Raw genomic sequence first — 68,015 nt, forward strand, 5'->3', positions numbered from 1 at the left:
CGAGCCAGGCCTAATCGCCCAACATCAGTGCCCGACCTCACTAATGCTCTTGTGGCTGAATGGAAGCAAGTCCCCGCAGCAATGTTCCGACGTCTAGTGGAAAGCCTTCCCAGAAGAGTGGAGGCTGTTATAACAACAAAGAGGGGATCATCAACTCCATATTAATGCCCATGATTTTGGAATGAGATGTTAGATAAGAGAAATGTCAGGTAGATATTATAAAAGAAGTTGTCCAAATCAGATGTGAATGTCTTATCTAGGTCTGGTAATGTCTTGTATCATTATAAATAGAATTATAAAAGAAGTGCTCTAAATCGAAATGTCTTATCTAGGTCTGTGTGAATGTCTTGCATGTCTCTAAATATATTTGTATCATTATAAAAGAAGAAGTGCTCTAAATCGAATGTGAATCTCTGTGTGAATGTCTTGCAGGAGTATACGGTCTAAAAGAAGAAGTGCTCTAAATCGAATGTGAATGTCTTATCTAGGTCTGTGTGAATGTCTTGCAGGAGTATACGTTCCAAGATCTAAATATATTTGTATCATTATAAAAGAAGAAGTGCTCTAAATCGAATGTGAATGTCTTATCTAGGTCTGTGTGAATGTCTTGCAGTATACGAACTAAATATATTTGTATCATTATAAAAGAAGAAGTGCTCTAAATCGATCTTATCTATATAATTTTGTTTTCCAAGAACTAAATATATTTTTTTGTGAATGTATTTTGTTTAGAATCATCACTAGATTGTGCTCTATGTTCGTTTTTTCAAGCTGTTCAATATTGTACTGTAAAACTCCACCCTTCTCTTATGTCGAACCTCATAATGTTGTCCACAGTCAAAACAACTGCAGACTTATCCCTTATTTAATACTACTTTAAAGGCAGGGCATTCACAATAAAGTCCAACTTCAAAGGCTCAACATACCTTGAAGGTTTTCGGCCGAAAGAACACAGGACACTGTCAATTTGAAAAAATGGAGCTAGGGCTCTGTTGAAAAGTAATGCACTATATATTGAATAGGGTGCCATTTGGGACACAGTTATGGAAACTGAAGATTGCTGCTCGTTATTCCAACTCTAAATCTGATCGTGGAGTGAACAGCTTGTTGTGTTTATGTATTATACAGGACATCAGCCTTCTCTGTTGTTAGGAGTGACTGAACATCCAAAAGTAATACTTGTCATTTGTTGAATGAGGACAGGATGTTCATCTTTAATTTACAGGTTGATGTCAAATGCAGAATGTGTAACCAAATGTATAACCATCGTCCTCAGGCTCAATTACTACCAGAGAGAGATGGCTGATTACCAAATCTATAATCAGCACAGCCAAAGAACACAAATCATAACACCCTACTCTGGGTACACCAAATATATTGAGTGCCCCATACTAATTTGTCCTTATCCAAAATACAGTGAGATCATTTGGGCAACTTGGATGTGGATACTCATCACATAGAGCCGTCATGATGGTCTTCAGCTGTCATTGAGCACTAGTGTTGATATAGCTCTGGTCCAGGATATTATTGTGGATTGCTACCGCAGAGCCTGGGCAAACTAATGCCCTGTACCAGATAGCTAGGGTTGATTTAGCTAACCAAGATAATGTTGGAAGTTCAACACTTACAGTGATCAGGATAGAGGAACAGCCTGACTTGACAGTTTCACTTATAATTTTCATTTTTCACAAACTGTCTATTACCTGAACACACTACTGCATGGCATTTGTATTTGTATTTATTATGGATCCCCATTAGTTCCTGCCAAGGCAGCAGCTACTTGTCCTGGGGTAGAAGAAAATGAAGGCAGTTTATACAATTTTAAAAGCATTACAATACATTCACATATTTCACAACACACTCTGTGCCCTCGGGCCCCTACTTCACGACAACCACATACCGTATCTACAGTACAAAATCTATATGTACATGTGTGTATAGTGCATACGTTATCGTGTGTGTGTGTGTGTGTGTGCGCTCTATGTAGTCATGGCTCTATGTAGTCATGACTCTATGTAGTCATTGCTCTATGTAGTCATGGCTCTATGTAGTCATGGCTCTATGTAGTCATGACTCTATGTAGTCATGGCTCTATGTAGTCATGACTCTATGTAGTCATGACTCTATGTAGTCATGACTCTATGTAGTCATGGCTCTATGTAGTCATGGCTCTATGTAGTCATGGCTCTATGAGAACTACTTGGATGTACAATGTATTCACAACTAATCACCAATTCAGAATTTGCTCAAGATTTTTTTAAACAAAAAGCATTAAAAGAATATTAACGTCTTGATTTTGTTCAAAGTAAAATTTAGCAAATCAGGTAAATTGATAAAGCACACCCTTTCTTTAGCCTCGATGTCAGCTTTTTTTGACATCACATTGTTGTTTTTAGCTGTATAGATGATGTATTTAGGATATTTTCAGCATATAGGACCTTCCGAGTTGCGCAGTGGTCTAAGGCACTGCATCACAGTGCTAGAGGTGTTACTACAGACCTGGTTCGATCCTGGGCTGTATCACAACTGGCCGTGATCGGGAGACCCATAGGGCTGTGCACATTTGGCCCAGCGTTGTCCGGGTTAGGGGAGGTTTTGGCCTGGGTAGACCGTTATTGTGAATCATTATTTGTTCTTAACTGACTTGCCTAGTTAAATCAAGGTTAAATACAATTGTGAATGCTTTCAGACAATGCAATTCATTACCATTTTAAAAACTCAGTGCACTAAAATTACAAAAAGTGAACTATAGTTAACTGATGAACTCTGACAGCCCCAATAAAAATGTATATTTCCTTTTACTAGGCGTTCAACCATTGTTATTTGTAAATGCTCTTTATCTATAAATTCATAATAACATTCATTTTAATTCATCCACCTTCACATATGCAAAACTGTTTTCTTTTTGGTATTTTTCCAACCAACTCCTCCTCTCATTTAAGCCCTAATGCTCTGTATATTTATCCACTGTAATTTTCAAAGCGTTTGATACCGCATCAATGATAATAGACAGAGCTTTCAAATAACCCTATTACACAATTAAGTGGCCCGAATTAGTCAAGTGCTATGACCCACATGTAAGCCCTCGAATAAACAATCCAAATAACTGACTAGGTCATGTAAACAGGTTATCTAAATTACCCTGCTGGAACTCCCCCTCTCGTTCTCTTTACTACAGTAGCTCCAGCAAATCCTAAGGGACCCCAGTCTGAGATTACAAGATTACTGCCGCAGACCTGTGCAATAATACACTTCAACTGTCTAATCTCACTTGAAATCATGCTGAGTTGGACATAAGTCTAACTCTCACGGCTCTCCGTGTTCTTCTGCTTTTGCCTCTACAGTATTCAGTTTCTTCAGAGTGGCAAGGGCTGAGGCCAGAGGACATACAATACCATTGAGGGCTGAGACCAGAGGACATTCAATACCATCGAGGGCTGAGGCCAGAGGACATACAATACCATCGAGGGCTGAGGCCAGAGGACATACAATACCATTGAGGGCTGAGGCCAGAGGACTTACAATACCATCGAGGGCTGAGGCCAGAGGACATACAATACCATCGAGGGCTGAGGCCAGAGGACATACAATACCATCGAGGGATGAGGCCAGAGTATATACAATACCATCGAGGGCTGAGGCCAGAGGACATACAATACCATCGAGGGCTGAGGCCAGAGGACATACAATACCATCGAGGGCTGAGGCCAGAGGACATACAATACCATCGAGGGCTGAGGCCAGAGGACATACAATACCATTGAGGGCTGAGGCCAGAGGAAAGGCAATAACATTGAGGGCTGAGGCCAGAGGAAAGGCAATACCATTGAGGGCTGAGGCCAGAGGACATACAATACCATTGAGGGCTGAGGCCAGAGGAAAGGCAATACCATCGAGGGCAGAGGCCAGAGGACATACAATACCATTGAGGGCTGAGGCCAGAGGAAAGGCAATAACATTGAGGGCTGAGGCCAGAGGACATACAATACCATCGAGGGCTGAGGCCAGAGGACCTGCAATACCATCGAGGGCTGAGGCCAGAGGACATACAATACCATCGAGGGCTGAGGCCAGAGGACATACAATACCATCGAGGGCTGAGGCCAGAGGATATGCAATACCATTGAGGGCTGAGGCCAGAGGAAAGACAATACCATTGAGGGCTGAGGCCAGAGGACCTGCAATACCATTGAGGGCTGAGGCCAGAGGACATACAATACCATTGAGGGCTGAGGCCAGAGGAAAGGCAATACCATCGAGGGCAGAGGCCAGAGGACATACAATACCATTGAGGGCTGAGGCCAGAGGAAAGGCAATACCATCGAGGGCTGAGGCCAGAGGACATACAATACCATCGAGGGCTGAGGCCAGAGGACCTGCAATACCATCGAGGGCTGAGGCCAGAGGACATACAATACCATCGAGGGCTGAGGCCAGAGGACATACAATACCATCGAGGGCTGAGGCCAGAGGATATGCAATACCATTGAGGGCTGAGGCCAGAGGAAAGACAATACCATTGAGGGCTGAGGCCAGAGGACCTGCAATACCATTGAGGGCTGAGGCCAGAGGACCTGCAATACCATCGAGGGCTGAGGCCAGAGGACATGCAATACCATTGAGGGCTGAGGCCAGAGGACCTGCAATACCATTGAGGGCTGAGGCCATAGGAATGGCAATAACATTGAGGGCTGAGGCCAGAGGAAATGCAATACCATTGAGGGCTGAGGCCAGAGGAAAGGCAATACCATTGAGGACTGAGGCCATAGGAAAGGCAATACCATTGAGGACTGAGGCCATAGGAAAGGCAATACCATTGAGGGCTGAGGCCAGAGGAAAGGCAATACCATTGAGGGCTGAGGCCAGAGGAAAGGCAATACCATTGAGGACTGAGGCCAGAGGAAAGGCAATACCATTGATGGCTGAGGCCAGAGGAAAGGCAATACCATTGAGGGCTGAGGCCAGAGGATATGCAATACCATTGAGGACTGAGGCCAGAGGAAAGGCAATACCATTGAGGGCTGAGGCCAGAGGAAAGGCAATACCATCGAGGGCTGAGGCCAGAGGAAAGGCAATACCATTGAGGACTGAGGCCAGAGGAAAGGCAATACCATTGAGGGCTGAGGCCAGAGGAAAGGCAATACCATCGAGGGCTGAGGCCAGAGGAAAGGCAATACCATCGAGGGCTGAGGAAAAGGGAGAATGTTTTGTTTGGAATTAGTCCTGGGTTGTGTCCTAAATCCCTCATTTAACCATTTCCCCATTATAGTGCACTACTTTTGACTAGAGTAGTGCACTATATGGGGAATAGGGTGCCATTTGGGACTCAACCTTGGTCTATGAGGTTGTTATCTCCTCTCCAGTTCCTAGCCAGATGATCTGGTGTGTGCTCTGTGGTGTGCATCATCACCTCTGCAACCATCTCTAAGCCATGGGGGTTTGGCTGCCAAGCTGCCAAATTTGTAGATGTTCTCAGATGTTAAATGAGGGATTTCCTGAAAGATCTTGATAACTCAAACTCATGTTTGAAGTTTGTACTTTCGGATGAAATTAGACTAAATTGGTGAACGCAGACAAAATGTTTTCTCTCTGGGTTACCGTGGTCCTAACATCCTACAAGATGTTAAGAACAGAGAGAGACGTCATAATCAATTTTCATCAGGTTCTGGGTCAGTCTCAACACATTACAGATAGTGTTCAATCAAGACCATACTAGATCTTATACTGGAGGTCATAAAGAAGATTTACTGAAGGCATTTATCAGCTCATTCACAAATAACTGCTCTGTTAGCCCAAAATACATGTTCCCTCACAAGAAAAAATAAAGTTATTATATTCTATTGTATTCTATTGTATTCAAGTCTATTCTAGTCTATTCTCTCTTTGCCATGACATGCACGCACAGCTATCATTTTCGTAAGTAATTTCTGATATTAGTTAGTAATCTCCTGGCCACACAGTTAGTTGTCTGCCCTGTGTTGTAGTGTACAGGACCGGCGCCTACCCAGACAGACTGCCATGGTAATTCTGCCCCTAAAGGGCCTCTGACATTTTCTAAAACAGCAACATCAAAGTCGGTCTGTTTTCTGATAGCAGGACTATTTAATGCCTGAGTCTTGCTCTTTTCTGGGTGGAGGGGGCGAGGAGATACTATCAAGTAGCCACAGTTATTTAATTGCAGCAATTGGAACCATTTTGAAAGAGCTATTTGCTTTCATCTGTGATGACAGTGTCAATTATGAGCTCCAGCTTGAGTAAAATGGCTGATGAGCTGGAAAGTGAAAATGTCAGAGCTTGTTTAGCTCTGTGTGGCGTCTTGGATTTGTTGATTTTGGTCGTGTAAACCAGGATGTTTCCCCAGTGAGTGACTTGAAACAATGAAGTCAAAGATCAACTTCTAGACTTGTTGGTATGTTCAGTAAGTATTAGTATGATGCCTTCAAACTTGATCCTAATGTTCCGGTCGCCTACACCGTATTACCTTACATACCAAACACAAAGTTATGTTTGTTAGGGGCCCAGTGGCAGCAAGGGATGGTCTCCCAAATAAAGAACCAATCTTTGTATGAACTAAGAGTAACATTTAATATGTAAATGTATCTTTATTACCCTTAAAGGAAAAATCCACCCAAAACCACTCATTCCTATAATTTACAGTGTTACATAACACTAATCTGTGAGAGAAATATTTTTTTGTGAACAATTGTTTCATTTTGTCGTTATAATAAGGTTGGTAGCCACGTGAAAATTGTTGTGGAAATCTTTTGCAGCTCAAGTCGACTACAAAACCCACATTGCAATGCTCTCTCAATGGGCTGGTAGCTACACACAATAATACCAACATCAACAAACTTCATGATGAATTTAGGAGTATACAATATCACCATGTTCAACCAGCAGATCGATGTGCCTCAAAGAGTGGAGTCTGATGTCAATCCCACTTTACAATGCACCCTGGACTGAAGAGGCAGACAAATAGGAGAAATTTGTTAGACCCTCTGTTAAATTACACATTTCTCAAGGCCGGAATATAGCTCAAATATGATCAATGGCATCCAGGCCAAAGACAACCTTCCATGTTATGACATCGGCAGTATTGAAATCTGACATGTATGACAAATGTTTTCACGATCTACAAGTCGTATTCCTATTATCTTCCTATGTGGGGCTGTATGCTACGTCATATCGGCCGAATGTCTGCCTGCTTGAACGGTAATAGCGCTGATATACATGAAAGCATGAAATGGCCCAGGGAAACGATAGAACATTGCTCAGAGATGCACAAAACCAATATCATATTTAAAATGGGTGAATCTTTACTTTAAGCCAACCAGACTTATCGCTGATTTATCTCTTCGTATGTGATGAATCTTTCCAGCACTTCCTCAATTCCAGAAGGAGGGAGTTGGTTTTGACAAAGGTTATCACTCTCCTCGGCAGGGGTTTAGACAAGGGTTTTCACTCTCCTCGGCAGGGTTTAGACAAGGGTTTTTACTCTCCTCGGCAGGGGTTTAGACAAGGGTTATCACTCTCCTCGGCAGGGGTTTAGACAAGGGTTTTCACTCTCCTCGGCAGGGGTTTAGACAAGGGTTTTCACTCTCCTCGGCAGGGTTTAGACAAGGGTTTTTACTCTCCTCGGCAGGGTTTAGACAAGGGTTTTCACTCTCCTCGGCAGGGGTTTAGACAAGGGTTATCACTCTCCTCGGCAGGGTTTAGACAAGGGTTTTCACTCTCCTCGGCAGGGGTTTAGACAAGGGTTATCACTCTCCTCGGCAGGGGTTTAGACAAGGGTTTTCACTCTCCTCGGCAGGGGTTTAGACAAGGGTTATCACTCTCTTCGGCAGGGGTTTAGACAAGGGTTATCACTCTCCTCGGCAGGGGTTTAGATAAGGGTTATCACTCTCCTCAGCAGGGGTTTAGCTAAGGGTTATCACTCTCCTCAGTAGGGGTTTAGACACGGGTTATCACTCTCCTCGGCAGGGGTTTAGACAAGGGTTATCACTCTCCTCGGCATGTAATTTATAATAGCCCCTATCTTTCAGGGGCAGATTATCTGCCTGCTCCACTGTGCTTACAAACAAGACAGAGATGCTGGTAGCTCACCTCCTTTTCTCACCTCCTCCTGAACAAAAGGGAGGGAAAGGGTCCATTTACATGCCCACCTCATCCCCTAGTGCGGGCTGTATCTAGCGAACATGCCCCGTACTTGGCTGTTCTGTACTGTACCTTCAACCCCTACTGGCAAGATACGAAGAATTGGGTTGGGTCCAAACAATGACTACATCCTAAATGGCACCCTATTCCATTTTTAGTGCACTACTTTCGACCAGAGCCCTATAGGCCCTGGTCAAAAAGTAGGGCACTATTTAGGTATTAGGGTGCCATTTGGGACACATGAACATTTTGAGTTGGGGTTGAGTGTCACAATTGAATGATGAATCATCTAGCATCTGGTTTAAACGTGTGGAACCAGGACACAACAATTCTTGGGACTGGAGGTTGAGCACACCTGTTATCAACAATGTGCAGAGCAGCACTGGTCCCTCAGCTTTTCTGAGAGGCTATAAGTAGGTGTTGAATATACTGTATGTGGTACAACTTTCTGTACAACAGTATGTCTGTACAACAGCATGTCAGTATCTTACATCGACTTCTTATCACATGCTTATTGGCCATTGCGGTCACGTGATGAGTAAATAGGTGTCAGATTGTGAGCAGGGATAGTGGTTGAGGATCGTGGGAGTCCATAGCCTTACTTCTGTTGATTCGTGACAATTTCAATGGGCCAATCAACTGTGTATGCTATCATGTCACAAACATTACATTTGAAGTCAGTCAGCAACGCGGTTGAAAAATCAAGTCAAGTCAGTGTATTGTCCTACCACTACTTCCTGTGCAATTGAGAGCCATATACTAACAAACTAGTGTCACCTGAATTCAATGCTGTTTGATATTTCAGTCACATTGTGTTTATTTAATGTATTTCAGTGTGTGTGTGTGTGTGTGTGTGTGTGTGTGTGTGTGCGTGCGTGCGTGCGTGCGTGCGTGCGTGCGTGCGTGCGTGCGTGCGTGCGTGTGTGTGTGTGTGTGTGTGTGTGTGTGTGTGTGTGTGTGTGTGTGTGTGTGAAACAGACACACTGAGGAGGAAGAGAGACAGGAATGGTTCCATTGTGACAAATAACCGATAATGACACTCTGCAAATGTTGACAGTCTTGACACAACAATGCCCAGCACCATTGTTGTAAGCATTTTGGGAGGTTTGCTGTTTGAAGAGGGACACACTGCCACGGCCCCTAAGTGTTTTCTGTGAGGATTAACCATAGACGGAAGATAAACAGCTACAGTTTCAGTCTGCCAATGAAGGACAATAGAAATACTGTAGCAAATGTCAATTGATGGAGTAGTCCTTCTGCAGGGTTAGATGTGTTAACTGAACATACACCCCTAAAAGCAATGAGAGCGACTGGCATCACCAGTATTCCAGTGTGATGTAATGAACTAGGCTCCACCCATGTGTCTTACTACTGTCTGCTAGTTGAGTGGCCTAGTGGGTGAGAGCTGCACTGCAGTCTGCAGCAGAGCTCTTTGATCTTCAGTTACAACAATGTGTTGCTGCTCTCCCTGGCCCGTGACCACACCCTCTCGGCCGACGTCAACCACAGAGCGGCCAGTCACCGATGTCTGTGTGTGAAGAGGATCTTAGCCAAAACAAGAGGGTGAGAAATCCCCTCAGCCCGAGGCCAGCCCTTTGTATCCGTCACTGTCTGTCTGTGTCTCACCCCCTCACCTCTGGCTCTGTTCTCAACACACACAGGGACCAGAACTGCTGAAGTAAGAAACTCCATACAAATTTGGCAGCCATCTTGTTTTTACAGCTCTTGGTCTAGGCTACATCTGCTTCAGTGTTGCAACACTGCTGAAGGACCAGTGGATTGGAACACAGGCAGTCACCTTTAGTCTTAGTGGTATAAAACTATCTCTCCTCTCTCATGGAGAGAAGGTCATGTGATTAGGGATGTCAGTGGAGTAGAAATGCTCAGTGGGACTATTTTGGTTTCTGTTGTTGGATATTTTCCATAAAGGATGGAGGATGGGGGAAGAGTAGTTATCTGGAGCTATTTTCACATGCCCAGCTCCATCCAACAATCCTTTGTCCCTGAACTATAGTAACTCATCTCTGTGTTCTACACAGTTTAGATTTATGGGTCTGTGCTGCCACTCTCACAGTTTGCATCCCGAATGACACTCTATTTCTTATTTAGTGCACTAATTCCCGTAGAGCACTATAGGGTCATTTGGGATACAGACACACTTTGGAATAGAATAGGATTAGACATACTACAACAGTTTACAGGAGTAATTTAAAAATATGTCAACACAGAAGTGTTTATTTTAAAATAGCATAAGAACTTTACTAATACACTCAGACCCTTAGATTGACATATATGAATATATAAAGTGACATTTGGCATAAAAAAGTGTCCCTCCCTGATCACTCTGAAAGGCCCAGTTTATCCTGAACCCACACAGGGATCTTTCACATGTAGGAAACATACACATGAGAGGAGATGACTGAATAATGGTCACTAGCTCGTTAGTGATGCACTATGCGGTCTATTAAGCCGTCGTCATACCGACAGAAATATCACTGGCCTGTGTTTCTCATAGTGTCCCAAATTCACTATATAGTGCCAGGGGCCTGGTCCAAACTAGTGCACTATGCAGAGAGTAGGGTGCTGTTTGGAACACAAGGTGTTCTTGGACCTTCGCCAATGGGGTCCCCCCATACCCCCCTCCCTAAGTTCACAACTTTAACAAGTTGGACTTGAGTGACCCAGGGAAACAGCTTAATTGCCCTCTGTGGACCCTGTTTCAACACGGCTGGGGTGGGTGGTCTCTGTCTGCCCACGACTCTCCAATACATATCATTACAATGAGCGTAAAGTGTATCATAAACGCAAAGAAATATCGTCAGCAAATCTGTCTGTCCTTGAATATATAGTATCTTCGGAAAGTATTCAGACCCCTTGAATTTTTTTCACATTGTGTTAGGTTACAGCCTTATTCTAAAATTAATTAAATACATTTTCCCCCCTTATTAATCTACATACACTGTAATGACAAAGCAAAAAACAGGTTTTTAGAAATGTTTGCAAATTTATTACAAATAAAAAACGGAAATATCAAATTGATATGACTATTCAGAACCTTTACTCAGTACTTTGTTGAAGAACCTTTGGCAGCGATTACAGCCTCAAGTCTTCTTGGATATGATGCTACAAGCTTGGCACACATGTATTTGGGGAGTTTCTCCCATTCTTCCCTGCAAATCCTCTCAAGCTCTGTCCGGTTAGATGGGGAGTGTTGCTGCACAGCTATTTTCAGTGCTCTTCAGAGATGTTAGATCGGGTTCAAGTCTGGGCTCTGGCTGGGCACCTCAAGGACATTCAGAGATTTGTCTTAGGGTCGTTGTCCTGTTGGAAGGTGAACCTTCGCCCCATTCTGAGTTTTTTAATGCTCTGGAGCAGGTATTCATCATGGACCTCTCTGTACTTTGCTCCATTCATCTTTGCCTTGATCCTGACTAGTCTCCCAGTCCCTGCCGCTGAAAAACATCCCCACAGCATGCTTCACCGTAGGGATGGTGCCAGGTTTCCTCAAGACGTGACGCTTGACATTCAGGCCAAAGAGTTCTATCTTCATTTCATCAGACCAGAGAATCTTGTTTCTCAGTCTTTTGGTGTCTTTTGGCATACTTCAAGCGGGCTGTCATGTGCCTTTTACTGAGGAGTGGGTTCCGTCTGCCCATTCTAACATAAAGGCCTGCTTGGTGGACTGCTGCAGAGATGGTTGCCTTTCTGGAAGGTTCTCACATCTCTACAGAGGAACTCTAGAGCTCTGTCAGAATGACCATCGGGATGCACCTGAGCTCAATTTCGAGTCTCATGGCAATGGGTCTGAATACACATGTAAATAAGTTATTTCTGTTTTTATTTATAATACATTTGCAAATATTTCTCAAAAACGTTTTTTGCTTCATCATTATGGGGTATTGTGCATAGATTGATGAGGAAAGAAAACAATGCATTACATTTTAGAAAAAGGCTGAACCTAACAAAATGTGGAAAAAGTCAAGGGGTCTGAATACTTTCCGAAGGCACTGTATACTCCTCTATAGAGTTTATTCATGTTTCCCGGTTGTAAATGTGTAACCTTTTATTTTATTCTCACCATCTACAGGTGATTTACCATCAACAAGTGATTGTGTTCCTAGCTCCAACGGTGCAGTAATATCTAACTATTCACAACAATACACATCAATCTAAAGTAAAATAATAGAATCAAGAAATATATAAATATTAGGATGAGTAATGTTGGAGTGGCATTGATTAAAATACAGTAGAATAGAATACAGTATATACATATGAAATGAGTAAAGCAGTATGTAAACATAAATAAAGTGACTAGTGTTCCATTATTAAAGTGACCAGTGATTCTATGTCTATGTATATAGGGCAGCAGCCTCTAAGGTGCAGGGTTGAGTAACCGGGTTGTAGCCGGCTAGTGATGGCTATTTAACAGTCTGATGCAGAACCGGAAAACATGGTATCTGAACCGTGACCAACTCTTCATCGTAAGTACAGGGAGTTGGTTCTTGTTCCCACCTTCGCTCTGCTCACCACCCTGTGTACCACCCCGTGTACCACTCCGTGTACCACCCCGTGTGCCCCCCCCCAAAAAAAACATGTTTTGAGGCTGCCATTCGGGATTCCGTCGTTTCCTTGATTCCTGGTCTCGTCGCCGTTCCTCTCTCGCTGCCTCCGCCTGCTTCCACCGCAGGGTCTTGTCCCCTGCCATTACCACCTCCCAGGTCCAGGATGTCCTCCACTCCTGGGCACGCTGCTTGGTCACTTTGGTGCTTGGTGGTGGGATCTTCTGTCACGGTCCTTTAGAGAAGGATTGGACCAAGGTGCAGCATGGTAAGCATACATCATTTTATTAGATGAACACAAAACAAAAATAACAAACTACATCCGACCGTGAAGCTATATGCAGTGCAGAACGCAACTACACACAAACAAGATCCCACAATCTAAGGTGGGAAAAAGGGCTGCCTAAGTATGATCCCCAATCAGAGACAATGATAAACAGCTGCCTCTGATTAGGAACCATACTAGGCCAACAAAGAAATAGAAACATAGATTTCCCCACCCAAGTCACACCCTGACCTAACCAAATTGAAAAAAGGCTCTCTAAGGTCAGGGCGTGACAGGCGGTAAGCAAAAAGTGGGTCTAGGGTGTCAGGTAAGGTAGAGGTGATCTGATCCCTAACTAGCCTCTCAAATACACAACATTAGTAATACACAACATTATTAATACACAACGTTAGTAATACACAACATTAGTAATACACTACATTAATAATACCCACATTAGTAATACACTACATTTCTGTATTTATTCACACATGCTACGCCACAGCCTTTTCTTTTGAATGTTTTTGTTGCTTTTAGCCAGTGTCTTTTTTTAGTTCCCATGCTACACATTGTGCTCATTGTAATATACTTTGAGAGGTCCACAATGTGGTTAAAAAATATATATGCTACCTACACACATGTCCAGTGTGTAATCAGTGCCCTGCTGTTTTATGAGATAAATGGCGCCATATCTCTGGGCTTCACTCACCCATTTAAAACCAGTGACATGCAACATCGGACCAGTGTCATTCTTCTCATATGATGTCAATCAGTCATCTCTTTTAATGTCTGACTGTATGTTTTACTGCTCCTCCCTCCCGCTGTGTCTCAGGGTGTCAGGTGCAGGTGTATTTGAGTTGTTAAGCTGTTGGTAAATGCTCTGTTAATGCTTGTGAGAAGACGTACTGTAAGTCTCACCTGCCTGTCTATCACTGTACTGTATGTTTGTACAAAAAAAGTGCTATCAGGAACCTAAACGTGTTCTTCGGCTGTCCCCATATGAGAAACCTTTGAAGAAATCTTGTTAATTCCAGGTAGAAACCTTTTGGTTCCAAGTAGAACCGTGTTGGGTTCTATGTAGAACCCTTTACACAGATGGTTCTACATGGAACCCAAAATGGTTCTACCTGGAACCAATTAGGGTTTTACCTGAAACCAAAAGGGGTTCTCGTATGGGGACAGCCGAAGAACCTTTTTGGAACCCTTTTTTCCAAGAGTGTTCCACTAGATCTCCCACTATATCTGACATGATATAGTGTATACAGACAAATGGACACTAACTTTAAACACACAAATCTTAGGTGTTAATGTAATTTATGTAAACTTTCTGTATCAATTTGGGCTTTCATAATCAAGTTTATTGGAAAGTATATTCAGTCCCCCCACGAGTTTTGATGGTTGACATGGTCATAGAGTAACTTCAAGGAGTTGTTTCAAGGAAGTCTCAGAATTCATTTAGCCCAATTAGGAGGGTTATCAAACCCAGTCTGAAAGGCTGTAAAGATACTTTATCATCACTACATTCTTTCCTCACACACCGTGTCCAGTTTAAGTGTTGATTAAAGACACTCTTAGAGAGTCCAGGGTTGTGTCCCAAATGGCACCCTATTCCCTATATTGTGCACTACTTTAGACCAGACGGCTCTGGTCAAATGTAGTGCACTATAAACACAACGGGGTGCACTTTTGGGATACAGTTACAGGACTGATAGCATCAGAGAGCAAAGAGGGATACATTGTAATAAAGTGGGATGGATACATCTCAGGTCATGTTTAACTTTAACATGTCTAAATTCCCCTAATGACTGCCACTGTATTTTTTACTGTAGGTGAGGAATTTTTATTACCTTTCCTTCCGTTTGATCAGGTGACACCGTTTTTTGGGCTGAGGCAAAGAGAAACATATTCTTGGTGTATTCTTTGCTTTGTGTGTAATAGTACAACAAGGACAGCAATAAGTAGAGGTTATTACCAAGTTATTAGACACTGAAGAAAACCGTGTGTGCTTCTCCTACTCAGGATGAAATAGGGCTCAAAGATGAGTTCACTGCCGTGTCTGTTGCAGCAGGACGAAATGACTGAAAACAAAGCTGTTTGTACAGAAATTATCATTCATGAGTCATGAGCTCGATCCTACAAAGTATGGATGACTACATGTCCATTATCGTAAACTGCTTCTTCAACTTTGCACACACACACACACGCACACACACACATGCACACACTCACACACACGCACACACTCGCACACACACACACTGTGGGGGAATCCATGCCAACACTGACATCCAAAAACCTTGGACAGACAGAGTTGTGAATGGTACTGAGGAACTTCTGAAAACAAACAGACAGTTTTAAACAGGCGTTTAGGGACCGGGACATCCACACAGAGACTCATTAAGAAGGGCAGTGACATCTGTTTCCTCTCCCCTGGTGACCCCTGAGAGGGCAGCACAGGGCCATGGACATGACCAGTGCTACATCCCAAATGGAAACCTATTCCCTTTATAGTGCACTACTTTTGACCAGGGCTCATAGGGATCTGGTCAATAGTTTGGAACAATATAGAGAATAGGGTGCCATTTGGGATGCAGCCAAGAGGTCACGTGGAGGGGAACATATCTCCCCGGTAACATTGACCAATGGCAGACTAGACCACCAACGGTAGCATGGGGTTTTAAGTCAGCGGAAGCCAAGACATCTGATATATGGGAAAGTAAACAGATAAACACCTTGTTAGAACATTAGGGAAGCCGATTGTTGTCATATGTCATTTTGAACGGGACTGCGGTTATGTGGCAGTTATGGGGCAGCAGGGTAGCCTAGTGGTTAGAGCGTTGGACTAGTAACCGGAAGGTTGCAAGTTCAAATCCCCAAGCTGACAAGGTACAAATCTGTCGTTCTGCCCCTGAACAGGCAGTTAACCCACTGTTCCTAGGCTGTCATTGAAAATAAGAATTTATTCTTAACTGACTTGCCTAGTTAAATAAAGGTAAAAAAGTGTATATACATCCCTCACAAATGATCATGTGAGCTCAGGATGGTCTCCATAGTAACATCATGGTTTGATGATGTTTGAAGTAAACACTGTACTCTACTCTGATTACTACTACTATCTGATGCTGTTATTGTTTAATAGCAGATAATTGGTGTGGTTCAAAGGAGACCACCCTTTGATAAGCTCTGTAGGCAGTGCTTAAGTGGTGAGGTTTGTTTATTTTTGTGAAAACAATTTGAGTGGAAATGAGAAGGACACATTTGTACACAGAGAAGACCCTTGTGATACATGTGGGACTTGCAAGCTAAAATATATGAACAGCTTATGAGACTTAAAGTGACATTGTTGTGCAGTACATTTGAACAGAAATATATAGCATTGTCTGGCCTGTCATATCCTTTCGCTATCAGGTTTTCTGTTTTATAGAACACATTTCAAACATATCCGTTGTCCGCTGTCAGTGGCAAAGTTGTCACAACAAGTGCATGGTGGAATGGAATCCCCAGTGGACGATAGGTGTTTATTATGGCCATCAGCAATGTTGACGGCCAGTTAGGAGGGTAGAGGGAGGATGCTTAGTCCACAAGGAAGCTCCCCCTGCAGTGGATGGAGCTGAGCTGCAAGCTGTGGAGGTTCAGGGTATGACCCACTGCTCTGGCCTCCATGACACTGCTCACTTTTACACACCGGGCTTCTGCGCAGACCTGTTACAGTCTACATTAGTGGACCTAGACATGTTACAGTCTATAGTTGTGGTCCTAGACCTGTTACAGTTTATAGTTGTGGTCCCAGACCTGCTACAGTCTATAGTAGTGGTACAAGACCTGCAACAGTCTATAATAGTGGTACTGGACCTGCTACAGTCTATAGTAGTGGTACAAGACCTGTAACAGTCTATAGTAGTGGTACTAGACCTGCTACAGTCTAAAGAGAGGTACTAGACCTGCTACAGTCTAAAGAGAGGTACTAGACCTGCTACAGTCTAAAGAGAGGTACTAGACCTGCTACAGTCTAAAGAGAGGTACTAGACCTGCTACAGTCTAAAGTAGTGGTACTATACTTGCTACAGTCTAAAGAGAGGTACTAGACCTGCTACAGTCTAAAGAGAGGTACTAGACTTGCTACAGTCTAAAGAGAGGTACTAGACCTGCTACAGTCTAAAGTAGTGGTATTATACTTGCTACAGTCTAAAGAGAGGTACTAGACCTGCTACAGTCTAAAGAGAGGTACTAGACTTGCTACAGTCTAAAGAGAGGTACTAGACCTGCTACAGTCTAAAGTAGTGGTACTATACTTGCTACAGTCTAAAGAGAGGTACTAGACCTGCTACAGTCTGAAGTGGTGGTACTAGACCTAATAGAGTCTATAGTAGCGGTACAAGACCTGATACTGTCTGTAGAAATGGTACTAGATCTGCTACAGTCTATGGTAGTGGTACTAGACCTGCTACAGTCTCTAGTAGTGGTACGAGACCTGCTCCAGTCTTTAGTAGTAGTACAAGACCTGCTACAGTCTATAGTAGTGGTACAAGACCTGCTACAGTCTATAGTAGTGGTCCTAGACCTGCCACCGTCTATAGTAGTGGTACAAGACCTGCTACAGTCTATAGTAGTGGTACAAGACCTGCTACAGTCTATAGTAGTGGTCCTAGACCTGCTACAGTCTATAGTAGTGGTCCTAGACCTGCCACCGTCTATAGTAGTGGTACAAGACCTGAGACCTGTTACAGTCTATGGTAGTGGTACTAGACCTGTTACAGTCTATGGTAGTGGTACTAGACTTTCTACAGTCTATTGTAGTGGTACAAGACCTGCTACAGTCAAAAGTAGTGGTACTAGACCTGTTACAGTCTATAGTAGTGGTACTAGACCTGTTACAGTCTATAGTAGTGGTACTAGACCTGTTACAGTCTATAGTAGTGGTACTAGACCTGCTACAGTCTATAGTAGTGGTACTAGACCTGCTACAGTCTTTAGTAGTTGTACTAGACCTGCTACATTCTATAGTAGTCCACATTTTAGAAAAATATCAAATATATTTTGATTTGCTTAACCCTTTTTGGTTACTACATGATTCCATATGTGTTATTTCATAGTGCTGATGTCTTCACTATTAAAGATTCTTAAAAGTAGCCACCCTTTGCCTTGATGACAGCTTTGTACACTCTTGGCATTCTCACAACCAGCTTCACCTGGAATGCTTTTCCAACGGTCTTGAAGGAGTTCCCATATATGCTTAACACATGTTGGCTGCTTATCCTTCACTCTGCGGTCCAACTCATCTCCAACCATCTCAATTTTGTTGAGGTCAGGGAATTGTGAAGGCCAGATAATCTGATGCAGCACTCCATCACTCTCCTTCTTGGTCAAATATCTTTACACAGCCTGTAGGTGTGTTGGGTCGTTGTCCTGTTGTCCTGTTGAAAACAAATGATAGTCCCACTAAGCACAAACCAGATGGGATGGCGTATCGCTGCAGAATGCTATGGTAGCCATGCTGGTTAAGTGTGCCTTGAGTTCTAAATAAATCACTGACAGTGTCACCAGCAAAGCACCACCACACCGTCACACCTCCTCTTCCATGCTTTACTGTGGGAACCACACATGCAGAGATTATCCGTTCACTTACTCCGCGTCTCACAAAGACACGGCGATTGGAACCAGAAATCTCAAATTTGGACTCAATGACCAAAGCGGTCTAATGTCCATTGCTCGTGTTTTTTTGGCCAAAGCAAGTCTCTTCTTCTTATTGGTGTTCTTTAGTAGTAGTGTCTTTGCAGCAATTTGACCATGAAAGTCTGATTCACACTGTCTCCTCTGAACGGCTGATGTTGAGATGAGTCTGTTACTTGAACTCTGTGAAGCATTTGTTTGGGCTGCAATTTCTGAGGCTGGTAACTCCAATGAACATATCCTCTGCAGCAGAGGTAACTCTGGGTCTTTCTTTCCTGTGGCGGGCCTCATGAGAGCCAGTTTCATCAGAGTGCTTGAGGGTTTTTGCAACTACACTTGAAGAAACTTTCAGCAAAGCTGTCATCAAGGCAAAGGGTGGCTACTTTGAAGATTCTCAAATACAAAATATATTTTGATTTGTTTAACACTTCTTTGGTTACTACATGATTCCTTATATTGTTATTTCATCATTTTGATGTCTTCACTAGTATTCTACAATGTAGAAAATAGTTTAAAAAAATAAAGAAAACCCCTTGAATGAGTAGGTGTGTCCAAACTTTTGACTGGTACTGTATGTGTATTACAGTTTTTTACAATCACTTTGGCACTCATTTCAGAACCTTAATGTCATTTTTTGAAACTCTAGATGCAAAACTCACAACCAATGATCAAAATGCACATTTTTGAAAACTCTTTCTAATTGCTTGGATACAATAGACATAAAGCTACGATCATTTGTTCATTGAACTAAAATCACCCGTTCAAAATGACACAAGTTAATATCAAAGTATTACCTTTTCAAAATGCAATTCACACATTACATCTGAGATGACTGTCTGTTCATTTCATTACAATGATGTAACTATCAATTAATACAACTGCTCAATATGATAAGTAACCGTTGCATTACTCTTAATGCATAGTTTTATGGACACTGACAAACAATATTCCATGTTTAGATCATGAAAGTTTCAGTATAACGAGATCCATTGACACCAATTACCATGGAACATGAACCAATTGGACTACATTATCTATGGATGTAATATTTCATCATCATTCTTTATCAGACACTGTTTCTACGGTCCCATGTACCACTTTTCCAGACCATGTTTTCAGATTTTACATTACTGTACACTCACCGGCCACTTTATTAGGTACACCTATCTAGTACTGGGTAGGACTCCCTTTTGCCTCACAACAGCCTGAATTATTCATGGTGTTGTACGTTAAGAGATGCCCTTCTGCACACCACTGTTTTAAACAGCTGTTATTTGAGCATTTGTGGCCTTTCTGTTAGCTTGAATGAGTATGGACATTCTCCTCTGACCTCTCTCATTAACAAGGTGTTTTTGCCCACAGAACTGCCGCTCACTGAATGTATTTTGTTTATCGCACCATTCTCTGTAAACTCTAGAGACTGTAGTGCATAAAAATCCCAGGAGGGCAGCTGTTTCTGAGATGCTAGAACCACCATGTGTGACACCAACAATCACGTTGCTTAGATTACGCATCTTGCCCGTTCTAATGTTTGGCAGCCACATGAGTCGCTGTTCGAAGGAGCAGGCTATTTGCATTAACACACAGGTGTACCTAATAAAGTGACCGGTGAGTGTAATTGCTTTTCCAATACTGCCAACTCTTTACTGATGATTGATTTCACATTGTGGTAAGAGTATATAGTGAAATGAGTGGTATTCACCTACAACAACATAGTGATAACATGGAGCCGGCAGGTGATCCTGGGAGGAGGAGGAGGAAGGAGGAAGACAAGGAAGACGTGGTACTCAAAGGAATGGCAGGGGACAAGCACCCCTTCTGAGAGGTGGTCGTGGGCCTCGTTTGAGAGGTGTGGGGGAACGAGGTAGAGGACAAGCACCCCTTCTGAGAGGTGGTCGTGGGCCTCGTTTGAGAGGTGTGGGGGAACGAGGTAGAGGACAAGGCCAGAGACCAAGCAGCCCTTCTGAGAGGTGGTCGTGGGCCTCGTTTGAGAGGTGTGGGGGAACAAGGTAGAGGACAAGCACCCCTTCTGAGAGGTGGTCGTGGGCCTCGTTTGAGAGGTGTGGGGGAACGAGGTAGAGGACAAGCACCCCTTCTGAGAGGTGGTTGTGGGCCTCGTTTGAGAGGTGTGGGGGAACGAGGTAGAGGACAAGCACCCCTTCTGAGAGGTGGTCGTGGGCCTCGTTTGAGAGGTGTGGGGGAACGAGGTAGAGGACAAGCACCCCTTCTGAGAGGTGTGGGGGAACGAGGTAGAGGACAAGGCCACGGACCAAGACAGTGGCAGCAACAGCAAAGAGTGTCCAATGAAATCAGAGCAGTATTTGTAGACCATGTCAAGACCATGACTGAGGCAGCTACAATGATTCAACCAAACCTCTGAAGATCAACCGTGCCCTCAATCATCAGAACTTTCCGCAATGAGAACCGGTAAGTCTTCAGCATATACTAAACATTAGGCTACTCTCAACTGTCAAATGACTGTATACTGCATGCCAATGTGTACCACAGAGTAGGTGATGTGACTAAATGTGTTCTTACTGTAATTTTCCCTGCAGAATTGAGACTAGGCCAAATAGGAGAGGCAGAGGCAAAATTCTGTCAGACCAACAAGAGCGGGCTGTGGTCAATTTGGTTCAGGACAGAAATGATATTCGCCTTACAGAAATTTGGCAGCACTTCTTGAACAATGACGACATGTTCAACAATGTGGAAGCCATAAGCTTGCCGACTATTGCACCCATGCTGAAAAGGCACCAGGTGTCTTTAAAACAGCTATAACGTGTGCCTTTTGAAATAAATGCAGACAGAGGGAAGTAACTGAGAACTGAGTATGTTCAGGTATGTTCAGTTTCAAGATGCCTGTTGTGAAAATTTCCCCAAAAATTCTACATCATTGTAATCAGTAATTCTCATTCCAAAATATCTTTTAGAGGGTGATGGAGCTGGTTGTTGACGAAAACCATCACAAAGTCCTCTTTTTGGATGAGGCCGGCTTCAACTTGGCCAAGACATGGAGGAGAGGTCAGAATTTCTTTGGCCAGTGGGCAACCATCCAAGTACCTGGACAACATGGGAAAAACATCAGCATGTGTGCGGCTATATCGGAAGATGATGTGGTGGGACACAGACCTCGTATTGGATCCTATAATTCAGCTCTCCTTGTAACCTATCCTTGATTAGCTAAATCTGGTCTGTAGAGCTGATGTCGTGACCTATGCCATTATGTGGGATAATGTCAGGTTCCACCATGCTCAAATGTTGAAAGCATGGTTTCAGGCCCGTCCACAATTTACCACCCTGTACTTCCTCCCATACTCTACTTTCCTTAACTCAATTGAGGAATTTTTCTCCACATGGAGGTGGAAGGTATATGATAGGCGCCCTCACGAACAAGCCACCCTTCTCCAGGCCATGGATGACGCATGCAATGACATCACGGCAGACCAGTGTTGGGCCTGGATTCGCCCGAAGATTCTTCCCAAGATGTTTGGCTAATGAAAACATCCATTGTGGATGAGAACCTGTGGCCAAATCCACAAGACAGGGTTGAAGGAAATATAGAAGTACAGTAATCAATCCTTTGTTTTGCTTTTTACAGTAAGCCAGGTGAGGAACACTGCAGTGATGTTTTACAGTAAGCCAGGTGAGGAACACTGCAGTGATGTTTTACAGTAAGCCAGGTGAGGAACACTACAGTGATGTTTTACAGTAAGCCAGGTGAGGAACACTACAGTGATGTTTTACAGTAAGCCAGGTGAGGAACACTGCAGTGATGTTTTACAGTAAGCCAGGTGAGGAACACTGCAGTGATGTTTTACAGTAAGCCAGGTGAGGAACACTGCAGTGATGTTTTACAGTAAGCCAGGTGAGGAACACTGCAGTGATGTTTTACAGTGATGTTGATGTTTTACAGTAAGCCAGGTGAGGAACACTGCAGTGATGTTTTACAGTAAGCCAGGTGAGGAACACTACAGTGATGTTTTACAGTAAGCCAGGTGAGGAACACTGCAGTGATGTTTTACAGTAAGCCAGGTGAGGAACACTGCAGTGATGTTTTACAGTAAGCCAGGTGAGGAACACTGCAGTGATGTTTTACAGTAAGCCAGGTGAGGAACACTGCAGTGATGTTTTACAGTAAGTCAGGTGAGGAACACTGCAGTTTACGTTTAACTGTAGTTTTTTTCTTTTTTGTAGCTAATTATTTCTGCTTTGATTCAAAGAAATCTATGTTGTGATTTTATTGTATTTCATCAATACATTTCAGATTTTGTTCAATGATTCCACTGTGTCTGTAGTATTCTCTCTACTAGTCCTTTTACTGTGATGTATTTATGTGTCTTACCATAATGAAACATGTATCACATATTTTGTACTACAATATTTAATGATTGAACGAACAACTACACAGTGAAACTATCAGTATCGTGTGTGTGAGTGATCTAAATTAATGTTCCTATGGTATTTCATGATAAATTAGTTATTTGAACAGATAATTCTGCAAGTGCCAGGTTTCTTTAAAGATATGAATGCACAATGAAATGTTTTGAACATATGACAGCCTGTGTTACAAGTGATGACCGTTTTGAGTTTTGTGTCTAGAGTTTTGAAAAATGACCACAAGGTTCTAAAATTAGTGCCAAAGAGATTGTAAAAAATGTAGTTCTGGGAAGATCTCCCTCTTATCATGTCATACACTTTCTCTATAGGCAGCAAGGCCACTTTAGTAGCTGTATTTCCTATCTTGCACTTTGACTGACTGATCATCGCCCGTCTGTTTTAGGGGTTATTTTTAGGGGTTAACAACCTGTTAGAACTTCATAGAGACAGACGTAACAAAAGACTCAGAGGCACTATAGACACTGTTGTTGTTTGGGATACATTAGCACTCCATCCCCTTGTCACATATTTTCAAAATACTGTATGGCTCGTCTGTGCTCCGGGACTGACCTTGTGACCCCACTTCCTCTGAGGAGAGTTTAAAAGTGAGTAAGACGGAATCACAGTGGTGATGACATTCTGGCTTTGGTGTGTGTGTGTGTGTGTGTGTGTGCGTGCGTGCGTGCGTGCGTGCGTGCGTGCGTGCGTGCGTGCGTGCGTGCGTGCGTGCGTGCGTGCGTGCGTGCGTGTGTGTGTGTGTGTGTGTGTGTGTGTGTGTGTGTGTGTGTGTGTGTGTGTGTGTGTGTGTGTGTGTGTGTGTGTGTGTGTGTGTGTGTGTGTGTGTGTGTGAAAGTAAGATCTTTAGCATAACATCTGCTAACTTCCTGCTCAATGTGCTTATTGTGAGGTGAATTTTTATTCTCTCATCTTTTTAACCGACTAAACCGTCTTATATTGCGCAACTTCATAACAGCAAATTAATGGAGGGCTTGGAAAGAGAAGTGGAAAACTACTCTTTTATGTTTTCATCCAGCCACCCTCGCCTGCTTCCTAACCTCCTTTTGTAGCATGCTACCTTTTCACATTCACAATGCTATCTCATCTGGTGCTTCCCACTGTACCACCCAAGTGGGATGGCTCAGAAATGAAAACATCCTAATCCTCTCCCTACATCTTAAATGGACCCTCATTCAGATAAGTCCTTCTTTTCCCCAGTCTTCACACAATGTCCATTCAGTTCTGGTGATCTGGGAGAAAACAGTGCATCCCTAGCCATCCGAACACTGTGGCTACACATCTCTGTCGATAGATAGATAGATAGATAGATAGATAGATAGATAGATAGATAGATAGATAGATAGATAGATAGATAGATAGATAGAGAGAGAGAGAGAGAGAGAGAGAGAGAGAGAGAGAGAGAGAGAGAGAGAGAGAGAGAGAGAGAGATAGAGAGAGATAGAGATAGAGATAGAGAGAGATGAGAGATTGCTCAGGGATGAGATGCTTGTGGTTGAATATATAAAACCTGCAGGTGAGATACAGGCACCCTATTCTCAATGGGCCCTAGTTATAAGTTGTGCCATATAGGGAATAGGGTGCTATTTGGGACGCTACCGCATCTCCATTAACTCTTCACAACACCTTTCTAATTATACAGTACCAGTTGTTTCTTGAGTGTCACAAAGCATGGCATCAGGTTTGAAAAAACAACAAAGATCTGTATCCTCACCAGATTGTCTGTTACAAAGCTGTAATGAAGCTCTCCTACTGAAGAGGAATGTTAACAGAGTAGATACAACCTGTCATTAATGGTCATGTTTGGCTATGGGATTGGTCGGTCTTCAACCCTGACCTCTGTCCAATAGGACCACCAGATCATTGTCCCAGGCTGTTCATCTTTAGGATCGACTGGAGAAGCTGGGCTTTGTGGCATCAAGAGAAACTCACTAAATATTTGTTTTGGGGATTAGGGGTGCAAAGCTTTTAAAATAGTTCTGCTAAGGATGAGGAGAGGGATGGTTGGCTCTTCCGGCCACATGAAGCTCTCAGATTTCCTGACACAGGTAATGTAAAGCCCCTGTTTGCATCCCAAATGGCACCCTATTTCCTATAAAGTGCACTACTTTTGTCCAGCGCCGTATGGGTATATGGAATAGGGTGCCATTTGGGGCGCAGCCCCTCTCTCCTGAGACCTGTAGGTGCCACGCTGCTTACATGCTGTAAAGTCACATGCCCTGGGATCCCCTCTATGACACAGAAAGAGGCAGACAAATGTTGTTTTTCAGTATAGTATGTATATTGTTGCAGGCACATTTAAATGATCTACTCACCTTTTTAAATGCCCCTCTCTTGGAATGAAAATGGCTCTATTACAAAAAATGTTTTAATGATTTGTGCTTGAATAACCGAGTCACACAACAATACTGTAGTTCATACATTTCTATTTGGCATGGGTTTCACCCAAGTCATAGACTGTTCTCTCTGCTATTGCACAGCAAGTGGTACCGTAGCGCCAAGTCTAGATCCAAAAGGCTTCTTAACTGCTTTTACCCCCAAGCCATAAGACTGCTGAACAATTAATAAAGGGCCACCCGGACTATTTACATTGACCCCCCCCCACTCTCTGTTCATTATCTATGCATAGTCACCATACCCCAACCTACAAGTACAAATTATCTCGACTAACCTGTACCCGCTCACATTGACTTGGTACCGGTACCCCCTGTATATGGCCTCGTTATTGTTATATCATTGTGTTCATTTTTTTGTAAATATTTTCTTAAATCTATTTTCTTAAAACTGCAGTGTTGGTTAAGGGCTTATAAGTAAGCATTTTACAGTAAGGAATACACCTGTTGTATTTGGCGCATGTGACAAATCAAATTTCATTTGATTTGATTGCATTTCACTTTGGCTGACGTTGTGGACATGTTTGGGGCCTATCCCTCCATCTCCCCCGCTGTCCGATAACTCAGCCACCTCCAGTGAAGCACTCCTTACAGGCCAAACAAAGCATATCATTCTTATCGGGCATATAGCTACTGGTCACGCTGTCATACGCCATGAAAAGATCTGCCTCCAAAACGGCACCCTATTCCCTATGTAGTGCATTACTTTTGACCTGGTTCCATGTGGACACTATGCACTATGTAGGGAATAGGATGCCATTTGGGAACCAGACAAGATCTGCCTATGATGTTCACTAATCACTGCGGTTATCATTCTCCCTCTCTTTCTCTCTCTCGCTCTCTCTTCTGTGATTGGCCAAGTCCTTATACTCGCAGTCAGAATAGCTCAGTTTCTAGAACTAGCACTTCAAGCATCATTCAGGAGGCTCCTGGATGCGAGGTTAGAACATTTATGTAGATGTCTGTGAAGACATATTGTGCTAGCTACGATACTACTGTACCTGTAAACGCCCCTGTTCTACTCTGCTTGGTGATTAGGATTACAGACATAATGCTGACTCCGGCTCCAGTTCTCTTCCAGTATTGGGCTAATTGTTCCCAGTCTTTGGCTCCAGTCAGTGATAATGTCCTCTTGGGAGTGTGTTAAATTATCTACACACTGTTGAGTTGGGATGCATCCCAAATGGCACCCTAAATACAGGAGGCCAGGGTTATTCAATGCTTAGCCTACGAGTTCCAGAGCCTGCTGGTTTTCTGTTCTACCTGATAAGTAATTGCACCCCCTGGTCTAAATCAGGGCGCACAATTAAAACAACACAGTGGAACTGTCTTTGAGATCCAGAGTTGAGTTTGAGGGCAATAGGCTATTCTCTATGTATTGCACTGGTCAAAAGTAAGGCACTATAAAGGCAAAGGGTGCCATTTGGGACGCAGGCTTAGAAACATAACGCGTGTGTCAGCGTTGTACCAGGGTTAGACCGGCAATGGCGATCTGATTTAGCCATTGGGGGCAAGCCACTCACACGGCACTATCTCCAACTTCCATCGGCATGGCAACAAAGAGGTGCTGATAGGAGAAAATAAGGATGACGTTGGCAGGCGAATCCTGGGTGGTGGCTCCTGGGTGGTGGCTCCTGGGTGGTGGCTCCTGGCTCAGACTCATTTGGGGAGTTTTGAGGTCAATTATAGGGGCACTGGCAGGGCGTGTGGCAATGTGAAAGACATCCAGATAGTTCTGATGGAATTTGTGATTGTCCTGAAAAACGTGAACTCTTTCCCCTCTCTCTCGTGCGATGGCTATCAGTCAGTAGCCTTGTGTACATTAAAGATGTTATCAGACAGTAGAGGCATTCCAGAAGGTTTTCAAGGCCAGTAACCAAGGCGAGATCAATGGACACCATCTCTGATCTAACGTTGCCCTTTGCTAAGCTGTTGTGTTTGCACACAAAAAGGGATACTTCAGTTGAGCTACCGAACCCTACTACGTATTTGTGATTTTAACAGTCTGAAAAACAAGTTGGGCTTGGTTTGCAATATGCTTTTGCGAACATACTTTTAAGGGGAACATCAGGATAAACTTGGACCATTTCTCATAATTTAGTGATTTTCTTATTTTATGTCTTGTTGAGAGATCGGATTCAACCACAGTGTTGGTACAAAAGTTGGTACAAAAAACATCTGTATTCATTATTTATTTTTCTTGTAACCTCATGATGTATGAGATTTCGATTAGCTTCTTATGAAAATATTAATACTGTGATAAAATTAAACTTGGGGTGGGTTTAGAGGGTGTGTGTCCAGGCCTAAACGTTTTGAATCTGTATTTGACCTAAACAAGTGTTTTATTACAATTTTTTTAAGTGTCTTAGTATTTTCCTAAAAATATTTAAAAGTTCAAAAATTAGATCATGAACTGTAAGATACGTATTTAACCTATTTAATTGATGTAGTTTCATTATTTCACAGTTTGTTGTGCATTCACTGTTGTTTCAATAAATTGCTTGCTTCCTTAATATAGTCACACATAGAGTCATTTTCTGAAGTTTGGCTTGTTATGTTCATGAAATAAGGAAAAGCCCTGGCAGCGCAGTGCCAACCCTGGTGCATCTTTTACTGGACGTTGTTGGCATCTGAACAAGAGATCAGAGAACTCTCTGGGAGTGCTGAGAGGAAATTATGTCATACATGGAACCCAGAAGTGGGGCCAGTCATTGGAGGGAGGGAGGGAGGGATGTGTAGTGTGTATAGTGTAGTGTAGCGTGGTGCTGGACTGGGTTTTCGACTAGACTAAATCTCAGATGTGAAAACGCTGAGAGAATTATTAGAACTCTCTCTCAGAGCCTCACAGAGACATAGTCACTGTTGTCTCAGAACAGAGACTCCAACTCCTTCTTGCATACATTATTGTATCACAGGACTACAAACAAATTTAAATGAGATTGGAGATCTTGTTGGTACCTTTTGGGGACTTCTATTATTTGTAAATCCCTGAAGGTAGGTGAATATTTCTGAGATTATATAATGGTATTGTAGCCAGGCAATGTGGTATATTTCTAAAACTAAGATGGCGTCATCTGTGGGGAACAAAAGGGTGAGAGTTGTCTTTAGTCTGACAGGTTAATCTGTCATAATTGATAGCTGATGCTCCGTGGTTGCAACACAAAATGGTGTTGCTGTTTCAGAGTAATTAGTTGGAGAGGTGTTTGGTGGTGGATACGTCACTCTGGGATAGATGCATCTCTTGAGTTGTATTCTAGTTCTGACTGAGAAGCAACCATGCATTCAGACGGAACGACATAACATTTAGTCACGCACCTATCATTCACTACAAGCAAGTTCATCATCCCCCTAGACAAACAAGCACAAAAGTCTATATACAGTACAGCCAAATTGAGCAATTCTGCTGGTGGTGGTAGTGAGGTAGGAGTGACACACAAGCACACACTCACAAACGTACACACACAGTCGCACACAGTCGCACACAGTCGCACACAGTCGCACACAGTCGCACGCACGCACGCACACACACACACACACACACACACACACACACACACACACGGTTGAATCGTCCAGATTTCCCATAAACTTTTCTTAATTATTGGCTCATGCTAATGTTAGGATAATCAAGATGGGGATAATTTATGAGAAGACAGGAGGAGTGGGACAACATTGTATCTCAAGCAGCAGCCTAAATGCTGACCCCTGGTTTTGGGACGTCTGTCTGGTAGACTCACCTGCGTTTATTTGCTCTCTCCTCAAATTTCCACAGGGAAGGATGAAAAGAGGGTCAGAGCTGACTTTGAACGTCAGACATCTTTTGAAAAGGACTCAGGAAGAGGTGGACAGCAGCACTTCCTCAGCTCTCCTGACACAAACCTTTTGTTGAGGGCCCGAGAATGAACCCAGTAACCCGAGACGAGGCATGGTCACTTGAGAAGATGGTGGCTGACCGGCAGTATGCTGCTAGCATTCCCCATGAAGAAGATCTTTTAGCATTGGATTGTGTTTGCTTTAAAGGTCTTGACCATCAGATAGATATTGCTTTAGGTTTGCCGCTTTTTGTGTAAAAGACACCATCGTATATATAAATATTTTGTGTGCAAATTAAGAATATACACCTTTTTTTGGTCAGTATTCTGAAATGAATTAAATTTGAATTCATTTGCATTTATTTAAATTATATTACTTTTGACCTTTTACTAATATCTCAAATCTGGGCTGTGTGTGCAGACTGAGAGCAGCGTGTACATCTCTAGCGGGGGGGCAGAAGGTGGCTTGTGGTTTCATGCTCTGCCACCAGTCTTAGTCCTGGCGCCTTGATTCTTTGCTGCTGAGAGGGAGACATTTAGACAGTGTGTCTTGGAATGGAGGTGTGCCCTGTACTATAATACCGTTTGACACAGCAGAGATTAATGTGGCCCTGCCTCAGGGCGTGGAGAAAAACTTTTTTTTTTAAATTCAAATGCTTCCTTACGACCCTACATATAGGTACATCGTAATTGATATGACGGCAAGAGAAACATATGCTGTTAGATGTACTTACAGGATACATTATTTTAGTCTGTGTGTACAATACAAACGTGTGTGTGTGTGTGTGTGTGTGTGTGTGTGTGTGTGTGTGTGTGTGTGTGTGTGTGTGTGTGTGTGTGTGTGTGTGTGTGTGTGTGTGTGTGTGTGTGTGTGTGTGTGTGTGTGTGTGTGTGTGTGTGTGTGTGTGTGTGTGTGTGTGTGTGTGTGTGTGTGTGTGTGTGTGTGTGTGTGTGTATTGATGTTGTCCTCAGAATAACCGCCAGTGATGATATGTTCAGTTGTGTGGGCAGTCAGTCAGTCAGTCAGCCAATCAAAGTCATAGGCTGTCAAAATGAAAGCTGCTGACTCACCTTACGGCACACAGAGTAGGCAATGGGGATGTTCCAGGGAGGGAGGGAGGGGGGGACAGAGAGAGGGAGGGAGGGACAGGGAGGGAGAGAGGGGCATTATCAACATCCTCAATGACTCAAGCCCCTCTCAGCCACTATTGTAAACAACGGAGCAGTGCTTCGTCTCAGACCCAGTGTTTCTGTCAGACGTGTGCTCAGTAAGGCTCAGACTTGTCCCAGTAATGACATACCTCCATTCAGCAGTAACTGTTTGCTGGAGGATCACCTTACATTGCTCATTACCTGTCTACAGGAGGCTACTGGACTCGCCTCAGCAAAAAAACATCAATATAGACTTTGAATGGTGAGAAAATGTTGAATATATAGGTACAAAATCCAAACCTTTTCTCCTGCATTAGAGGCTGGGAGCTCACAGAGTGCTACATCCACACACACACTTGATGTAATAATGCTATTATAAATGAGGCTAATCGTTGAGTAAATATGTGTTGAATTTTTGCAGAATTACTACTTGTCAGACAAACATTATGAGCAGGAAATGATCATGTTAGATAATTCTATTTAATTTCATCTCATCTGTACGACATTTACTTGCCTCAACACTGTAGACGACAGTTTTACTTTTCTAATTTGGCATAGCAGCCGATTGAACACTAAGAAGGAGATTGAGAATAGTCCCTCAGGTTAAGATACTGCATACATTCTGAGAAGATAGGCCTACTACACAGTCAGATCGTTTGCCTAATGAATGAAAGCACGTGTACATTTACAGGACATATAGCTTGACTCACACCATAACACCTCACAGAAATATCCATAAGGACACACATACCCAGGTCCATACATTGAATTAGTATACGGGTCTGCAAACACCATATATTTTCTCCTCCACCTGTCTCAACAGTCCTATAGGACAGGCATCGTTTTCTACTTTGGGGTGGTGAGGTGGTGTTGATTGCAGAGGAGACATACTGGACTGTGATGGATGAAGCTACATGCTGCAGCTCCCCTTCCTTTGTGTTGATGTCCATCACCAGGTGTCCATGGTAACCCTCCCACACACGTCTCTCTTTAACATGCCCCTGCTGCTAACGACTTCCTGTCTGTCTTTCTGACTATTGTCCAAACAGTCAACCTGCTCACCCTGAGTACAGCATCCCACAAAACCTTTTGTTAAAGTGAGTTTCTTATCCAGTACATGACATAATCTGACAACTACCTCAATCCAATATCGAAACTTTGAAGCGCATTTCACCAACATGTTAATTTGGATGATAAAAAATACATTTGACAAAATATGGATGTAAGGATAAACAAACTCAAACAACAAAGCTGAAATACCGGCACCTGGATTGTGTTATGTATATTTCTGTTCAGAATGTCCCACATGTTCTCATCCTGGAGAGGTCTGTGGCTTGGCTTTGGACTGGGTTATAGCCACCGCACAGACAAACTGCAGACTAGGGATTGTTAAAAGTAAGCGCTTAGCAAAACTATGTTTTCCACTTCCACTAACTCTATTTTCATAAGGTTTTCTAGGTTAGTATTTTAAGTCCTATATGCATATATAAAAATTCCTAAATTGCTCTCTGTTTATGCCTCAAAAGCTCAACTAGGCCTCTGTGTTCATCCTGGACATTTGGTCAACTCTATGACCTTAAACAAGTATTATTTTTTAAAGACATAGGTCTATCTAGTTAAATAAAGGCTAAATAAAATTACAAATCTTACTTAACCAGGCGAGAAGTTAATATATATTTAGTCTTGTACAAGAACGCCCTAATAATATTATAATTATAATAACAATAATAATTATAATTCACATGAATGTATTGGATGACATATTATCGTATTAAAACATAAATGTTATATAAATAAATACATGAATGTTCATGTACATATTACTCACAATAATACCTCCTTGTAGTGATAATGAATTTCAGTAGCCTTGTAGTGTTTCGAGAAGGGTTTGAGTTGGATTCATTTCAATATGCTACGTTATATCAAGTAGAACTACCATGCACACTCCTAACGTGATATAGAATAGAATAAAGTAGATAGGTTAGGCCTAAGTGATAATAATATAGGATAATCTTTTCGATTTCGATGAAGCATTTAGTTTACACTTTCTAGTTTTTTGGCCTATAGCTCCCACCGATTGAATTGGTGAATACACTTTTGCTATAAATTCAGTTGAACAGATGCACACTGTAAACTGGAATAAACAAATATTAAAAAACAAATGTGCATATGGAAAAACGTTGCTGGGATGGGGCTAGTCTGCATGGTTTCATCGGTTGGTGATAGTTTGCTCACAGTCAACAACTTCTCAAATCCAGGCTCCAATATTTTCTGAAGATTGAAGACAACACAGTATGCTGTCCCAAATTGAGCAACATTTACAAACATCAAATTTAAGCGTCATAAATGCTACTCTCGGCGTAGCATTATTAGCTTTAGATGTACCTATATCCTTCTATGATTATTGATGCAAACGGTGCGTAACCGCAGTTGCGCACGCATGACTTGCATTCCTACCTGATGTTTCGATTGATCAGATGCTTCAGACGTTTGTGTAGTGCCAGTTGTGATCCTACTGTGTGTTGATTCTTGGATTATCGGGTGTTTCGTGTTTGTCTTGGAATAGGCTATCCAATAGAGGTGCCACTCTATGTTTGTTGTCATGGTCTGGTGCCACAAATAAGAAGTGCGTTTATGTCTTTATTTTTGACTAATTGTTTGGTAACTATATTGCGGTTAGCGTCCGTACCCAGATAGAGTGAGAGATAAATCAAATCTGTCCGGGTGGTAGCATCTGGTCAAAGGTATACAGAGTGAGACCTCAGGAGAAAAGGTGTTATACTAAACCATTCAAGTTATTATACCAATCACAATTTCATCATTTTAATTTGACCAGTAGCCAACAATAGGGGCAAAGCTGCATGAATTAGGGAAATCCAAATATGTCGAAATAGGCATTTCCCGTTTAGCACGCCTTTATTAAGCACAGTTATAAAAAATATACATAATACAGTTTTTGCCGATGTCATTTACAAAATTACAAATACATGATATTGTTCACATTTTGAACTTTCCTTTTCAGTCCATAATAACAAATGTTTGTTTGAACACACGCAGCATGCACGCCTATTAGCCATATCCGTCGTGGAAACAATGGGACCTCGGGGAAGTTACATAATTAGTTTTACGCAATTTCGATTTGGGATGAGTTTTGGATGAGTGAAATACAAAATATATAATAACGAAGTCCTAACCAACACCACTGCGTTAATGCAGGTGAACAAGACTATAACAACATTCATGTCTACATTCTATGATTTTACAATTGTATTGAACTGCAATGCAATTACACTGAATGACGTTTGAAATGTATGTTCCTCACTTACTGGTGGAATTATTGAACATTCGCCCATAATTTTATGCATTTTCTGTACATTGCCTATTTGAAGAGAGCTTGACGGTCCGTTGGTTTCGTTGGGTCATTAAGCTGAGGTCGGCAGGGAGAGTCCGTGTACGTTCAACGCCTCGTGCTGGTGCTTGATCAAGGGACTGTGAGGTTTTCTGTCTCCTGTGAAAAACAAAACAACAGATACAGTATGTTTCTGGAACAAATAAGTCGTAATTCAGAACAGTGAGCACACAAAATCATGTCAATTATAGGTCAGGTCTCAATGCCCTAGCAAGATTAGATACCTAGACTTGTTTCTCATCTGATAGAGATCAAGGTTATTGGACTGTCATACCTAGGTGTATAAAACGGGGATGGAATTATATGAATGTGTCCATTGCACTGGACAAATTTGAGGCCTACCATATGTAGCAATGTTTAATTCTTCACACAAATATTATCTTCACAAAAGTATAAGCAGGCATGTAACTGATATCAAAAGTATTGCCCTACGATAAACAGCAGGGTATGGATAATGTAGGTTACTCAAATATTTAATTTAGAATTATACTGATTGGTTTAACATTAATAGGCTTATCTTTTAATAGGCTTTTTGTTCAAATGAAGTCGAATGTGGTTGGAAATGACACCGCTAATTGCATGGCTGTTGTCATTTATATTAAATTACCTCAATTACATTTTTATCCGTAAAAAAGGTTATGATATTGTGGAAATCATGTAGGCCTATCAATGCAAAACCAAACCTTCCCTACAGGACTACTCGTCGTTGAAAAGCAAACGCACGCACAACCCTTGAAACATAGGAATATATAACTTTGCCTAAAAAGTATTCGCAAATTAAATAGACATAATTTGAACATCATAGCTAGCTAATTATAACATTATTTAATGAATATGTAAACGTTTGGAAAATGTGGTCTATATCGTTAGGCTACTAGCTATCATATAATTCAACTATTATTAATAGGTTCTTCAAGGCCACCTACACCAAAGGCCTACAGTCATCACCTGAGGGTATGAAATGCTATTGCTGAAGGACTACTCTGTACATTTACACTGGCTTGATACCATAATGACTTGCACAGTAAATAAAGTAACCTTCTCTCAAAGAACTCAATGGTTTCCTTATCAGTCGCCCAACACAGCCTGCTCTGTTGTTTGTGCCCGAAGCTTCCGTTGTATGTAGCATTAAGGCCTATGGCCTATATAAAATACAACATGATCTAAATGCCAACCGTTGTCATCCTCGACCACCTAATTAAACCCATCCTGTTAGGTCGTCGGGTTTAGACCCACGGGGCCTAATCTTTTTTTTTAAATAGCATTTAAAAATAGCTGTTTTTTGATTGACAGCTGCATATATGTGCGTCATTGTGCTTAATTAAAATATCCGCTGGAAGACTTGAAAGCTAAAAAAACGACTTGCTTAGTTACCTTCTCGTGATGAGTGTTTGAAAGACATTGCCGTGTGGAGGTCTCCACCTTGCATGGTTGCTCCGCTGTTGGGGTGGGCCAGGCTTGCGTTCTGAGACTGCCAGTGGTGTCCTGTTGTCATGTAGTTAGCTGCTGGCCCACCATACACCCCGTATTGGTTTGGGGGAGAGTAGGCACAAGCAGGTACATAACTAGATAGGTTTGAAGAAGACTGAAAAAAAAACGGAAGAAAAAAAAACGTTTAAGCACAGCGAAGCAAAACGCCCCAAAACGTTTATATGTATGCATATATTTACAGTGGACATCTTGTGGAAACGGATTCTGATCAAACTATGAACATATTCGTTGTTTGTGTATTTGTTGCATAATTGTACCTGATGATACTTAATGTCTGCCTCTAGGGATGATTTCTCTATTCCGTTGACGCCATGGGCAGAGGAAAAAGTCGCTCTGTTAACGCTCGCCCACTCCTCCATTTTTGATTGGTACCCCTCTGCTCCAGCAATGGCTGTGGAAAATGTTTCAGTGTAGAATATAACATTATTAGGCTAACAAACCAATGTACGTTTTTATTCGATATGAAGCCAACTTAGTTGAGCATTTTAAACCATGTATTTTGGGATCTAGCTCTTGTGTTAAGAACATTCCTTTTGCTAAAATACAGGATGGTAGTGAACATTTTATGATAAACAGATGTTTTTTATTAAATTCTTGGGGAAATTATCTGATAAACACACACTTCAACCAATCTTTATTTTATTAAAATCAGATCGAATGTTTGTGGCCACAACGTTTTTAATGCCATGTTTTTTGTAAATTCTTGAGATTTTAGAACAACATTATATTACATTATTGCTGATGTAAATCCTATAGGTTTGTAGTCTGGCCTGTTGGACCGGTTGGTCTCATGTGATTATAATGCTATACTTTGAAGAGAAACAATAAGATATCTGACATAAAATAAGACGTTTAGCCTAATTAACGTTCACAATAGACTACGAGTTCGTTGTAGAAATATGAATAGGCCAAACCACAAAGTAGGACTCACACTGATAGGCCCTATACGTAGGCTATTTCCCCATCGACAAAGTTCAAGATGATTTTGCATTTATAGTTTATAGGAGATGCGCCATTTGGCTCCTTTATCAATATTATTTAAACTTTCGTCCATTCCAAAATTATACATTAGGCCTATTCAGCCCATATGAACATCTCACTATTTACAGTTAGGCCTATATCGTTATTATATTTTTCTATCACTGATGTTAACTATACGTTTGTTGTTTTAAATTGTTTCTCATTAATGTGAAATCATCTGAAATATCTGTGTGATTAACAAGCCACACTGACGGATGCAAAAAATGTACCAATGTTATTCATTTGAGCGCTCAATGGACAATGCTGCTGCCTATGAGAAAACAACTCAGCTTCAAGAGTAACATACATGCACAATATTTGATTTTGTCACCTACCTGAGGGGTCCATGAAGGCTCGAATGCCCAAAATGTTGCTGACTGTGTGCACCGAAGGCCATCCATGACGGGAGAGGCTGACATGGCCCGCTGTGATCGGTACACCGTGACCGCTGCCAATTTTAGTCCCAGTGGGTGACATTGCACTGGGGTATGAGTACGGGTACATGTGGTTGTAGGATAGCTGAGGATGGGTTGGCTTGCTGTTCTCATACTGGCCCGGCTGAGAAAGATTTCCTATTTTGTTGCGTAAAATGCGGCTTATGGAGCTAACCGAAGGAACGTTATATTTATCACAAACTGCATCTGCAAGAAGCCTGTCCCTGATCTCCCAAGCAAAAATTCCAGGGTCTCCTTGTTTGTAATCCCTTATGCTTTTCACCACGTTGGGTGTTGTGACCCGGGGTTTACTTCCTCCTATGGCACCGGGCAATATCGAACCCGTCTCGTTATATCTCGCTAGTATCTTGCTCACGCAGCCATGAGATACTCGAAGCTGTCTACTGATGTCACAGGGTCGTATTCCAAGTTGAGCTAATTCCACGATTCTGATCCGGATCGAATTTGGAAGAGGTCGCCCGTTGACAAATACCCCGCCAAGCTGGTTTACTTCTCCATATGTTTGATCTGCAAAAAACAAATAAGGAATTGCATTGATGTGCATAGACTCGACATAGCAACATGACGGAGTTTTAAACAATAGCCTGTTTAGCCTAGCCTAGCATAATGCACACTCAAGTTCCCGAAAAGTCATTCCCTCTCCGTGATTTCATCTATATCACTCAGGCTGTTATGGCTCTCAACTACAATGTTCTCTAACCTATTATGCTCTCAAACATCGTCAAGCAGTTCACTCCAAATGTGTCTGAAAAATAAAATAGCCTATGAAAATGGAGACATGGACACTGCCACTGGAATGATAGAAGGACGCACGATTTGAGGACACGATAGTAGGCTACAATATAAAGCTAAAACCTAATGCATTCACATCTCTATTCATGCAAACATGATCTCCTGACGAGTCAAAGATCCATGCAAAATGAATAATGACTTTACCCATTGCTTTTGGTTTGAGATGTTTTCCTCTACCAGTTGCCAATGGTCGAAAAGTGCTGTCTTCACCCTGCTGCACATGAGATGAGGAAAATGGTTTTTCTGTGCGTTTTTCCTTCAGTTCTGCTCTTGCATTTCTGGTAAGATGATCTAAAACGGCGAGTTTGGGCAAAGGGACTGAAGTGATCGTTGTCCCATAAGGGGAAATGTGTCCATCCCGAAGGCTCAAGTGTGCGCAGATTAATTTGACGCATCCATTACGTCAATCTTGTTGGCTGTGCTCAAGGCTCTTTCCCCATTTCATTGGTCTCCTCCTCCGTGTGTATTCTAGCCTAGCTACTCCACCGAATCTTTTCCGGTTTTTAGAGTATAGGCTACACTCTTGGAACTCGGAGAAAACATATGCTTAGAAATTAAAATCCAAAACAAAAAGCTGTTCTCCACGACAAGGATAAATATACTCTGTTTAAAGATAGGCCTATTTGATTATTACAATGGATATAATTAACATGTAATTATGGGCCATTATTTTTCATGCATTTACTGATTGACCATATGCTATGACATGTTTTTGGTGATACAAGCTTGCATTATAACTTTCATTTGCAAGGGTATTAGCATTTTTATCCATCCGAAAAGTTACCACAATTATGAAACGTGGACTGGAAGTCATGACCCAATAAAGATTTGTGCTAAACACACATGAAAAATCTGCACTTTAGTTTGAAAAAAGCAATATTTACCTACCCCTTAATTGCAATTAATTGAATCTGCGCACAATGGTAATATGGAAAAAAACACTAAATTCATACACTTTCTATGCATTTTCTGGTTTACTACAGACCTATTCGAACATCGATATTTGAGAGATCTTTGGTGTGCTTGATTGAGTGAGTGATGATTAGGCCACTATGGTTACTCATGGCTAAGGCTATGTGATACATTGGGCACATGGCAGATGGATTAGCCTATTATGATGTGGCGCATACAGTATGTGAGGCCTACATCTTTCTGTCGTAGGCTACTTAAGACTATTGCTGTTATGCGTCGTGAAGTTGGAACCTTTTCTTTTCCAATACATCGTATGGCTTATTGAAACGCAAACTGATTTCAATTGATTGATTATGATTGGTCTTTCAAACACATGTATAGCCTACTCTTCACACCCACAAAATAAGCAAAATGTTTAGAAGTTTTTGAATGCCCAGAGGGTCTGTGACAAACGTCTGTTTTTATTTATTTTTTACGGTAAATCTATTTTTAAGGATACATTGCTGTTCATCCGGTCATGCTAATTACAGTGGTAATGATACATATTTGGCATGTACTGTATTTTGGTCTTTGCCACTCTTTTCCTCTGAAGAACTATGTAAATCGTTTATTGGTCCACACGATTTCTTGTTTGCCTATAAACAAATGCAACAGTTTTTTTTCGTTATATGCCTATTTTCAGCAAGAAGACGTGGGTGTTGTTTTCTTTATATTTATGTATTTACATTTATATTGTTTCACATATATTCATTACAATTGATATAACTATTGATATTCTCTGATATATGTGCATTGGAATATAGGATACAGGTAGGCCTATTTATCATTTATCATTTAAAAGATAAAAGTGTTTTGTTTTGTGAGATAGTCCTATATGGGCATACTGCGAGGTTATTTTCTATTTAAACGACAAGGCCTGCCCCTGAAAGTAGGCATATACCCATTAAACCGGTATGGTTTCAATTGTCTTTATTTATTTATTTATTTATTTTATTGAGAAAATCTCTGTGCCTCCTTTTTTAAATTGAATGTTTATGGGGATGGTGATCTCATAGTTAAGTCAGACGACTTGATCAAGACAAGGGGCGTGCATGGCAAGACATCACCGCAAATATGTACTGCGCAGTAGCCACACCTGCAAACATAGCCAGGTGCTTATCAACTGATCTTTTGCTAAGAATTTGATAAAGGTTACCTGTAGTGTGCATTTCACATAGTTCAAAGAAAGACACTCCTGGTTTTGTCATTTGATTGTAGTTCTCAATAGATCGATATGTTCATTTATGATCTTGGTTTGATGTGATGTGGGTTTGGAGCTGAGGTGTCATGCATTCAGAAAATGTAGGTTCTGCAACATATTCATTTTTCAAGCCTTTCATTTTCTCAAGAAAATATTGGTATCGACAGTTCTACATAAATATAATTCCATTCAATTAGCATGCAGTCTACAAAATTAAAGACAGTCCAATGTTTCTTTTTTGGATAATCTGTAGTTAGAGATGAGATCCATCTCATGTTTTCCCTGTTGCATTAGCCTGTCTGTGGGGTCACTGACTGGGTCCTCCTACTGCCAGGACTTGGCTGTGCAGTTCTCTGCTTCCCCCAGATGAGGCTGTGCTCATCATAGAATTGGACAAATTGGACACATTGCCCTGGGATGAGCTACTTCTGTACTCCTTACCACAGTTGCCAAATATCAGAACTCAACATCGAACAGATCATGCAAAATGCTTTTTAGTGATTTTGGACCATTTTCAATGATGTTGACTACTTTAAACATCTTCTCCAGAACCGCTGGACCGATTTGCATCAAATTTGGTATATAGCATCTATGTACCCATGTCTTCAAATATTTTCCAGGCCTCTAGCTCAAACATTATGGCTGCTATGAGCCAATGAGCTTGCATGAATGGTTTTGACTGTCCAGCACCGCCAGCATGCGACTAAACTGAACCACAGTTTACAGGTTAGCTGGACTCAAATCCCAGAGGATGTGTGCCAAATTGAATCACTCTGAGTCAAACAGATCAAGAGATATAAACACGTGCCCTTTACAGCACCACCGTGTGCTCCATCTGAATGTGCTTGTATATGTTGAGTCTTAACAGTGTTTGGAACATGTGTACCAAGTTTTGTGACAATACGAATATCCTAATTTATATGCATTTGTGTGCAAGACCACACCCATAGTAATGTTGTTTGATATGCTAGTTTGGAAAATGTTGCGTCAATAGATGCTAAATATAACTGTAAACTGGTCCTCCCTGTATACCCGTCGCAAGACCCACTGGTTGATGCTTATTTATAAATCCCTCTTAGGCCTCACTCCCCCCCTATCTGAGATACCTACTGCGGCCCTCATCCTCCACATACAACACCGGTTCTGCCAGTCACATTCTGATAAAGGTCCGCAAAGCACACACATCCCTGGGTCGCTCCTCTTTTCAGTTCGATGCAGCTAGCGACTGGAATGAGCTGCAACAAACACTAAATCTGGACAGTTTTATCTCAATGTCTTTATTCAAAGACTCAATCATGGACTCTCTTACTGACAGTTGTGTCTGCTTTGTGTGATGTATTGTTGTCTCTACCTTCTTGACCTTTGTGCTGTTGACTGTGCCCAATAATGCTTGTACCATGTTTTGTGTTGCTACCATGTTGTTGTTATGTTGTGTTGCTATCATGCTGTGTTGTCATGTTGTGTTGCTGTCATGCTGTGTTGTGTTGTCATGTGTTGCTGCCTAGGTCTCTCTTTATATAGTGTTGTGCTGTCTCTCTTGTTGTGATGTGTGTTTTGTCCTATATTTATATTGTATTTGTTATTTATATTTGAATTCCAGTCCCCATCCCCGCAGGAGGCCTTTTGCCTTTTGGTAGGCCATCATTGTAAATAAGAATTTGTCCTTAACTGACTTGTACAGTTAAATAAAGGTTAAATAAATAAAATAAAATAAAAAAATGGCAAGTTTCATCTGAATCTGGTGGTTCTGGAGGAGATGTCATTTAAGCAGGGTTGGATTACCAAACAAGTATGCAGGGCACCAAATGTGGTAGTCCGGCCCCGCATTTAAGTGATATTTCACCAAATTTAAAATGGTGGAAATCCATCATGGCGGACTTTGCGAGAAGAGAGAGACCTTTGCACCACATATCAGGATTCTAGGTCACACTGGGTGAGGGGTGTGAGCTTTCAAAGTTATCATTTTCAATTGCGTGTTATAGCGCCACCATGTGGCATTGGTATACTGTAATAATAATAATGACAAAGAAATACATAGCTTCACCAGCTTTGCTGCTTCGACCCCTAATTGTTAATATTAATAATAATATGCTTTTAATTTGTTACATTTACTGCCAAATTGTCCAAATTTGACTTTCAATATAATTTATGTTTTTAAAAAATTCATCATTCAGCTACTGGTGGTCCCCAAGAGCTTTTGACAGTGATTTGGTGGTCCCCGGAACGAAAAGGTTGGAAACTCCTAGACGCTAGGGGCCAGTTTCCCTGACACATATTAAGCCCAGTCCTGGACTAACAATGAGGAGCATTTTTTATTGAGATTCTTAATTGAGAATGTTTTTTTAGTCCAAGACTAGGCATAATCTTTGTCAGGGAAGCTGGTCCTATATGAACATGTTAACTTAACTTTAATGCAGGATATGTGTCAATTATAGCTGCCCAGATATTTCAGCCTTTTTAATCTCACAATTTGTTATGTTCTCTATTCTAGATGCCAGTTATACCCATATTTACAATAAAACGACCTAAGCGTTAAGATTATTCATATTTGAGACAATTGTCACGCCTTGGTCATAGTGTTTTGTGTTTCGTTATATATTTGGTCAGGCCAGGGTGTGACATGGGTTTATTTTGTGGTATTTCGTATTGGGGTTTTGTGTTATTGGGATTGCGGCTGAGTAGGGGTGTTGCATAGGCTTGGCTGCCTGAGGCGGTTCTCAATCAGAGTCAGGTGATTCTCGTTGTTTCTGATTGGGAACCGTATTTAGGTAGCCGGGGTTCACTGTGTATTTCATGGGTGATTGTTCATGTCTCTGTGTAGTTTCACCAGATAGGCTGTAATTAGGTTTCACGTTCCGTTTTGTTGTTTTGTATTTTGTATAAGTTATTTCATGTATCGCATTCTCTTCATTAAAGAACATGAGTAACCACCACGCTGCATTTCGGTCCGACTCTCTTTCAACAAACGAAGAACGCCGTTACAGAATCACCCACCACACACGGACCAAGTGGCGTGGTAACAGGCAGCAGGAGCTGCGAAGGGAGGACGTTATGGACAGCAGAAGCTTGGAGTATACGACATGGGAAGAAATAGACAGGTGGGCGGTCGACCCAGAGAGAGTGCCGGAGCCCGCCTGGGATTCGCTGGAGCAGTGCGAAGAGGGCTATAGGAGAATGGAGTCGAAGAGAAAGACACGGCGGTGCAGAAAGAAACCCGAAAGTCACCCCCAAAAATGTATTGGGGGAGGGCTCAGGGAGAGAGTGGCAGAGTCAGGAGTCAGACCTGAGCCAACTCTCCTTGTTAATCGTGAGGAGCAGCGATCAAAGGACTTCTGGACTTGGGAGGAGATATTAGACGGAAGAGGACCCTGGGCTCAGCCTGGAGAATATCGCCGTCCCAAGGAAGAACTGGAGGCGGTAAAAGCGGAGAGGCGCTGGTATGAGGAGGCAGCACGGCGATGCGGATGGAAGCCCGAAAAGCAGCCCCAAAAAATTATTGGGGGGGGGGGCTTACAGGGAGTATGGCTACGCCAGGTAGGAGACCTGCGCAAACTCCCTGTGCTTACCGGGGGGCTAGAGAGACCGGGCAGGCACCGTGTTATGCTATGGAGCGCAAGGTGTTTCCAGTGCGGGTGCATAGCCCGGTGCGGTTCATACCAGCCCTTCATATTAGCCGGGCTAGAGTTGGCATCGAGCCATGTAAGGTTGGGCAGGCTCGGTGCTCAAGAGCTCCAGTGCGCCTGCACAGTCCGGTCTATCCAGAGCCACCTCCACACACCAGTCCTCCGGTAGCAGCTCCCCGCACCAGGCTTCCTGTGCGTGTCCTCGATCCTGTAGCACCAGTTTCAGCACCACGCACCAGGCCTTCAGTGCGCCTCGCCTGTTCAGCACAGCCAGAGCCTTCCTTCCCTCCTGCGCTGTCGGAGTCTCCCGCCTGTTCAGCGCTATCAGAGCCTTCCTCCTCTACAGCGCTGCCGGAGCCTCCTGCCTGTTCGAAGCAGCCAGAGCTGTCAGTCTGCATGAAGCAGCCAGAGCTGTCAGTCTGCAAGGAGCTGTCAGTCTGCAAGGAGCTGTCAGTCTGCAAGGAGCTGCCGGTCTGCAGGGTGCTGTCAGCCTGCATGGAGCAGTCAGAGCTGTCAGTCTGTATGAAGCAGCCAGAGCTGTCAGTCTGTATGAAGCAGACAGAGCTGTCAGTCTGCATAAAGCAGCCAGAGCTGTCAGTCTGTATGAAGCAGTCAGAGCTGTCAGCCTGCATGGAGCAGTCAGAGCTGTCAGTCTGTATGAAGCAGCCAGAGCTGTCAGTCTGCATTAAGCAGCCAGAGCTGTCAGTCTGCATGATGCAGCCAGAGCTGTCAGTCTGCAAGGAGCTATCAGTCTGCAAGGAGCTGTCAGCCTGCATGGAGCAGCCAGAGCTGTCAGTCTGCAAGGAGCTGTCAGTCTGCAAGGAGCTGTCAGTCTGCCAGTCAACCAGTCTCTTCCAGATCTGCCAGTCTGCATAGAGCAGCTAGATCCGCCAGTCAGCCATGATCTTCTAGATCTGCCAGTCAACCAGATTCTTCCAGATCTGCCAGTCAACCAGAATCTTCCAGATCTGCTAGTCAACCAGAATCTTCCAGATCCGCCAGCCAGCCAGGATCTACCGGAGCCTACTACCTGCCTGAGCTTCATCTCAGTACTGGGCTTCCTCTCAGTACTGGGCTTCCTCTCAGTACTGGGCTTCCTCTCAGTGCTGGGCTTTCTCTCAGTACTGGGCTGCCCCTCAGTTCCGGGCTGCCCCTCAGTTCCGGGCTGCCCCTCAATCCCGAGTTGCCCCTCAGTCCCGAGCTGCCCCTCAGTCCCGAGCTGCCCCTCAGTCCCGAGCTGCCCCTCTGTCCCGAGCTTCCCCTCAGTCCCGAGCTGCCTCAGTCCCGAGCTGCCCCTCAGTCCCGAGCAGCCCCTCAGTCCCGAGCTGCCCCTCAGTCACGAGCTGCTCCTCAGTCCCGAGCAGCCCCTCAGTCCCGAGCAGCCCCTCAGTCCCGAGCTTCCCCTCAGTCCCGAGCTGCCTCAGTCCCGAGCTGCCCCTCAGTCCCGAGCAGCCCCTCAGTCACGAGCTGCCCCTCAGTCCCGAGCTTCCCCTCAGTCCCGAGCTGCCTCAGTCCCGAGCTGCCCCTCAGTCCCGAGCAGCCCCTCAGTCCCGAGCTGCCCCTCAGTCACGAGCTGCTCCTCAGTTCTGTGGGGTTCTGGGTGAGGACTATTAGGCCATGGTCGGCGGCGAGGGTGGATTATCCCAGGACGCGAAGGGGAGGAACTATGACATTTATGGAGTGGGGTCCACGTCCCGAGCCGGAACCGCCACCATGGACAGACACCCACCCGGACCCTCCCTATGGTTTTGAGGTGCGTCCGGGAGTCCGCACCTTAGGGGGGGGGGGGTTCTGTCACGCCTTGGTCATAGTGTTTTGTGTTTCGTTATATATTTGGTTAGGCCAGGGTGTGACATGGGTTTATTTTGTGGTATTTCGTATTGGGGTTTTGTGTTATTGGGATTGCGGCTGAGTAGGGGTGTTGCATAGGCTTGGCTGCCTGAGGCGGTTCTCAATCAGAGTCAGGTGATTCTCGTTGTCTCTGATTGGGAACCGTATTTAGGTAGCCGGGGTTCACTGTGTATTTCGTGGGTGATTGTTCCTGTCTCTGTGTAGTTTCACCAGATAGGCTGTAATTAGGTTTCACGTTCTGTTTTGTCGTTTTGTATTTTGTAGAAGTTATTTAATGTATCACATTCTCTTCATTAAAGAACATGAGTAACCACCAAGCTGCATTTCGGTCCGACTCTCTTTCAACAAACGAAGAACGCCGTTACAACAATTCAAGTCATAATCTTCAAAGTTGTCACTAAAGAATAGTTCTTACACTGATACGAATAACATACTGTACATTGTAAAGTGCATAATTACACTGTAATGCAAGAAAAAGGAGGACATTTAACTCTTGTCATTACAGAATTATTTTGTATACTGATGGGTTATCACTTAGCTACACACTCCTTATAAACCAGTGTAGGTGGCAATTTAGACGACCTATTTCCTGTGACTGTAATTATTCTATCAGTATGATGTTCTTAGCTACTCTCTGTGACCTATCGTGTACAGTTCAAAAGCACATGTTTTTGGGGTGGAACTGTGTAACCACAGAAGAGGTCATTTGAGAGTAAAACATTTTAAAATTGTGGACTGACTTTTGCTACATGGCTTTTGGTAACGTTCCCTCACAGAAAAAACTAAAGTTATTCTATTTGGTTCTATTCTATTCTATGCTATTCTATTAGGTTCTATTCTATTCTATGCTATTCTATTAGGTTCTATTCTATTATAATATATTAAATTCTAATATATTCTCAAGAGGGACAGCATTGCAGTCTCCCAAGTTCTGTAAAGCTGCATAGTGGTCGTTGTGCATTTTGTCCGCACCTACTGTCAGAAACAGCTGGTTAGCTGCTATATAGTATAGCCTTAACCTACAGACTACATGGCAGAGACAGCTGGTTAGTGGTGATATAGTATAGCCTTAACCTAGAGACCACAGGGTAGAAACAGCTGGTTAGTGGTGATATAGTATAGCCTTAACCTAGAGACTACAGGGCAGAAACAGCTGGTTAGTGGTGATATAGTATAGCCTTAACCTACAGACTACAGGGCAGAGACAGCTGGTTAGTGGTGATATAGTATAGCCTTAACCTACAGACTACAGGGCAGAGACAGCTGGTTTGTGATGATATAGTATAGCCTTAACCTACAGACCACAGGGCAGAGACAGCTGGTTAGCTACTATATAGTATAGCCTTAACCTACAGACTACAGGGCAGAGACAGCTGGTTAGAGGTGATATAGTATAGCCTTAACCTACAGACTACAGGGCAGACCCAGCTGGTTAGTGGTGATATAGTATAGCCTTAACCTACAGACTACAGGGCAGAAACAGCTGGTTAGCTGCTATATACTATAGCCTTAACCAACAGACTACAGGCAGAAACAGCTGGTTAGCTGCTATATACTATAGCCTTAACCAACAGACTACAGGCAGAAACAGCTGGTTAGCTGCTATATACTATAGCCTTAACCAACAGACTACAGGCAGAAACACCTGGTTAGCTGCTATATACCATAGTCTTAACCAACAGACTACAGGCAGAAACAGCTGGTTAGCTGCTATATACTATAGCCTTAACCAACAGACTATAGGCAGAAACAGCTGGTTAGCAGCGTAAAACAAAAATATCAACAACAACTTTCTATCGCTGGATTTGAACTTGCAACCTTTGGAATCAGAGGCAGATGCTTACCGAAATCTACTTGAAGGTAATAGCGCATAATAGTGCCCCTAGTGGTGGGTTCCCACGTCATCTTCCAACGTCCTCAGACAGGGATGGATATGGAAAAATGACTTGTATCACGGATGACCTGGCTGTACAGAAAAACATGAACTGTATGGGAAAAGCAGAGATAAATCATTTCCGTTTAAAATACCTATTTGTTCAGATCAAATTCACAATCGCCTTCCCAAAACGTATTTGTTCCTTTTCCCCCCTGTACGTGTGCTCTCTTCATTCATGGTGGTGAGAACCTGAGGGGCGCCTCAGAGTCTGAGGGGAGCCTCAGATCAGGTAGATAAGGAAGAGTAAATTGATAACATTGTTGCCTAGGATGCAGGATGTTTAGGACATGTTCTCTACGAGAGGTTAAACAGGCTGCTCTCTCTGTCTGGTATGAACCTATCCTGAGGCCAAAGCTGTCAGACTTGCTGTCAGAACAACGTCATCCAATAATCTATATTTGTTGTTCTACATTATTGCAGGGATATTTCACATACTGAACGTGTGAATTGAACATGTTTTTCACAATCTGAAGGAAATGTACTAGTCTTTCTCTTCAGACCTTTGACTGCTCTGCAGTCATCTTGACAGCAAACCGTTTTCTTATGGAGAGTGTCAATTGCCATTCTCAAAACCCATGGGATGAGGAAGAAAAAGGGATCTGAGGAGAGAAGATGTGAGGAACATGTATGCAATTGAGAATCCCCCTTACTGTTGTAGGACTGCCTGCTGTCAGTGTATTATTGATACAAAGGCGCCACCATCTGGAAAAACATGTAAATTACAGTTCTTATCCAAATGCATGACCTAGTCTTTTTCGGAAAGTGGATTTAAACATGCTATTTGAGCCTATTTTGCATACCTCTATGCTTCGCAGATGTAGAGGGTTGAATTACACAGGTGGTGCAGTGCTAGTATTGAAACTGTGATTTTTGAATGTATTATGCCTCACACATCTCCTGTTGAAACCCCTATGGTTTAACCCACTGCACTCTATACACTTTTCATCTTCTTTCATCATTGAATGAATGATTGACATGTCGACACGCAGACCATGCCACCTGCTAACTTGAATTGAGAAGAGTTTTATGGGGAATACTACTACTGGTGGATGTAGGCCAGTGTCAGTGTGAGCCAGTAGGTGGCCCTCTTCACCTAACATTGACAAGGAAGTATTTCTAAAGGCAACGATGGGATTGGTTTAGGACAGACAGAGGCTTTCAAGTTTGAAGTTGTGTTGTACAGTGGAATACCTTTCTTGCAAGCACTTTTCCAACAATGTAGTAATCAATATCAGAAGTAAAACAATATTATACTATAAAATTAAGTAAAGTACAACAAAAACACACAATAAATGGAAAACAAGAAGAACATGAGAAAGTAACAAGATATATACAGGGTCAGTTCCAGGGTCAGTTCCAGGGTCAGTTCCAGTACCATATTTACAATGTGCAGGTGTATTGGAGTGGTAGGGTTAGATATATACAGGGTCAGTTCCAGGGTCAGTTCCAGTACCATATTTACAATGTGCAGGTGTATTGGAGTGGTAGGGGTAGATATATACAGGGTCAGTTCCAGGGTCAGTTCCAGTACCATATTTACAATGTGCAGGTGTATTGGAGTGGTAGGGGTAGATATATACAGGGTCAGTTCCAGGGTCAGTTCCAGTACCATATTTACAATGTGCAGGTGTATTGGAGTGGTAGGGGTAGATATATACAGGGTCAGTTCCAGGGTCAGTTCCAGTACCATATTTACAATGTGCAGGTGTATTGGAGTGGTAGGGGTAGATATATACAGGGTCAGTTCCAGGGTCAGTTCCAGTACCATATTTACAATGTGCAGGTGTATTGGAGTGGTAGGGGTAGATATATACAGGGTCAGTTCCAGGGTCAGTTCCAGTACCATATTTACAATGTGCAGGTGTATTGGAGTGGTAGGGGTAGATATATACAGGGTCAGTTCCAGGGTCAGTTCCAGTACCATATTTACAATGTGCAGGTGTATTGGAGTGGTAGGGGTAGATATATACAGGGTCAGTTCCAGTACCATATTTACAATGTGCAGGTGTATTGGAGTGGTAGGGGTAGATATATACAGGGTCAGTTCCAGTACCATATTTACAATGTGCAGGTGTATTGGAGTGGTAGGGGTAGATATATACAGGGTCAGTTCCAGTACCATATTTACAATGTGCAGGTGTATTGGAGTGGTAGGGGTAGATATATACAGGGTCAGTTCCAGTACCATATTTACAATGTGCAGGTGTATTGGAGTGGTAGGGGTAGATATATACAGGGTCAGTTCCAGTACCATATTTACAATGTGCAGGTGTATTGGAGTGGTAGGGGTAGATATATACAGGGTCAGTTCCAGTACCATATTTACAATGTGCAGGTGTATTGGAGTGGTAGGGGTAGATATATACAGGGTCAGTTCCAGTACCATATTTACAATGTGCAGGTGTATTGGAGTGGTAGGGGTAGATATATACAGGGTCAGTTCCAGGGTCAGTTCCAGTACCATATTTACAATGTGCAGGTGTATTGGAGTGGTAGGGGTAGATATATACAGGGTCAGTTCCAGGGTCAGTTCCAGTACCATATTTACAATGTGCAGGTGTATTGGAGTGGTAGGGGTAGATATATACAGGGTCAGTTCCAGGGTCAGTTCCAGTACCATTTACAATGTGCAGGTGTATTGGAGTGGTAGGGGTAGATATATACAGGGTCAGTTCCAGGGTCAGTTCCAGTACCATATTTACAATGTGCAGGTGTATTGGAGTGGTAGGGGTAGATATATACAGGGTCAGTTCCAGGGTCAGTTCCAGTACCATATTTACAATGTGCAGGTGTATTGGAGTGGTAGGGGTAGATATATACAGGGTCAGTTCCAGTACCATATTTACAATGTGCAGGTGTATTGGAGTGGTAGGGGTAGATATATACAGGGTCAGTTCCAGTACCATATTTACAATGTGCAGGTGTATTGGAGTGGTAGGGGTAGATATATACAGGGTCAGTTCCAGTACCATATTTACAATGTGCAGGTGTATTGGAGTGGTAGGGGTAGATATATACAGGGTCAGTTCCAGTACCATATTTACAATGTGCAGGTGTATTGGAGTGGTAGGGGTAGATATATACAGGGTCAGTTCCAGTACCATATTTACAATGTGCAGGTGTATTGGAGTGGTAGGGGTAGATATATACAGGGTCAGTTCCAGTACCATATTTACAATGTGCAGGTGTATTGGAGTGGTAGGGGTAGATATATACAGGGTCAGTTCCAGTACCATATTTACAATGTGCAGGTGTATTGGAGTGGTAGGGGTAGATATATACAGGGTCAGTTCCAGTACCATATTTACAATGTGCAGGTGTATTGGAGTGGTAGGGGTAGATATATGCAGGGTCAGTTCCAGTACCATATTTACAATGTGCAGGTGTATTGGAGTGGTAGGGGTAGATATATACAGGGTCAGTTCCAGTACCATATTTACAATGTGCAGGTGTATTGGAGTGGTAGGGGTAGATATATACAGGGTCAGTTCCAGTACCATATTTACAATGTGCAGGTGTATTGGAGTGGTAGGGGTAGATATATATAGGGGTAAGGTGACTAGGCATCAGGATATATGCGTGTGTGGTTGTATGTGTGTGTGTGTGTGTGTTTATTTGCCTGTGCTTACCAGGCAGGCAGTTGGTTCCTCCTCCCTCTTGCAGACAGTAATGGTAACAGTTTGACAGGTCTGCCCAGGAGCTCTGCCCCTGACACCACTTCACACTGGTTTTCTTCTCTCAATATTCTGTCTGGGTTGATTTGATTATAAAACAGGGATCTGCCAGCATACAGAATAAGACTGGCAGGGCCCTCATGCTATATAGGTCACGATTACATACATTTTTTTTTATTTTACCAGGCAAGTCAGTTAAGAACAAATTCTTATTTTCAATGACAGCCTAGGAACAGTGGGTTAAATGCCTGATCAGGGGTAGAACGACAGATTTGTACCTTGTCAGCTCAGGGGTTTGAACTCACAACCTTCTGGTTACTAGTCCAACGCTCTAACCACTATTGTGATTATATGCCTCACAATTCTTTGTGCAGGCCATTGCAATTCAGTTCCGCAATAGGATGGAACTAATTGTTGTTGTAATACATTACATTTGGAATACTATGGTACTAAGGTCTTTTAAATATTAAAACTTTCTGCCTGATAAATCTGCTAACAAATCCTCAACGTCAGAATATATCTGATAACATGTCATTTAATTGTTGAATCGATACAGTATTGCATTAGTTATCACAATACTGTTTTTCCCCTGGCCTTAAGAAGGATGTTTATTGTTGTGTCCAATGTCCTTGGCTTGTTTTGACCCTAAAGTTTAGAATATAACATCACCTTTAACTAAGAACCTGCTGGGAATGTTTGTTTGCTCCTTTGAGAACACAGAGAAGCTTCTGCTTGGCCATGATTACTCTCTCTTGGACTGAGCCCGATTGACTATGGTGAAAATTGTTCAGTAGTTTCCAAAAACCAAGTAGTAAGTATCATGATGTGTATAATAATAACAAATAAGGTTTACAATCTGGCAAACATTGACCGCTAACTTGACAAACATCCATTTGGGCTACAAACATTCACCAAAAATCATAAATATGTGTACTTTAATTAACCATTGATCATCCTATATCAATTACAGAAAGGTTGTATTTGTCCTGGAATAAAGTTGTGTAAATTGTAAGGGGAGACTCTTCAGAAAGTGATCTGGTATCTCAGGAAGCAGGCGAGCAGAACGTGCATGGGCTCAGTGAGAGTTGTTTACCCTCTTTAGTACCTATAGGCACTATTGTGTACCATACAGATTGTTTTTCCCATGGTGTGTACACTGTGAGTGAGATAGTAAACATGTAAATATCAGTGAAGTAGTCTTGTAAGCGATAGCCTCTCAGTCAGTCTAAATTAGTTTAAGAAACCTGTTACTGGTCAAACAAATACACAAGCAGTGCCATAGTTATAACACAACAATAATAATAATAACGTGTGTGTGTGTGTGTGTGTGTGTGTGTGTGTGTGTGTGTGTGTGTGTGTGTGTGTGTGTGTGTGTGTGTGTGTGTGTGTGTGTGTGTGTGTGTGTGTGTGTGTGTGTGTGTGTGTGTGTGTGTGTGTGTGTGTGTGTGTGTGTGTGTGTGTGTGTGTGTGTGTGTGTGTGTGTGTGTGTGTGTGTGTGTGTGTGTGTGTGTGTGTGTGTGTGTGTGAGAGAGAGAGGTAGCGAGGCTGGGCGGTCAAAGATGAATGAAGAGATAGTCCATTGAAAGCAGTTGAATACCATGACAACTAGGGGCAACCTCGGATTTATTCCAAACAGTTACGGCACATTGTAAGGGGGCGTCAATCATCTATTATCTTGCAACCGAAATAAATGCAAAATCTTAGCCTACACAAAAACTTCCAAAAGGAGCCGGACATTTGTCTACATTTTCCCCATTGTCCGCAGCTTAGCAATCGGTTTGTACGTGTGTTTGCTTAGCCTGACCACCCAGGACTCCCGGAGGATTCGCTGAGAGCGAGAATCATTGTCACCCACATCACATAGCCCACTAGATGAGGGCAGCGAAGCATAGAAAAGGGCAGAGACATCAGAATAAAAAGATCTAAAACTTAATCATATGAGCACGATATTCTGCGTGTTATATTGACTCAACGGCTTCTCATTCGATTTCCCGTGAATTTAAAATAAATTGCTGCAATAAAATAAGTGTTATTATTATGAAGAAATGTTGACTAACATTCCAAAGGGAAATAACCTACTTGTATTACATTGTGTAGCTACTTGTATTACATTGTGTAGCTACTTGTATTACATTGTGTAGCTACTTGTATTACATTGTGTAGCTACTTGTATTACATTGTGTAGCTATTGATAGTTTAGCCAATGCATGGATGGATGCATGCTGTAGTTAGCTATTTATGACAGAGACAAATAATTATAGTGATCAGAATAAAGATATAATATGGTAATAATATGGTAATAATGATGATAGTAATAAAGGAGAAAATGACAAACATGAATAATTTCAGCCTACTGCAAGTTCGGTATGCAAGACTCAATAAACGGAATTTATTCTTCTCCTCTTAGAACGTATTTATCCAAACGTAGTTAGCCTATTTACAATACACGCCTTGTAGAGATGTCAAACAACATTCTGAGCCAGGCTGTTTTCATTCATGATAGGCCCTAGGATACTTGACTTAAGCCTGCACCAAAATATTGACCTAAAATGTCTTCATGAGTTATCCATATTAAACACCCACAATTCAAACTTCGATACGTAGACTAATAACATACATCTTTAAAAGTTTTTTTGCTCCTAAATAGATATGTATTTGCTTTGAAGCGATACATTATAATGGTTCGAAGCAATGCAGTATAGTGGTTTGTGTAAATGACATGCACAAACGCCCCTCCCCATCTCAGTAATTATCTGTCCCATAATACCAGTCATCACATTTCCGAAGCACCAATGACAGAGATTTGGATGTCCCCAAACCGTAGCATTTCACACCCACAAATATTCTTCATCCACTTGACTCCAAGGACCTCCTACACGCGTTCCGTCTTTCCCTGGCTTATTCCGATTCATTTTCCATTGCAGGTTCAGTGTTTTAACTAACCTTATATAGACCAATCCTACTGGCGATGGCTTCCTTTATGCAAGTGCTTCTAGTCGTGCAGCATCCATGAGCCTCTCCTCTCCATAAACTCCTGCGCTCCTCCATGACCAACACATTGGAACACTCTCGACGAGCCAGCGGTGAACAACTAGCATACTGCATGCCAGGATTCATTCTTCGTTTGGCTTGAATTAACCCAAACGACACGGCCTGAATATCATCTTAACCTCATTTTGAAATATTGTCCTCTTGTTCAGTTTTACTGGTTCAGCATAGCAGCAGGGATAAAAACGAACTCCTGTTTACAGCGCGCACCACAGACTTTCTCATACCATGTCGTTCAACAACACAAAGATGGGCTTCTCTGTAAAGGACCTTCTGGATCTTCCTGACACCAATGGAGGTTCTGGAACGGAGGAGACGGAGGATGAGAACGACGAGGAAACTAGTGAGATTATGACGCAAAATCCATCTTTAGAAAACGCTGGAAATGTGCCCTATAATAGCCTTTTGTGTGATGGTGGTGGTAATTCCTACTCAAAATGGCTTGCCTCCTCCAACAGCATCCAATATTCACGTGAGTAGCTCTTTAAAAAAGTTTCATAATCATCTAGGTATATAATAGATTTGTCCACTTCCTAGTCATATCATCCTTTCAATTAGTTATCAAATAATCCATTAATGAAAACAAAAACCTTTGCATTAACGTTTTCACTATTTCATATTTTAATTGGGCATATATCTTATGGGTTTAACTTATTAGTCTACTCTTAAAGTAGTTTATTCATGCGTAATCAGAATGTGTAATATTATACGTGCTTAATGCAAGTCTCCTTGCGTAATTATCCACGCGTAATCGTCATAGTTTAGCCCTTGTCACCAATAGGCCATTGTTTTAGATTATATAGGTAATCTCTTCAATATATTCCATTCTTTGCTCAGATTAACTATGGGCTATGATGGAATATTAAATATATTTTCACTGTATTTATTGTCCATCTTTTATAATAATCAAACCGACGATTTTTCTTTTTAAACAGGTTTGTCAGTTGATTCTCGAAACGAACCCAAATCTCCAGAGCTCTCCGCTGACGAATCCCAAGATATCGACAAAGACACCGCAGTTGACAGCAGCGTCTCTGGAAAGAAGAGGAAAAGGAGGGTGCTGTTTTCCAAAGCGCAAACATATGAACTAGAGCGACGATTTCGACAACAGAGATATCTCTCTGCGCCTGAGAGGGAGCACCTTGCCAACGCACTACGACTGACACAGACCCAGGTGAAGATCTGGTTCCAGAATCACCGGTATAAAATGAAGAGAGCACGCACTGAGAAGGGTATGGAAATGGTTCATCTCGTGTCCCCAAGACGGGTGGCAATTCCGGTTTTGATTCGGGATGGAAAACCGTGTGACACAAGCAAAACTCAGGAACTTGAGGCCTCGTTCAGGGCTGGAATACCTCTCTCGGCGTATAGCGCCTATTCTCTCCATCACATGCATATGCGCTCTCATTACAGCCCCGACGCATTGTCACAACTGCCCAGTCTGCATCACTTGGCGCAAATGTACCAATGGACTTGGTAGAAGATGGATAGGTCTACTTCAAATAACTTTGATTCGAAAAATATAAATACAACTTTTCCTGATTTGGATTGAAATTATTCTCTCTATTTTACTCACATCAAAGTTGATAATGGGGTGGCCCATGAGGTCTGGACGATGTTACGCCTCCGTTAGTTTTATAATGTTTGCTAAATGACTGTTACAAATAAATGTTGTCTGTTGTAAAGTGCTCATATTATGAATTAATTTATGTTTTTTGGTGTACTGTTTATTTAACTTATATATTTATGGCCGTGAATAAACCTTTGTCAGTTTGATGTGGTTATTATTCATTTATTAAACTACATTCAATTACTTTTATACATGTCCAATAAGGGGAATCGAATAGACTCTTAATTTAGGGTAACTTGTTTATTATTTGTTAAAATTGTTATATGCGTATAGATGCAGTTACGCACAAAACTAGATGAATACGAGTTCCCTTTTTTAAAGTAGCAGATCGTGCAAAACATGTTTTATGTTTTCCTGTATCTAATTCCGGGCAGATTTGCTATTGAATCACAGAGGAAAAATAGAAACAACCCTGAAGTGAATCTCTATTGCAAACACAGTCTTCTCAGAAGTTAAAACGCCCTATGCACGTGCCTACAACAAATAGGACTATTTTGCTATATTTTTCTTGCGTTTCCAGTTTGAAAAGGATGTATGGCCAGGGTGTAATCCGTTACATGTAAGGGATTACAAATTTGTTACATTACAAGAACATATATTGTAATCAGATTACAGATACTTCTGAAAAACTAGAATACTTGATGATTACTTCCAGGATTACTTTTAAATTCAGAAAGGATGTTTGCGAAAAAAATATTTGACACTTCTCTGTTTTCTCAATGACATTTAAATCAGCATTGAAAAAAGATACAAGTTTAAGTTTGTTCCACCTGAGCGAGTGTAACCAGAGGTCAGAGACCCCTATGACGACACACCAAATGTGTTTGATGGATCGCGGGAAAAGAGCAGGAATGGACTTTTGTAGGCTACAGTCCAAGCTATGTCTTCCAATGGTGCGACTATCCAACTTGAATAAACGCTCGGAGATAAGGATGACCGCAGTGGTGTAGTCTACGGCGATAGAGAAATCACTTATTGTTGATATCTACATGGCGCATTGATGTAAATCACACTGCTGCTCTCTCATTTAGCTATTTGCGCTTTACGGAATGTGGTTGTTGTGGATGGCTATTCACAAATCTAAAGGTGTATTTGAACCCAATAATGGTTGAATTCAAGAAGTTTAACCTGCCTATCAATCATTGTTTTTGAAACCAGTGGACAGCCAGTGAAAATGCGCTCTTGCAGCAGCTGCATAGCCAGTGGAAACATAATGGACACATGCTCAATTTCGCACTCTTTTGATATACTTAAAATCTGTAGTTGCTACAGTTTTTGGACTTATAAATTATATATATTAATGTAAAATATCATTTAATTTTATGTAGTAGTAATGTATGTATGTAGTAGAAAGCGATGGGTTAGAATAAGCCTATATAACCAATCCATAAAGTAAAATGTAACATCCATGTACGGCCAGCAATGTAAACTTTTACATTTTTATCCTGCAATAGAAGTCGTTCAATTGGTAACATACATGTTTGTCTTCTTCTAATGCGTCTTAAGGGGAAAGTAATCTAATAGTAACTGAATGTAATCAGATTACGTTACTGAGTTTCAGTAATCCAAAAGTTATGTTACTGATTACAATTTTGGACAGGTAACTAGTAACTGTAACAGATTATATTTAGAAGGTAACCTACCCAACCCTGTGTATGGCTTATAGGATTGTATATGTATGGCTATTAATACATTCTGAAGATAGACAATACGATGCATCCTACATTGTAATTATATAAAAGACCCATTTGACATTCTCTATTCCTATGAATAATGTTTCCTGTTGCAACAAATTCATTATAGTCAATATAAACACAATTGAAACTACATGATTTCTCACCCAGTTTCTCACAGAACTGCATTGCTTATCAATTCACAAAGAAACCCCCAATTATAGAATAGAGTGCATCTGTGCATGTTTAGCTGCACAGCGTGGAAAAGAGAGGGGATGTTGTGGCAGTGGTGGATGGAGAGCTGTGGAGGTTTTTGTTCCTATTTCAGCTGTGGAGGTTTTTGTTCCTATTTCAGCTGTGGAGGTTTGGTCAGCTCATCTCTCAGTAAGGATAAGGAATAAGTATCTGAGGTTTTGTAAAGGCTGTCACTTGGCTCTTTTGTGACCCTTGTTGGACACGTTGTATTCCGTGTGGGCAGCTGGCCTCGTGGAGGGGATGGGGAGGGACCCCTAATAAAACCCAACTTGTGTCAGCTTTCAAACATCCCATTGTTACCTCCCAAGGGGGAAAATAATTACAAATTCATGCAGCATCTTTTCAGAGGGGGGGGGGGTCCTTATCCTAAGGTTCCTCTGTGCAACCCCACTCTTTCCATCTCTCCCTCTCTCTCTTACTCTCTATCTCTAAATATTTGTAACCAGTTTTTCAGATACTTCGCACATAAAATATCTGTACTCACTCTAGTTTTCTAAAACACATTTTGTAGTCAGTGGATAACTGTACACTCATCATGCACTTCAAGTACAACTTTGAAGTGATAAATAATACATAATAGGTTTATAAGCTATAATGTTACTTGCATTCCTTAAAGAGTACCCCCGTATGAGTCACAATTTCCATAAAACCCAGGGGTCAAACAGGGAAATGCTTCCAATTGTTTTTCCACCATACATTTTTCCCACAGGGGATTTCAGAAACACTTCCAATGGGGGCTGTGTTTAGTGTAGGCTTACCCTGGCGTGAAGTTTTGATAACTGTGTAAATCTCATTAGGACAAGGTGTCTTTTATCAATATATTCACCTGTATTTACCCCCAAAAATGAAATGTTAATTAGCTGCTAATGTGAGTTTCATGAAAAATTACAAATGCCATGATCGGAACGAGACTGATTAATTGAGGCAAAGGTAAGAATCTCTGGATTAACCATTTAATGTTAGCTAAATGAAGTAATTAATAATTTGGCAATATTTCTTTAAATGAACAAATGACACCTCCAATGTGGGGCTCTAATAAGTCAACCAGCAGCTGAGCATCAAACAACTATGTAGTATTTTTCGCCACAAGATGGCAGTATATGCCTTAATGAAAAAGGATAAAGATGCCTACAGTCTTCACAGGGGATTTGTATTATAACCACTGGCTATACTGGATATCCCTTACCTGCTCCCAGAACCAATATTACACCGACTTTGTCATTTGAGCAGTTAATAATTGTAATCTAATTTATTTGCATTGAGCATTTTAGACAAATGTTTTTTCCCCTCAGTTGTTGTTACAGGAAGGTGTAGGTCTTTAATTAATGAGATCTTTTTTTCAAGATGTATTTTGATCATTTCTATTTAAATCTAATCATGTTTAGAGGTTAAGAGTATGAATATCCATTGACTAGTTTAACAGACAAATAACAGTTAAACGATAGTGTCTAAAAATCTTGTTTTGCTCAACATTCACCTCATTCAGTTTAGAACAGGCAGCAGGGGCACATGGGAGAGCTGTTAGGGGAGTGGTTTGTCCACAGAGGGGAGCAGTTGGGCAAAGTACCTTGGATGAATACACAAGAATGTTCTTATTTACTAGTGATATTTGAACCTACATGCATTAATGGAGGTGGAATGGTGTGTGTGTGGGGGGGGGGGGGGGTAGTGACATGCAGTGACAACATCTGTACGACTATTTGTTTATTTTTCAGGGGTTCTTAAAAAAACATTCTTCAAGCTCTGTCAAGTTGGTTTTTGAGCATTGCTTGATAGCCATTGTCAAGTCTTGCCATAGATTCTCAAGACGATTTAAGTCAAAACTGGGTCACTCAGGAAAATGAAATGTCATCTTGATAAGCAACTCAAGTGTATTGGCCTTGTGCTTAGGTTATTGTTATGCTAAAAGGTGAATTTGTCTCCCAGTGTCTGTTGGAAAGCAGACTGAACCAGATTATTTTCCACAAGGATTTTGCCTGTGCTTAGCTCTATTTCATTTATTTTTATCCTAAAAAACTTCCTAGTCCTTGGTGATGACAAGCATACCCATAACATGATGCAGCCCTCTCTATGATAAAAAATATGTAGAGTGGTACTCAGTGATGTGTTGTGTTGGATTTGCCCCAAACATAAAGCTTTGTGTTCAGGATATAAAGATAATTTCTTTGCCACATTTATGCATTCTTACTTTAGTACCTTATTACAAACAGGATGCATGTTTTGGAATATTTGTATTCTGTACAGGCTTCCTTCTTTTCACTGTCATTTAGGTTAGTATTGTAGAATAACTACAATGTTGTTGATCGATCCTCAGTTCTCTCCTATCACAGTCATTAAACTGGAACTGTTTTAAAGTCACCATTGGCCTCATGGTGAAATTCCTTAGTGGGTTCCATCCTCTCCTTCAACTTAGTTAGGAAGGACACATGTATCTTTGTTGTGACTGGGTGTATTGATACACCATCCAAAGTGTAATTAATAACTTCACCGTGCTCAAAGGGATATTCAATGTCTGCTTTTTAAAATCCATCCACCAATAGGTGCCCTTCTTTGCAAAGCATTGGAAACCTTCCTGGTCTTTGTGGTTGAAATTCTTTGCTCGACTGAGGGACCTTACAGATAATTGTATGTGTGGGGTACAGAGATGAGGTTAAGCACTATCATTAAATCAAATCAAATCAAATTTATTTATATAGCCCTTCGTACATCAGCTGATATCTCAAAGTGCTGTACAGAAACCCAGCCTAAAACCCCAAACAGCAAGCAATGCAGGTGTAGAAGCACGGTGGCTAGGAAAAACTCCCTAGAAAGGCCAAAACCTAGGAAGAAACCTAGAGAGGAACCAGGCTATGTGGGGTGGCCAGTCCTCTTCTGGCTGTGCCGGGTGGAGATTATAACAGAACATGGCCAAGATGTTCAAATGTTCATAAATGACCAGCATGGTCGAATAATAACAAGGCAGAACAGTTGAAACTGGAGCAGCAGCACAGTCAGGTGGACCGGGGACAGCAAGGAGTCATCATGTCAGGTAGTCCTGGGGCACGGTCCTAGGGCTCAGGTTCTCCGAGATAGAGAAAGAAAGAGAGAATTAGAGAGAGCATATGTGGGGTGGCCCGTCCTCTTCTGGCTGTGCCGGGTGGAGATTATAACAGAACATGGCCAAGATGTTCAAATGTTCATAAATGACCAGCATGGTCGAATAATAATAAGGCAGAACAGTTGAAACTGGAGCAGCAGCATGGCCAGGTGGACTGGGGACAGCAAGGAGTCATCATGTCAGGTAGTCCTGGGGCATGGTCCTAGGGCTCAGGTCCTCCGAGAGAGAGAAAGAAAGAAGGAGAGAATTAGAGAACACACACTTAGATTCACACAGGACACCGAATAGGACAGGAGAAGTACTCCAGATATAACAAACTGACCCTAGCCCCCCGACACAAACTACTGCAGCATAAATACTGGAGGCTGAGACAGGAGGGGACAGGAGACACTGTGGCCCCATCCGAGGACACCCCCGGACAGGGCCAAACAGGAAGGATATAACCCCACCCACTTTGCCAAAGCACAGCCCCCACACCACTATCATGTTGAACACGATTATTGCACATATAGTGAGTCCATGCAACTTCGCATGTGCATTTTTACTTCTGAACTTTTATTTGACCAATTGGTAGTTACAGTCTTGTCCCATCGCTGCAAATCCCGTACGGACTCAGGAGAAGCAAAGATGGAGAGCAAGCCGTACTACTTCTTGACACACTGCTCGCTTATCCCAGAAGCTAAGAAACACCATACAGCTGGCAACTGATGTCAGCTTGCAGGCACTCAGCCCTCCACAAGGAGTCGCTAGAGCACAATAGGACAAGGAAATCCCGGCCGGCCAAACCCTTCCCTAACCCGGACGACGCAGGGCCAATTGTGCACCGCCTCATATGTCTCCCGGTCACAGCCAACCGTGACACAGCCTGGGATCAAACTCAGGGCTCTAGTGACGCCTCTAGCACTGTGATGCAGTGCCTTAGACAGCTGCGCCACTTGGGAAGCCACCTTCTGAATTTATTTAAGCTTAACATAACAAAAGAGTTGAATACTTATCGACTCAAGACATTTTAGAGTTTCATTTTTTATTAATTTGTAAACATTTTTTCAAACATAATTCCACTTTGACATTATGGGTTATTGTGTGTAGGCCAGTGATACATCTCTGTAACACATTTTTGGAGGAAAACGTCAAGGGATGTGAATACCTTCTGAAGGCACTGTACCTCCTGACAAAACTACAGATGTAGGATATTAATTTAATCTGTCTTCTGTTGCTGAGAACTTGTAGTGTATTCAAGGTTTAAAAATACTTTTAAGATTTTGTCATTTCAGACTTGATTTGCCCTCACGAAAAATGTATCAACCCCTACAAAACTAATTCCATTAATTATAATCCACATAATAATTCCCATTTCCTGCCGATTCAGGATTATTTTCCTACTGTAGCAAACTGTCTCAATTTAAGATCCTACATCTGTAGGAACTCCAGTCCTGACTGTAACTCGTCCACATATTCAGCATTCTTTACTTATTGATTTAAACCATAACCATTTCAAGTGTGGTTTTCCCTTCTTCATCAAAGACAAAGCACATGTTTTTGTGTTCATTTTTCCCCTACACAGTGGGGGGATGAAGAAGTAAACTTCGGTGAAGAAGTGAAACACCTACTATACCTCTGATATATGATCCAGAATGATAACCACACTGAAACCATACTATGTCCTTTGGGTTATGCTCATCCTTCGCAGGAAGAATAAATAATATATACGCTAGATAATGACTTTCCTCATAAGGATAATAGTGCTGCCTTATCCTATAGAATTGTTATACAGTGATATACAATGGTTGATTTGACAACCCTGAGCTGAAGGACCATTGTATCCCAGTAAAAGAATGCTGCCTGCAGACTCCAGTAGCCTCCTTCAACCTCAGATCCTCAGGAAGGAGCATTGTGAACCGTCATCCATCCTCCCCTGGACAATGGCTAGTATCCCTTGTTTCCTCAGTGCACTCTCTACCTCTTTCATACCCACAGACAGACATGCTCTGTGAGCCTGGAGCAGCACATGGTGTGCATCACATGGTGTGCATCCCAAATGGCACCCTATTCCCTACATTAGTGCACTACTTTTGACCAAGCACTACTTTTGACCAGAGCCCTATGGCCCCTGGTCAAAAGTAGTGCACTATATAGGGAATAAGGTGCCATTTGGGACGTACAAGAGTTTCATTCTCTGCAGCCAGTGGCACAGATGTTAATCCCATGGCACAGTGGCACTCTGGAAATCTTGTCTACTCGTCTAAGCGTGGCCTTGCCTGGCTGCCTGGCTGCTGGTCGTCCACTCCCTCTCAAGAGCTCTTCACGAGGAATCTGACCGACGCCACAGTCTATACAGGCAAACGGATATGTCCCGAATGGCACCCTATTCCCTACATAGTGCACTACTTTTGACAAGAGCCCTATTGGCCCTGGTAAAAAGTCGAGCACACTAAATAGGGAATAGGGTACCATTTGGGATGTTGCCTGGATAGAACGCATGTCTCACAACAAAACACGCCACAACAAAACACAACACGACACAACACTCAGGGGCTCCTGAGTGACGCAGCGGTCTAAGGCACTGCATCTCAGTGCAAGAAGCATCACTGCAGTCCCTGGTTCAAATCCAGGCTGCCTCACATCCCGCTGTGATTGGGAGTCCCATAGGGTTGTGCACAATTGGCACAGCGTCTTCCGGGTTAGGCTGTCATTGTAAATAAGAATTTGTTCTTAACTGATTTACCTAGTTAAATAAAGGTTTCAGTAAATTAAAAACAACACAACAGCCCCAGGCTTTTATTTTGGACTGAATATACCTAGGTAGCGATGTAGGAGAATTTTCGCCTCTTGCTCACCATAAAGATGTCAGTGCTGTAACTTGCATGTAAGGTGAACTATTTAAATCACTAACTGAACAATTCCTATAAAATGTTTGAAACCCTATCACTCAAAATAGTATCCCAAATAAGCACTTCTCTTTTCTTTTTGCACTGACTTTACTGATAACAGCTTTATTGAGGAAAAATGTACTTACTATGACGGTGATATGTGGTTGTTTCACCTAGCTATCATAAGGTGAATGCACTAACTGTCAGTCACTGTGGATAAGAGCATCTTCTAAATGTATTTTGTCCATAGATTTCATAGATTAGTGGGTAAGAGGTCAACGATTACCCTCACCCTCCCCCCTCTTCCTCTGGCTGGGAGTTGGTTGCTGGGCTGGCCAGGGCAGGAGCCAGGTGGTCTGGATCCCTCCTGTGAGTGGCTTGAGTGGCTGCCTTTCCAAGAGCCCCGGAACACAGCTGCTTGTCCCATTGCTCTTCACAAGAGCAGGGGATTAAATGGAGAAGAGAGAGAATGAGGGACAGAGACAGAGTAATAGGTAGAAATTGAAAAATGGGAAATGGAAAAAAGGGAGGGTAAATCGAAATTTTTCTAGCAAACATAGTAGGCCTATGTCATACTGCATACAGACATGAACCAGGGTTGTGAGAATAGAGGGTTTCACAAAACAGCATCTTCAATTCAAGGTGTTCTTGTCAAAATCTGAATTTTGAACTACATTCCCTGTGTATACGTGGCATGCGGCTCTCCCACCTTCTGTCAAGGTTCATGCAATGTTAGTTTAGCGCGAGGAAGTTAACCTCAAAAAACCTGGACAAAATGGAAGTAAGAAATTATATTTTTCCTACAGCTTTATTTCTAGAAACTCTAATGGTATTACGTGGGGAGTCACACACGGTAGGTAGGGATAACACAGAGAATGGCCCTAACGAGAAGAGGTCCGGATGCAATTAACAAAATAGAAGTCAGAGTTTATTCAGCAAGGGTGCATGTCAGGAGACCACTCCCCCGTATAAGACCGACACAAAATCAATAAAGCTTACATCGGGAATGTTAATGATCATTCTCTAACATGAGGGATAAACTGTGGGTGATGTTCTGCCAGGTGGGTGTAAATCCACGTTAACTGTTTTTTCACATCATAATGACTGTGTAGTGTTCTCCTTAACACAAAAGAGAACCCACAACATGATTAGTCTCGTAATATCCCAATATCAATACGTCGTTCCAAATATTGCATTTTTCCTGATCCGCAGAGGGCAATCTTCTTCAGTTAGCTGGGACAGAGATGTGGGTGATTTCGATGAAAATGCAATCACTCTCCTGAGTGTTTATGTGGTTTGCTAAATGAATTGTGACGTGCGCTGCAAAGAATAGGCGGGAGAAAATCAATTTAATTGCGATACCTAAACTGCAAAGTGCCACTTATCTTTATACTCGCTGTTGGGCACTTTGTGGCTGTGCTTTTCATTACGGTGTACTAGACAGTAGCATAAAATCATATTACACGCGAATAACCTGATTGAAATAGTGATAATATCTATCACATTACACAGTCATATACAAAATAGCAGATTTTTTTCACATCCTCAGCATATTGTACTAAGCTCATAAGGTACATTCTTCAAGAATCAATGGATATAGCCTACATTTCATTAGAATAGAACAGTAGTCAATCTTACAATCTATTCCTGTAATGCTCCTTACACAGTATGCTATGGCCCAGCTGTGTGAGGCTGAAGTGAACGGCCGTCATATTACACATGGCATCTGCAAACTAAATTGGCTAGCATGATACAATGGCTCACATCAAAGGAACCATCACAGTTCATTTCAAGTGCATGCACAATACACCAGGCCAAGGATCAGGCATGTCCAGCGAAGTAGTCTTCTTCACAGAATATCAAATCTTCCTTGTTCTTGGTGGATGTCTTTGCATATTCATCTATTTTCAAGTGACCCTTTAATTATAGAGAGCAGATTCATATTATTTGGGCCTTTGTTTTGTACAGATGTCATGCCAATAATTGATAACAAATATTTCATGACTATATCTCACAATTAATTTCAGCAATAGGGGACATAATCACAATAGGGCATGGTTATATATACATATATAAACATTTACATTCGTATAATTAATCATTTAAGGCATTAAATGGTTCAATAAAGGCATTGAAGAAGGTGATATGGAAATGATGTAAAGACCCCATTCCCTATCATATCAGTCTTGATGCTTTGCCTCATGGTATAGAAAAAAAAATACTAAACATAGGCTATAAAAAGAGCTGTTGTGCTGCGATATATTGCTCCCCAAATTTGGGACACCGTACATGTAGAAATACCATGGAACTGGAAATAGATCTTTATCTCCTTTTGGAGTTACCATGCTAGCCTGCCAATAGAATACCGTCAAATTGATGTGTGTGCCCTTGAGATGATTGGACCTGATATTGTTAGGTGTGTCATAGAAACACCTTAGAAAGATGACCTTGAGATAGGCTCGCTACATACAGTATAGGCGTATACTAGGCTATAGGCCTATAATCATTATTATCCTCATCATTGGTATGTCTACTAGTCTAACAGCTTACTATGGCATTTGACCAATTTCGCTTCGAAATGGATTATTTTGCTTAATTTGCTATAAAATGCGCTATAAAAATAGAACCTGAAAGTTTCAGATGTGTCGATAATGCACGTATTTCTTGGTGTAGGTGTATCAATTTCCATTCCTGCTACTACTAGCCTACAGAAACACCATTCAATTCTAAATTATTATATACGATCATTTATTTGATATCGGCTGCTGATATCCTTTGATTGCACTTTAATCAATACAGTTGTCCACACTTGAACAATATAGCCTACTGCGGAGTAGCTAAAGCCACCGTCCCAACGTATTAGCATTTCATTCCCTAAGAAACATGAATTGAAAGACAAAGAATACTGGAGCAGATGACAGGGTCTTGAGTAGGCTCACACTTTTATCACTTGGAAATATGTACAATGCAGACCCACGTACCTAGACGACTGCATGCGAAAAATGTAACAGTTTGGTGCACTAATCTGCCAAAACAATCAGCAGTTAATAAAAGGGTCAATCCATAAAATACACATTGGGAAAATCAAGATACAGTAAAGCAATAAATTAAAGCCCTCCGTGAGCAGAAAGCTTGAGAATAAGCTGCTATTATACTTATACTAATATGTCCATATTTGGCTTTAAATTCGCTTTAAAGTAGTACGTATATGCTACATATAGATGCTGCTTGAATTTCCGGATAGCACATAGTAATCGATTATGTCTAGAATACAACTTTTTCTTAAAATTATCTTTTACACGATACCCAAGTGCTTCCATTAAATCAAGTAAACATATTACAAAATATTTGTGTGGTATCTTATTAAATAGCCTGTTATCATGTTGAAACAATACTCTATTATACATAACTAAATTGAATGTCAATTATTGGTCTATCTTCTTGTGATTTTGGTGCACTGCTGTAAGTAATTCTAACTTGTTTTCTCAGGTAAAGAGGTGGTCTTTGGCGACAGGTCAAGTTACATTTGATTGCAAAGCATAAATGACTAGGCATGACATCTCATCGTGCCATGATATTTCTCCTGAATGTCAAAATTAAGATTAGTTCAGTAGACTTGACTAATTTCACAACTGTTTCAAGTAAATTCCTTTTCCAATTGTTGATTTATGCATTTAGGCTACTATGCTCTTTAGACCACCAACGAGATTTTGCTCGTGCATGCCCCCAAAAGCAATTTTTATAGGGCATAGACTACCTACCTACAAGAGAAGCCACCGTGTGCATGCAGTGGAACCTAATATTTAAACCTGACCTCTCCTCTTGTGAAACATATTGTCATTATTTGCAAAATTGTCAGACAGTGTAGTCGGCAAACATAGCCTCTAGGCCCTCCGTTGAGCAAATACCCAGGGGGTTTGGTGTAATTCAAATGAACTAATCGTTCATAAGGGATTGACTAAACAAAGAGAGCAGACATACAGGTTCGTCTCGTGCACAAGGAATGACGTCCCAACACGATTCGATAAGATTAGTAGTTTGTAGCACAGCTGTATAATTTAATATAGCTGCCCTTTGTCTTGCAAACAGGACTTCCATTTCTGTTAATGTCTCTTCTGAAGGAAAACGAACAGGCGCCAACTGTCCAGCAACCTTCTGAAACCGTCGAACCGTGTAGGTTACAAAATATACTTCGGTAAATAATTTCTATCCATCTTGTTTATTTCTTGTTGACCTCGACGTGACATGAAAGTTGAGATCATAGCTTTTCGTTTAGTTGAATTGGGTTAGATAACAAGCACGGACTCCGCACAAGCTCATTTGCTTCACTTACATCTCCGGTGTATTAGCAGGAACGGTTCAGGACCCGGCCTTCACTCTAAGCGCACAAACCCTTTACTGACCTCTCCAAATCTCTCATGTTATTGAGCCAGTGATGCCGAAATGCATCAAGTGCCCCATTGATGGCAAATATGCCATCCCTCTACTGCAAGACATAGGGGTATTTTCAAATATAACCTCAAACGAATTGCATGCGGTTTTTGTGTATGATGCTAAAATATTTTATATGCATGTATAACCCCATAAATGTGTAGGGTGTACTTTTATGGGGGATAGGTGATGCACAAGTATTATATAGAGG

The 68,015-nt window shown here is 42.0% G+C and overlaps 2 protein-coding genes across 2 annotated transcripts; one reads left to right on the forward strand and one right to left on the reverse strand.

Moving 5' to 3' along the window:
* Window positions 1–33,298: 33,298 nt before the first annotated feature.
* Window positions 33,299–38,035, reverse strand: LOC123991583 (paired box protein Pax-1-like). Its single transcript, XM_046293210.1, has 5 exons — window positions 37,709–38,035; window positions 36,653–37,279; window positions 35,555–35,688; window positions 35,181–35,391; window positions 33,299–33,905 (listed from the first exon to the last, which is right to left on the reverse strand). Exons 1-5 carry the CDS (start codon window positions 37,710–37,712, stop codon window positions 33,820–33,822), a joined length of 1,062 nt encoding a protein of 353 aa, XP_046149166.1. The 5' UTR covers window positions 37,713–38,035; the 3' UTR covers window positions 33,299–33,819.
* Window positions 38,036–54,076: 16,041 nt separating this feature from the next.
* LOC123991508 (homeobox protein Nkx-2.2a-like) lies at window positions 54,077–55,330 on the forward strand. The gene is made up of 2 exons (XM_046293119.1): window positions 54,077–54,191; window positions 54,784–55,330. The coding sequence occupies exons 1-2, from the start codon at window positions 54,077–54,079 to the stop codon at window positions 55,326–55,328; spliced, it is 660 nt and encodes a 219-aa protein (XP_046149075.1). The 3' UTR covers window positions 55,329–55,330.
* Window positions 55,331–68,015: the final 12,685 nt, after the last annotated feature.

This window comes from Oncorhynchus gorbuscha, linkage group LG12 (assembly GCF_021184085.1).
Source record: "Oncorhynchus gorbuscha isolate QuinsamMale2020 ecotype Even-year linkage group LG12, OgorEven_v1.0, whole genome shotgun sequence".
Classification (NCBI taxonomy): Eukaryota; Metazoa; Chordata; class Actinopteri; order Salmoniformes; family Salmonidae; genus Oncorhynchus; species Oncorhynchus gorbuscha.

Bases quoted from the DNA above. Each gene is read 5' to 3' on its own strand.
- LOC123991508 (XM_046293119.1), top strand. From the start codon at position 54,077: ATGTCGTTCAACAACACAAAGATGGGCTTCTCTGTAAAGGACCTTCTG. The intron at 54,192-54,783 runs GTGAGATTATGA...CTTTTTAAACAG, and splicing joins TGAGAACGACGAGGAAACTA to GTTTGTCAGTTGATTCTCGA.
- LOC123991583 (XM_046293210.1), bottom strand. The intron at 35,392-35,554 runs GTACAATTATGC...TTTTTTTTTCAG, and splicing joins CAGACATTAAGTATCATCAG to TCTTCTTCAAACCTATCTAG. The intron at 33,906-35,180 runs GTAACTAAGCAA...TGTTTTTCACAG, and splicing joins CAAACACTCATCACGAGAAG to GAGACAGAAAACCTCACAGT.